The sequence below is a fragment of the Rhyacophila brunnea genome, unplaced genomic scaffold, assembly GCF_057557595.1.
Source record: "Rhyacophila brunnea isolate RB1 unplaced genomic scaffold, BYU_Rbru_1.0 scaffold_14, whole genome shotgun sequence".
NCBI classification, from domain to species: Eukaryota; Metazoa; Arthropoda; class Insecta; order Trichoptera; family Rhyacophilidae; genus Rhyacophila; species Rhyacophila brunnea.
Window position 1 is genome coordinate 21,765,934 of NW_028232796.1, and position 71,874 is coordinate 21,837,807.

Here is a 71,874-nt window from a genome sequence, read left to right on the forward strand (position 1 = left end):
TTGGTTTCAAAATTTATTTTATCCGTGGACTCCATGGAGTTTGCTGTGGCGCCCCAAAAGTTGTTTTATCGCCTATATGCCCCATGATTTTTCTGTGCCCCCGGTTGAGAAACGCTGCAGTAGATAACCATCCCTCAGGCTTGGGTGCAACGCCTTTCTATGTACACATATTAAAAATGTTTTTGCCATCGGTGTGTTTTATGTTTTGAGCACATCGGGCGTGTGCTAACAACCGGAACGGAGTACCAGCAGATCACCAGTGAACGCGGCGGGCACGTGACAGGAAGCACATCATTATAATCTGACTTCAAACTCATTTATTCAACCACCTTTAGATAATGTTACGATTCTTCAAGCATTCGTCAGTGGTGGATCAAGATTATTGACATTTCAAATATTAATTTTTCTTGTAGGTATGTAATGTAGCTTAGTTAAATTATTTCAATCCTGACGCTAAGCAGTAAGTATAATTAGTACTACATACTTATATGCAAAATTCCCGGAACGCTGATTAATTTTCAAGTTATTATGACGTGTTATAATAAGTAATTACCAAAAGTTTTCTGTTTTATCATTCCAAATTTGAGCACAAATACATGACCAGTCAAAAATGTTTACAGCCCATAGATACCAAACGTGGCGTGCGGTCTGTGTATAGTATTGCAATTGTTGCGAAATTGTATTCCTAAATAGAATTTCTTAGTTAACTGTAAGTACCTACCCTTCTAAATATATTATAGTAGGTATATTGCTCGAGGTGTAAGCGTAAGGTGTTCAACCAATGTGTGCTACCCGTGCTCACGTATGGCTGCGAGACGTGGAAACTCAACACGAGAGCTGTTCAAAAGCTAAGAGTCGTACAGCGAAAGGACAGTAAGATAAACGAATGGCTTAGGAAGCAGACAGGAGTACGCAATGTCATAGACATTGCCAAACAGCTGGAATGGAGATGGGTGGGGCACATTGCTCGCCGAAAGGATGGCCGCTGGACAAATGCCGTCATCCAGTGGTACCCAAGGGGCACGAAACGGCCACAGAGTCGCCCTAAAAGCCGCTGGATTGACGAACTGGTAAAGTTCGGCGGAAATACGTGGCAGCGAAAGACACAGGACCAAGAGAGTTGAAAGAAGCCTTCAGGGTTCTTGGGAGGCCTTCATCCAGCAGTGGATTGATCCCGGCTGATGATGATATTGCTTGAGACTTTCACATGTGGTTATTATTGTTCGTTGGTTGAACGTGTATTTAGTTGTATACATTGTTAATATCTAATAAAAGCACTTTTCGAAAAATCGAGGGTTACACCCTTTTTCCTAAACACAGCCGATATGATGTTGTGGGTCACATATAGGAAACCCACAACTTAAGTTTATAAATACCTATTTTTGTGTTTTACTGCTGAGTGGCCCATCACTGGAGGGTGGCCGACGATTGTATGTGTTACCCTATAGAATAATACAGAAGTTAGGTACCAGACTGCCACCGAAATCATATATTTTTTTATATAAACGTCGTATAAAATTAATCAAGGAAAATCATTATGCTATCGCCTTTAACTGAATACTGCTCTGTTAATCTTTACATTTATAATTTATAATAAACGTAATTAAAAATGGCATGCACTCTACTCATAGGTAGAAATGCTTCTAAGAACTCAAGAAGCATTAGCTTCAACGATGTTTTTACAACACATTTTAATTATGCAATACTAAATTAAATAGTATGAAAAGAAGTGCATTGAAAGTATAATAATAATATGTTAAACTCTCTATTTGCATAATAGTAGGTATCGTAGGCGAAGAACATTGAAATTTGAATAATAAACACATTATGTTATGATCATCGGAAATGATGTACTTTCCCCGAGGGAATGGGACAACTGGACGACAGGACGATTGGGCGCCGCACTGTCGAATGAAATAAATAGACGTCCGTTACGATTTTATACAGAAAGTAAACGAGGAATTTTAATCAGTTTCTATATACTACTTAGTAATTTTATTTCATTTTGTAACAACAATAAAAAAAACTCTATTCTTGTTGGAACTTAAACATATATGCACAATTAAATCATTATTTATGTGTGCATATTTAAATTCTCATCAAGTATTAAATAATATACTAGGTAATTTAAATACAAATAATAATATAAAATATATATTTTAAAATTACCTAACTATAATTCTTTGACCATGTCCGATCTAATAAGATCATATGGGCCTCCACAGAGTAGAGGTTTGTATGAACAGATATAGTTTTTACGAGAAGTGGATGTCACCCTATTAGGTCCATACTCTGACTCATACACAAATTGAAAAACAATATATGAACTTGCCAGATCCAGGATTCGGACCTAGGACCCACGACGCTATAGGCCGTCGCTTATACCGCGAGGCCATCGTGAGTTCACGAACGTCTATTTATTTTTTAATTTCATTTGATTGCGTGGCACCCAGTTGTCCCGGCGCCGAATCGTCCTAGACCCTTCCCCCAGGTCCCCTACATAGCCAATCCACGACACAAAACGAGAATTTCTGATCGTAGCGCCTACTAGATATCTCATAGACAATGGGCATTACTGAGAGCACACATTACCTCAAAACCTTCTCAAAATATAAAGCATATTAATAACATATAATTATTAATTTAAATCAAGTTAACATTAATACATCATACGGAATAAAATAAGCTAATTATGTGAAAGTAGATGCTTCAACTGTATGTACATGTATTTATGATAATGCAACGGCTTAATATCCCAAATATCTGGTTGATGTAGTTTTATAACAACGAGAAATAGTTTTAAAGGTAATTTAGGGTTTTGAAAGGTATTTATGAATTCACGATAAACACATAACGAGCGAAACGCCTTCGGAATTAGCAGTAAGAATCTCAAATGTAATGTTTTGAATATCAGTGTTAACAACAGCGTTGGGAAGTTTGTCAATACCCTAACCCAGGCGAGCACACAGATGAGTAGTTTAGGCGGTCCATTTTGAAAAAAATACCCTTAGATTTTTATTGATTTCTAAGGCGGCGGGAGGAGGTGTAGTTAAACATATCTAGCAGGTTCCACTGACTTTCACATTTACCCCGCTCACTACTTATAGCTTCAACCGCAGAATACTGCATTTTTCAGGTACATTCCCCATACTCAGACATTCCAGACTTTGATTTTATCGATACCTAAATACATAGCCTGTATGTTCACCAAAGGGTGTTTACTTGCGAGCTGTCGAATCGACAAGTGGTCTTAGAATACGTGTGGCTTAACGGTCATAATTATTATGATAGTTCGTATCCGTTCGTGTCATCCTCGCGGTCTTATATTTCAAGCATACCACATCAGAATATTAAAGCAAACTTTGGATGTCCCAAATCCCAAAAAGTTACACCAATTTATGAGTGCCATAGGTCTTCCGATGTCCACGGGCCTCGCTTGTTGTAGAATGTCGAATACCGTTGATATGGCTGTTCGACAGGCAAATCGTTTGGGTCGCGATCCTTAGCCATGAGATCCTGACAAAGAAGGACAATTAATATTCATTTACCTATATATTTAGGGGTGTCCGAACCCGCAACTGCCTGACTATATGAAGCTTTTTCATTTTCCCATATTAAGTCGCGACATTAAGAGCTTTTCACGCGGCAATGTTTGTGAGCAATCGCCAATGCATTCAGTATTTTATTGAAGCTACCAAATTTACGTGCTTCTGAAAAGACTTTCCCTCAAAGTAGCTTTCTTCCGCTAGTTAGAAAACAACTCTTCAGAATTATGCATGCATCATTATATTATTAACATTATATACGCTGCGCACCAAGCTATAATAGCATGGATAATCTTATAACTCTACACTATAATCGTATCTCTAGTAGATTATGTACTTGCTGCACAAAAAACTATATAGTTCTAATGTTTACGAATGAAAGCATTTTCCCATATTTCATATACATAATCAGAAAACTCAATATTGAAAGTTAATATGAGTGTCGGGCGGGCGCATCCATGTATGATATACAAGAGACCTATGGCACGGTTGTCACTAGTGGCACGCGAGATGATTTTGCATGGCACACGAATATTTTATTTTGAAGAGAAAAAATATAATATATAAAATAATAATAAACGACAGATCGCATTGTATAAAAAAGCAGGCAAATACTCTTCAAGAATAGGCATTACGTCTAATGTAAATATATAATTGGATAAGTCTGTTCTTAGACTTTATGCATCATATATCATATAATCGCACTAACCTCATAAGGCGGCGGGTAATTCCGCGCCGCGAACATCTAATTTTGATTGATTTACAATGCTTAGTACCACTGTAGCGAGAGAACGCCTCATCTGATCGGAGCAATTCTGGTATCAATTTGTGGGTAAAGAATCAAACTACCTAATTAATACATTAATAAAATCATTTTTTACTCACAAAAATGACTCACTAAATAAGAAACAAAAACATGGTAAACCTAGTAATAGTAATTATGGCAAGATAGTTTCAAAATTGGTGGACCGAAAAGTATGGCGTAATTAAATACAGTGATAAACCTATGTGTGTGCTATGTTCTGTGATTGGTATCTAGAATATCCTCATTTTTTTAATAGAATTTTTAAAAACTATTTTACCCCATAACTGCTCGGCACGTCAGACAGTGTTGAAAAATAATATTTGTGAAATTTTGGCACGCGTACGTAAAAAGGTTCGCCAACCCAGCTATATAATAATATTATGTTCAATTTATATGTTTTTCTAGTAATGTAATGTTAATTAAAGAATGTTATGATTTTAAATGTTGTGATTTTTGTATTGAATAAGTAAAAAAAATATAATTCCCACAGTTTACTGAAAACCTAAATGTTTTTGCATATTTCATCTAGGTAGTAGGTATGTGGGTCGTAAATACGCCCTGAATCCACTAGCCTACATTATCTAAATAAGACTTGAATGGAATTTTTCTTAAAATAATGTTAGTGACTTATCTATCTTGATATTAGTGATGGACCAATTAAATAAAGCGTACCAATGAACAAAATAAAAATGTCTGTCCATTGCTGTATTTAGTATTTCGAGATAAAATCATACCAGTTTCAACCAAAATAGTCGATCAAACCATATTAAGAATCTCTAATCGTCATTTTTTATATTATTACAGGAAACAGACGTTCGCGATTATGAAATAAATAAAATTTAATGGCATTTTTTGTGACTTCCTCATTACAAAGTAATAATAATAAATTCTGCTGTCGCATAATATATAGTATTTATAATATTATTATATGGTGACTATAAAGTGAATTTACACGTCATGTTGGGTTCACAATGTTTACATAATAAATAACAATGCATATTGTAGGTACCTACTATATTTTACCAAGTATATTATGTTTAATATTTTGGTTCACTCGTGGCAGAAAATTTGCTTGTTCAGAAATGTTTTATGCTGTACCTTTTTCCAAAATTTCTATCTATAGGTATTTTAATCAGTCAGTTTATAAAAATATACAATAATACAGGGTATTAAAATTAGTACTTTAGATTTTCAAAACGTCATAGCAGCAACTTTTTCTGGTTTCCACAAAAATTGACATTTGTGTTCAGTATTGTTTTGCAAATCATCATGGAAAAAAACGCAGTTGTACAGCGTATACAAATTGTGAAAATCGAAAATGTATTACAACAATAATGAATCTATTGGAGCTACGTTTCGGCCATTACGAGAAAATTATTGGCAAAATAATCGACCTACAGAGCTTTTTGGTACCCATCAACCCAACCCATCCATAATTTAATTGAAAAATTCGAGCTAAATTGTAATGTTTCTGATGTTAAGAATTTGCTAACGTACTTACCTACTGCTGAAAATATCGATGTTGCGAATGAAAGTGCGGATGAAAATCCAGAACAATCAATTATTACACGTTGTACTCAAGAACTTGGACTTTATGGCACTACATGGAATATTCTTCATCAAGACTATATTATTATAGTTATTAACACAATCGAAACATAACGCGAAAGGACAAAAAATACGATTGGAAGTACAAACAAGGGTAGGTACGTGATGTAGGTACCTCAAAACCTCAAATTTAATATAAATGGGCTGAACACATAGTTCAAAGACGGGGCTAATCTAGTCACACAGTAGTAAACAGGTAGACGTCTGAAAGGTAGACCTAGAGGTCATTGGATCGACGAGATAGTTAAGCTTTGTGGAATTATGTGTCAATGTACAGGACCGAAACAATTGGAATAAACTTGGAGAGGCTTTCATATAGAAGTGGATATATTCAGGCTGATTATAGTACGTATGTGTACATAAATATTATGTTATGATTATTATAATTTAGACTGTTTATCATGGTCATCACTCGCTAGTGTAAATAATTAGAATAGTCCACGAAACCATGCGTTTTCTTGGTGTATTTTGCCTTTTCAAAGTAGCTAGAAACACTGTGAAGATACACTAATTAACTTGTTTTCCATTCAATACTGAATACGATTAATTCAGAATGTAAAAATCTTTTTATCTTTCAAATCTCGTGGGGATTCAGTATTGAATAAAAAACAATTTAATTAATAATACAGTGCATTTATACCATGAATTGACAGATAACACCATAAAAGATAATAATTTTATAATTAAACAAGTACAAGGACGTAAATAATACAGTTTAAGGGGGGACATGCTCGTCGAAGGTCAAAATTGAGTTTTTATTGTATTTTCAAACCAGGATCCTGGACACTCCTTAAACGTTGTAGATAATCTATTTATATAATTTTGAAGCCTTATTATCCTTTATAGTTATTTTAAACATTTGATGACTGCATGAAGTATTTTTGTTACATAAAATAGTATTCTTTTAAACCTCTCGCTCTAATGTTTTAGAATATAGTCATATTTCGGTACATAACTGTGCAGTGGTGTTAAGATTTTTTACATTTATTAATTTTTAAACGCATTTATAAAACCATTAGCATAATTTATTACGAGATAATTTTTGTAAAATATTCACGATAAAAAATTATATTGATAATCTCTGTGATCCCAAATTTGACAAGAATTAGGCATTTTATTATTCAAAAAATCGGCAAGATTAACACATTTGAAGATGATTCTAAAGATATTTATTATAAGCTATGTCTTTGACCATTCAAGTGTGATAAACATCTTATGAATAATGATTGCTTTATAATAATTATTGACCTAAGAATAAGGTAGTGTTTTTTTGAAATACGCCATTTCTTTTGTCATTCCCCAGTGGTTAAACTACAACATACGGCCGTAGCCATAAATTGACAAACTATAATTGAAATAGGGAGTAAAATGATATTAACGCGCGTGTTTGAACATGTACCGTTTAAAAAAAAAAAATTTAAAAATTCAGTTAGGTAGGTTTCATACAATCATGTTGTTACTAAAGTGCCATTATCTCAGCTCGACATTATTGTGGACTGCCTACATTCTGCATAACTACGTTCAATTATAATTTTGGTCGCCACTCTTTGTCTTAGTTCGTAAACCTTATAATACTGAGTTATTTTTAATTATAAATAAACCCATGGCCCTCACACCCTGAAGCGGGCCCCCAGGCTAGGATGTTTGGCGGCCCCCCTACCTATCGCTAAGGGTAAAGGCAGTGTGAAGCGCTGCAGTAGCTTTTTCCAAATGGTGTACTAGGGTAAAATTAAGGTGTACTTTTAGCGATATTTTATATTTTTAATATGTAGGTACATCCATTTGAATATGTACCTATCTATATTTTGAATTATGGAGTTGTTAAGTAATTGTATTGTTAATATCATTGATTGACCATAGCGCCGCAGGCGACTTTTTTTACTGTTAGAGCAAATTTGTGATCTGTGTTTATCTCACTTATCTGGTCGACTGGTTAAGCCGGGTCCTTCCTGAGCCCAGGCCCCCAGGCTTGAGCCCTGTCAGATCCCCTCTTGTGGGGGCCATGAATGAACCAATAACTAACAGCTCTCCCAAATATTAAATGATGTGAGTTCGAATTCTGCTCGATTATTTTTTTTAATATATATATATATCTATAATATTATGTTTCAGGGGTTTTTTGGGTGTAACTGGGTTGTAACTGAGTGTAACTGTTAGGTACTTTGTTTGAAAAGTGTGAGTTTTATTCAAGTGATTAGGTAAATATTAATACAAAAGTTAATTATTTATTTCACGAAGAAACAAAATGTCGACCAAAATGATTTGTGCGGTTCCGGTGAAAACGGTAATAGCTAAATAACGTCATGGACATAGCTGATGACTAAATTGTCTAGTATGACCAAATATTAGATGAATATTCTGTTTATACCGAAAATGTGGTTTTCGTTCATAAAATCTAACGGTCCCTTTAGAAGTCATTTCCTGCTAACCACATCCGATCAACAAATCTGAATTGCAGATCTTTAAAAAACAGCTGCCATGGACAAATTTGATTACGCAATAAATACGTTCAATATCGTTTTACACGGTGCATTTTTATTAGGTGGTAAATACATAAATGACCCTGAATAATTAACAGGTATGAATTTTATTGAAAGATCTACCAATTTCAATTACGCTAAGATCATATATGGCAATAGCAAAACAAACAAAAAAATCGGTGTGTATACTTATATACGCGCGTTAGAAGTTATACTTCTTTGGCGTAACATAACAAAAACAAAAGTTGTGATAACCTAGATTCTTCAACTAGCTCTTAATTATCTTGTTAAATTACACACGTAAAAAAACGGGCCACTTATTGAAGCGCTGTTGGTTTATTTCTATACACTTTAACTTATATTACTAAATTATATAATGGTTTCTCGTTGTTTTTATTTTTAAAGTACCAACTGTCACTATGGCGTTTAATAATTTGTTTACGTAAGGAATTGTAAATGGCTGACAATAATAAATTCGCTCCCTAGGCAACGGAACAATTCTAAACTATAATATTATACTGTATAATCGTCACGATTGCAGTATCATACTGTGGCGTAAAGGTAGTGCGTTCGGCTGATAATCGAACAATCGGTGATTTGAATGCAATCGAGTGTGATTTTTTTCGTGTGAAAAAATAAATTATGTGTTACATGTCACACGCCAAAAATACATTCTGATCTGATTTCCCAAACGCGCCTAAAGAAGAATAACTTCAAAAAATCCAAAAAGGGAAAAGAAAAATCACATTAGAAAACAAAACCACAAAAATGAAATCGCATAACTAGTCATATAACAATTCACGCAACAGCCTCCAGCTTGGTGTATCGCTGAAACTTCCACGGGGAAGGCGTACATGTCGCATGACTGCACGATGTGCTCCTTAGTCTGAATCTTACCACACTCTCCACACCATAAGTAAGGACTCTTTCAAGCTCCATGTATGTATGTAGGTATTACATATTAATATAACACTATAAATTTTTATTCTTTTAGGCTATGCGACCCTTAAAAACTGCTCTTGGAGAAACGACAGTTGGGCAGGTTGTTAATTCGTTATCCAATGATGTTAGTCGTTTTGACAGTTGCATACTATTCACCTACCCAACATCTATGTGGGTCCATTCTTGGCAATGCTATTAACTATACTTCTTTGGCAAGAGACTACAATGCCCATACCAGATTCCATATAGACATAGTACTCTATATTTGCGTGGAAACCATTACGAATATGAAGGGTAAGTGGAAAGAAAGATCATTATTAAGGGCGGACGTGCTCAGCGTGGGTCAAAATGGAGCTTTTATTATATTTTCAAAACATGATCCTGGACATTCCTTAAACGTTGTAGATAATCTATTTATATAATTTTGAAGCCTTATTATCCTTTATATTTATTTTATACATTTGATGATTGCATAAAGTATTTTTATTACATAAAATAGTATTCTTTTAAACCTCTCGCTCTAATGTTTTAGATTATAGTCATATTTCAGTACATAAATGTGCAGTGGTGTTAAGATTTTTTACATTTATTAATTTTTAAACGCATTTATAAAACCATCAGTATAATTTATATCGACATTATTATAGTGTAATATTTACGATAAAAAATTATATTGATAATCTCTGTGATCCCAAATTTGACAAGAATTAGGCATTTTATTATTCAAAAAATAGACATGATTAACACATTTGAAGATAATTCTAAAGATACTAATTATAAGCTATGTCTTTGACCATTCAAGTGTGATAAACATCCTACGAATAATGATTGTTGTATAATAATTATTGACCTAAGAATAAGGTAGTGTTTTTTTTAAATACGCCATTTCTTTTGGCATTCCCCAGTGGTTAAGCTACAACATACGGCCGTAGCCATAAATTGACAAACTAAAACTGAAGTAGGGAGTAAGATCATGATAACTCGCGTGTTTGAACATGTACCGTTTAAAAAAAATCGAAAAAAATATATTCTAAAGCATTAGAGCGAGAGGTTTAAAAGAATACTATTTTATGTAATAAAAATACTTTATGCTGTTATCAAATGTTTAAGATAAATATAAAGGATAATAAGGCTTCAAAATTATATAAATAGATTATCTACAACGTTTAAGGAATGTCCAGGATCATGCTTTGAAAATAGAATAAAAGCTCCATTTTTACCTACGCTGAGCATGTCCCCCCTGCAGTTTTGAGATAAAGTGAAAAAATAAAAACTTATTAACTTCCACGTTATATTATTTATTAAATTTAAATGAAAAGGTTATATTACATGTCAATTACAATCACAATTCACTGTAGTTAAATATATTTTTTTCTATGATTTTTCTATTGAATATAAATGTTTTCTTTCCGAGGTCAGTGTTTTGTCAATGATTTTTATTCATTTTTTCGGAGTATGCCATCTAATTACATACCTACTCATTTTGCGATTTTTGTGGACAATGATCTTTCTTTCCACTTACCGTTCATATACCTATATACGAATAGAAGTGAATATAATATAATATATTAAATGAGTTAGGAGCAGGTTTCACATCACTAAGAACTAAGAACACCACATAAAATATATAAAATATTTAATATAATATATTTTATGCGTGAAACAGGGTTTCACGTAGCTGCCTTATAAATATTTTTTTCATTATATTGGATTTATATCAGTGGTAGCGAACCTATGGCACGCGGGCCACTAGTGGCACGCGAGATGATTTTACATGGCACGCAAATGATTTATGTTGAGAAAAATATATCTATTATAATTATATCTATCTAATATATAAAAATCAATATTTGTTTGTTTGTTTGTTTGTTCGTAGTTTATGCGCTGCCATACCGTTCATCCGATTGCGATAAAACTTTGTGAACTTATTGCTTGCACTTGCGCGAAGAGTATAGGCTATATCTTATATATAAAAATGAATGTCTGTCTGTCTGTCCCGTATGCGTTCCTATACCATTCATCCGTTTACGATGAAATGTTGGTAAGTGGTTGTTTGCGCACCCGCGAAGGTTTCTGAATTAGAAAAATCATCATCTTCTTCTTCTTCATTCTATTTTCTTTTATTCGTATGGTTCATATACCATTCATCCGATTTCGACGGAACTTTCGTCAGTTATTGTACGCATACCCGCAAATGTTTCTAAATTAGAAAAACGATATTCTTCTTCTTCGTTATATCTTCTTTTATTCGTATGGTTCCTATACCATTCATCCGATTGCGATGAAACTTTGGTGAGTTGTCGTGCGCACACCCACGAAGGTTTCTGAATTAGTACAACCATCTTCTTCTTCTTCTATTCGTATGCGTTCCTATACCATTCATCCGATTGCAATGAAACTTTTGTGAGATGTTGTGCGCATGCCCACGAAGATTTCTGAATTAGAAAATCATCTTCTTCTTCAATTCGTATGCGTTCCTATACCATTCATCCGATTGCAATGAAATTTTGATCAAGTGTTGTGCTCACACCCGCAAAGGTTTCTGAATTGATACAACCATTTTCTTCTTCTTTTTCTTCTATTCTATCTTCTTCTATTCGTATGCGTTCTTATACCATTCATCCGATTGCGATGAAATTTTGACCAGTTGATGTGTGCACGCCTGCGAAGGTTTCTGAATTGATACAACTATTTTCTTCTTCTTTTTCCTCTATTCTATCTTCTTCTATTCGTATGCGTTCTTATACCATTCATCCGATTGCGATGAAATTTTGACCAGTTGATGTGTGCACGCCTGCGAAGGTTTCTGAATTGATACAACTATTTTCTTCTTCTATTCGTATGCATTGCTATACCATTCATCCGATTGCAATGAAATTTTGATCAAGTGTTGTGCTCACACCCGCAAAAATTTCTGAATTGATACAACTATTTTCTTCTTCTTTTTCTTCTATTCTATCTTCTTCTATTCGTATGCGTTCTTATACCATTCATCCGATTGCGATGAAATTTTGACCAGTTGATGTGTGCACGCCTGCGAAGGTTTCTGAATTGATACAACTATTTTCTTCTTCTATTTGTATGCATTGCTATACCATTCATCAGATTGCGATGAAACTATCGTCAGTTGCTGAAGGTTTCTGAATTGATACAACTATTTTCTTCTTCTATTCGTATGCATTGCTATACCATTCATCAGATTGTGATGAAACTTTCGTCGGTTGCTGTGCTCACACTCGCGAAGGTTTATGAATTAGTACAACCATCTTCTTCTTCTTCTATTCGTATGCATTGCTATACCAATCATCCGATTGCGATGAAACTTTTGTCCGGTGCTGTGCGCACACATGTGAAGCTTTCTAAATTAGTATTATATAAAATAGAAAGTTTGTTGTTTGTTTGTTCCATCCAATTTTGATTTTTTTTTACTACATATTAATAACATTAATAACGTTTTCATATTTTGGATTCGATTTTAATTTAGTTTTTTTTGTTTGACCTTTACTCCTATTAGAATTATTTTCATATTGCCATATTGTATTACACAGATATTTTAATATTATAAAAATAATAACCTCTTATTATTTTTCAAATATATAAGATAAATATAACCACGAAGAGACCCTGTGCGAAGCCGGGTACTTCAGCTAGTACCTAATAATAAATGACAGATGGCATTGTATAAAAATAGCTGGCAAATTCTCTTCAAGAATAAGCATTACGTTTAATGTCCTTAGGTAAGTATATAAATGCATAGGTCGGTCCTTAGGCTTTATGCGTCACGTATAATATTATCGCATTAACCTCATCAGGCGGCGGGAGATTTTGATTGATTTACAATGCTTGAGACTACAGTGTAGGGAGAGAATGCCTCATCTAATCGAAACAATTGTGGTGTCAATTTGTGCGTAATAAAAACAAACTAAGTAATACAGTAATAAAACATTTCATTTCTACCTACAAAAGTGTCTGTACCAAATAACAAAAACTTGGAGGAGCTTGTAGTACTAATTCCGTGTGGTAATGGGTGATCTTGAAATGTGACCGCCAAAGGCTACATCGATGTAGACGCGATAATTGCCTCTGCTATGCTTTCTGATAACAGGGTTTGGTAAGACGTATACCGGTAAGTGTAGTAAAAATTCAAGCCAAAATCGAGAATAATTGATTGTATTTTTGGTCCTTTAAACTAGAAATACCAGTCGAATACCGAAGTCGAATACGGGCCCATTCGGGATTTATCGGAAAATCTTTCAACAGTTGACCCATAGGTGAACATTCTATGTTATACCCAGTGATGTCTCGTGGGGGTAGGCAGATTGAGCGTCGCTAGCTAAATTTAGTAATAACGAAAATATCTTTCCATTAAAAAAATCAGTTCACTGGTTTTGTCGGGTTCACGATATCTAGTTTACTTCCGTTGTCCTTCAACGTCCTTGGTGACCAGAAACGACACGTGAAGATTCGCGAATACTTATTCTGATATTTTGTTAGTTATTCTTAGATATTGGACTCATGAAAGGATGATATATAAAAAAAAATGAGGCGGCATTTTATTCAGGGATGTCACTGGTTATACCTACATGCCAAGTGTTTGCCAGGGCGGAGTGTCTGGGTATGAAGAATGTACTGGGAAAATTGCCGTATTCCGCGATTTAAGCGATGGGAGTCTATAAGTAGTACGCAGGGTAAATGTGGAAGTCATTGGCATCGGCTAGATTTTGTTAACTCCACCCCCACCAGTTACATTAAAATCAATAAAATACATATGGATATTTATTCAAAATAGACCCCTCCCCAAACTATTTTTCTGTATCCGCGGCTGATAAAATTAGTTTATTAAGGCGCATTCCTCACTCTGGGAAGCAGAATGGGCAGTAAAAAGATTCTAAGCTAATGAGGAATGAGGTCTAATTTATTACTCTGAGTAAAGGAATTATTATGTTCATCTTTGTAGCATCCAAGATCGATAAAATTCTCGAATTTCTGTAGGAGCAAGTTTCCTCACCTTAGATAATTATGTATGGAAATGAAATGGAAGATTGTCTTCATTTTCTGCTGTGCACTAAAGTCGAACAAATAATAACCCATCGCCACAAAGGGCTCCCCTCGTTACGCGGCTTGCGTGGACTCAAGGTGTGTCGTCCGGCCAGTTTCTTGTGGCGTATGGTCTGATGCGTGAGGATCAGGTCTGTCGTCGGAGGCAGCCGGCCGAGGCGGAGTCGCTTGGCTGGACAAGCGCAACGGACACGGCGCGTGCGCGGCGATCTCACTGGCTCGTGGCGGACTAGTACCTATGTGCTAGCTGCATTCATTTATGATGACTCTTCGGAGTAAAATGCTTTAACCTTTGCTTTGGATACCTTTGAGGAGTGGCTTGCCATTGTTTATGGAGCGATTGATGATTATATTGTTCACTGACGAGGGCATATTAATTATGTAAGGAGCATAGACTAATATACTTTTATGAGGCTGAAGGGATTGTACTAAGTGTCATTTTACGACATTCGTGAGCCCTAAGCACTTTTGCCTAAAAAAATACTTATGTTTACTAACCTTATAAGAGGCGTCTATTTCCAACTGCTGATAAAACCATTTGTATCATTTATTGTGGTATATGACGTTTTCGTGTTCGAAAGTAAATTTAGGTTAACTATAGGCAGTGACGTCCCGCGGGGGTAGGCAGGCCATGCGTTGCATAGGGGGACACATTATAAAAGGCGGCGAATAATGGAATGAATACAAAATATAGGTATTATAACTTTTGAGAGCAGCGTCGGTTTCTATAAAGCAGACGTTACGGTCGCTTCATTAAAAGCAGCGCTCAATATTTTACCGAAATATTAACATAGTTATCAATTTCATGTAGGTAGGTACCTACCTACATATATGTTATAGAAATAAGATTTTTTGGATATTTGGATTATCTAGCTTAGATGGTCAATTATTTTTTCCAGGAGACGGAGCGATAATTTTGGAGATTTCATGAACTGGAACAGCGCTCCGGTGCGTTCCGTTCCATTTCGAGCCCTGACTGTAAAAGGTATTAACATCTTAGTTATTAAATGTAATAATTGTGATTAGGTGCCGATCAACGTCTGAACTAGAAGTATTGATAAAATTACGAAATATTACCTACTATTTTGGATTAGGTCTATCTAGGTTAGGCTAGATTATGTTTGTTCTACACTTTTCCCTCCACCAATGCCATCCCGCGGGGGTAGGCAAGTCATGCGTTACATAAGGGCGGTACCAAGTGACGTTCCGTGAGGGTAGGCAGATTGAGCATCACTTGGGGGCGGCAGTTACCCAAAGGGCGGCAATTCGAGGAGAATCATTAGGTACATATATATAGAAATAGCTACCTAAACTTAGTAATAGCAGAAGTATCTTTCCATTAAAAAATTCAACTCACAGGTTGGAAACAAAATGTATTAATTGCTAATATAAAAGTTTTAACGGGATTTTTTGTCGGGCTCGCGATGTCTAGTTTACTTCCGTTATCCTTGGACGTCACGTTCTTGGTGAACAGCAATGACACTGGCATACACAATTTAAAATGTATCCAAATATGTTTGCCAGTCACTTGCGAGTTTTGGAAGTTGTCAAGTGTTTTTTTAAATGTACCTAGACTCGCAATATTGTACATTGAAGCAGAGATGGCATTTAAATCAGATTTAGTGGTATTTATATTGTTAGTAATGTATCCATACAACACATTTCTTTGATATTGGAATCATGGAAGGATGATATAAAGTATGTACTGTATAAAAAAAAACGTGGTGGTATTTTGGCACTGCCTAGGGGCGGCATTTTGTCTAGGGACGGCGGTACCTACATTATAAATGGCTGCGAATGGGGGAACGAACACGTTGATAGCAGTGGCGATTTTCCATGAAGGAAACGATGCCGTTACTAACTTCATTATGAAGTATCGACATATTTACAGAACAATCGAAGCATAAAAATCCTGACAACATAACTATTGTTGTACCTATTCAGTATTGTAATGGCGGTTTATCGCTGACAATTTTTTCACAGGGGTGCCTCCAAACCTGTGAACGCCACGGACCTCTTATCTATGACGGACCTATAACCACCACTGTTTAAAAGTAGGTATTGTAGAAAATATGCTCTAATTCTAATTAGATGGTGAGTACATAATGTCAATTTAAAGATTTTTGGTTTATTTGTGTAAGGAGGTACTTGTAGTAATTCTTCGGTAAGTAGGTACCTACCTGACAATTTTGCAGATGATTCAAACTAAAAATGAAAAGATGTCTGATTAAGGGTGGCACTTTGCCCAGGGACGTCACTGGCTATATTACTATGTAATGTTAAATTTAGTTTCTTTTGATCGAATTGAATTTTTAAATTAGGACAATGTTCAGATTAATTATTGTGTCGAGTGTTGACGGATCAACGCTTAATTGCAAATTATAACCTTTAGTATATTTATTTTAACTATAAACAAAAATTTGGACATATTATCTGTATCATACCTTTGTGGCGAATTATAGGAGTTATCATTAGGTACATTTTTATGATTATATAGGTACCATACAGGGCTTGAAATGGACGGAAGCAGACCGGAACGCAGCTCCGATTCGTGAAATTCTCGAGACAATCGCTGTCAAGTGAAAAAGAATTGCTTTCTGTTTCATAAATTAATAAAATAAAAATGTTCATCTTTCCACTATATTCAGGGTCTATGTGAGATCCCCGGGGTTCCAGCGGCTAGCTCAGGTGTCCATCGAACCCCGGATTCACAAAAAAAAAAGTACGATATATTTGAGGGTGGAATTAAATAAAACCACGTCTGTCTCGTGTAACTTGGTATTCCTTATATTTTACACTTTCTTTACATGTTTAGGTTTTTACAATTAGTTACGCAGGTCCGCATATGTCGGAAAGGGGACGCTTACTATTTTTTTTTTCTTTTTAAATTTCGCGTACCGACGCCGTCCAGCAAAAAGGACTCTCGTGATTGGCCAAATTTTATCGCGTGATCTTTGATTCGGCGAATCACGAGCCTGACCCTGGCGCCGGCGCGCGAGGATTTCACGCACAATGCGCGGCAAAATTTATTATATTTAAATACTTATATTTAGTCTTAAAATTATCGCTTTCATCCATCATCATTTATACTTTTTAAATTAAATTAAATTTATCTTAATTACACCTCCGCCCAATATGTGATTTTCACACACCGGACGAAGGCCCTTACTTATAAATAAAAAAATACTTACGTGGTTGAGCAAGGAATCAGATTAGATGTTTTATGAAGCCGTTTCTAGAGGTCAGGGTTACGTTTCGACTTATAGCTACTAAATGATTATTTTACACCGGGAGAAGCCCGACTGTAACAGGGGTGTATCATATGGATATATTTTACATTATTTATTACTAAATTAACTAATAAATTAATAATTGTGAAGAAAACATTATTTATAAATACAAAGAAGTGACGTTTCACAGGGTTACGCAAACCATGCACTGCTAATGGACAACAGACGATGAAAAAGATACCTAATATCATTTTTAGTCAATTTTGTAGAAATGAGTTTTCTTAGCTGCAGGGAAATTTTGTGAAAATTATCGTTACCAGTTCATAAAAAATTCCATTTCATGCGCTGGTACCATATGAAAATATTACAATTAAATATGCACATATTTCATATTAGATTTTTTGGCCTCATTATTTAGACTTATCTGGTTTGTACGCTTCATATTAATTTACTTCACTTAAGATTCTATAATGTGTAAATTATAACTAGTGTTAGCCCAAGATTTTATCTGGGTGAAATAAATAATAATATACAAAATAAAAAATTTAACAGACTGATACGCAACCCACACCTGGCCTTACCACTCCTGTTGTCTTAACACTTAACCTTCTCTTCATGAATTATTGCAATTGCGTTGCTTGCGAGTTGGACTGAGATTTAGGGTTGCTTGCCCGGTTGGGCCTCAATGCTTCTCATACTCTTGCTATGTGGAACGGACAAGCGGACAGTACAATTTTATTGTATACTTTTACAAGTATAGATATATAGGGGAGTTGACACGAAAGTTTTTACCTTCAATTTCAGCAGCACGAGACGTCAGGATGCATAAGGGGCTGTGTTTTGAGATGACTCAGATTCTTACAGGTCTCAGAGTCATGCGAGCATACCTGCACCGGTTTAAAATAACATCTGATGGAAAGTGTCCATACAACGACGAAAGCGACCAGGACATCCTAAATTTACTCCTAGATTGTCAAATCTTTGGCAAAGAGCAGCACAACCTGAACTTTTTATTGCAGATGGCAGATGCGGACATTCGAGACCTTCCGGGGACCATGGCAAACGAGACCGGAAGAGATGCACTTTTTAATTTCTGTATTGATGTAATAAAAAAAATAAAAATAATAAATGGTGACATGTAATGATGATTCATGCCTTTCAGATTCAGTGACTGCAGTCATATAAGATAGGATAAGTATATGCTCAGAATATCAGTCCTATGCGACATTTCTTTTACCACGGGAAAAACTCGGCTACAAATCGCATTCCTCAGTTCCCAATGAATACGGTCAAATATTCATCAGAATCACCACCGCCTTGCGCTACAAAGAATTTTCCAGGGTTTTTGCAAGGCGGTTTCATAGGCCCTGGCCGAATTCAAATTAGCAATACCCGATGCGAGTAGAAGAATAGTTTTCAATAAGGCATATTCTCTCAGCCGGCACAATTTTGATTTGACTAACATCGAGTAGAGTAGTTTGAGTGCCAAAGTCCTTAAAGAAACCTCGATGTAAATGCGAGGAATGCATAAAGGCATCTAGGAAAAAAAAAGTATAGATATATGGCGATCCTCTGCTCTAAAAATGCTGTCTATACAATATTCTTCCAAAAAAACTTTTTTTTTATCAATGCATTGCACTTTGCACATTTCGTGATTTTTAAAATTAGCCATAAATTCTGAATGAGACAAAAATGCCAAAACCTTATATTATTTATGTTAGGCCAACATGTCATGCAATACTGACAGAAAAGACCTCATCCATGACATGATGTTTGAATGGAATATTTATCTTAATCATTATGTATTCAATATATTATTATGTAATTATAATTTTCCACCTATTGATTTAATGAGCAATGACTACTCTTCTTTAACATCTTACGATTTTATGACATTTCACTCCCTTTATGCAGTATTTTTTATTGAATTTTTAAAAAAATCAATCTCAGCCACCAATAATTAGGCCATGTATCTTAAGCTCTTTTAAAGTCTTCAATATACTTGATTAAGGGTCTCCACGAAGTATCCTACAAACTTATTTCAAAGCACATCAAGGAGGAACTTTCCAAAGTACAAGTATTTTCCTTTCGTTAATTCTTGAAACGAGTACTTTCCGACTTATGTCTTCAAGAATGCACATTTGCAACTCTATTGTTAATCTGTAAGCAGTTTTTATGTTTAACACGGTTATGTATTCGCGTAAGACTTATATTTATTACAAGTAACGGTTAATCAGCTAATGAAAATGGGCATATTGTTAGAATTTGAAAACACCGATCTATCGATAAAAGAAACCTGAAAATATTGTTTACCATAAGTATTGAATGATAGACCCATCAGTATTTGGAAATAAATTTTTCTCAATTGAAGCATATAATAACAAAATGTAATATGAAAAATTCTGAAAATAAAAAGGTGCAGTTTTAAAAGCATTTTTTACAGACATTTTTGAAGACATCTTTTGGTTAATCTAATGACAGTTTTATTCTGAGTAGCTGAGTGATCCAAACTTAATTAATACTATTCGAATGAACGTAGGTAATAAATCAAATTAGAATTTAAACTCTTAACATGAGTTTGCCCTCGCATTCACACATCATATGCATACATCGTACCATGGCACCCAGGCTAGAATCTTTAGCGGGCCCCCCTACTTATCACTAAGGTTAAAGGCAATGTGAAACTATAAAAGCATTTTCCAAATGGTGTTAGAAGTAAAATTATTTAGCGATATTTGTATTTTTGAAAACATCTACTTGAATTATGGAGTTGTCGAGTATTGACACAATAATTAAAAATTGTGTCGCATAACCACATATTTTAAAATATTGGTAGGTATCTTTGAAGTAAAATAGCGCTGCAGGCGACTTTTTATGTGCGTTTATCTAACTCTCATCTGATCGACCCATCACACCTCCTAAGCCCGGGCCCCCAGGCCAGAGCCGTCAGTCCCCGCCCTTGTGGGGGCCATGCATCGTACATCACACAAATGTCTGAAAAAAAATGGTTTAATATCAGCAGCACTGCATACCTGTTTAGAGCAACAACAGCCGAGGAAAATATAGCCAAAATCATTGCCAATGTCAGGTAATAAAATATACGGCACAGATAAAAACAGAATGTACATGGTGCCGAAAGAAGAAACCCCAAATTGCTAAAAATGATTCAAATGGAATAATAAAAAGTTAATCAATTAGAATTTAAAAAAATATTATGGAGACACTATAGAAAATGTAAGCAGCGTCCCTTTACCTAATATCGTTTCTTCTTACCTGCCCGATCTATTTAACCTTATTTACAATAGGTATGCAACGTTTATAGCATCATATTAATTTTTCATACGTACCATTGTTTGTACCTAATATGAATATGCAAATAAAATAAAAGACAATTGATAAAAAGCATCACAAGCCAATTTATTTTATAAAAATAATACTATTTACACACGAGAGACAATCGTTCAGAAGCACTTTTTCGACACCATTTCTTCTCTGCATCCCTTTATTGATTTTGAGCTCTTTTAGAATGTCAATTTTGTTGGCTTTAATGACAATTCCTGTCGATACTATTTTTCTTGAAAAAAAATCAAAGCATGTCATTGCAATGAATACAATAGACAATTTTACTGCCATAGACTCTCAAATAATGTGATAGATTTAGTTAACATAATATTATTATTAACTAGGTAAATTAGGTAATTGCCTTTACAACCAGCATACATTTCAGGCAAAAATACCCACATATTCGTACCGGAGCACTTTTTCGTCACCATTTTCCATCTGCATTTGTTTATTAGGAATCGTTTTAATTGCTTTTAATAGTCTTTTCCCTAAAGTAAAATTGGTGTGAGCAATTGCATGCATGACATTTAATAGACAACTGACAAACAACATCGTAGATTTGTTATTTACTAAGTAAATGAGTGAAAACTCAATACAGTCAAGTTTTTTTTATGCACTTTTTGTAACTGAGGCGGTTCCCTGCAGCCTTATTGGATTATTATATTGTTACATAGCATGTTTCTTCTTTCTGAGTAGCAACACTATGAAGTCGATATTTTTATAATAATATTGATATCTTCCATCTGTGAAGAATGTATATTTGCACTAAACTGGACAAAATTGTATTTGGTATGTCTCTGACATAGGCCTTTCTATACACAGATAATCCAGCACCATGTAGACTTCCAAAGCATACTGAAACAATAAAAAAAATCATATAAATTAGCGATATCTAGGTTCGTAATCACAAGCATTCTTACAAATTTCCCCTCCCGCATACATATCAAATTTCAAATCAAATTTATTTATTTTACATATAATGAACATAACAAATTATAAATTCAAAGCGTTCACGACATGACATAAAATAAGTGTTAATAATTAAAAAAAAATAAAAATACAGAGAAAAAGTAATAAAATAAGAAAATAAATTAAATAAGTAACAAAATAAAAGTAGATGGAAGCACACAGAGTGAACTTTGATAAACCCTATCTTAAAAACTTATAAAACAACGTCCACCTAAATTCACCCTCACGTAAGTGGAATATATCAATATCCGAAGCGATTTCATTAAGCATGGTTACTGCCCTCCCAATTGGCATTACTAATGGCAGGTTAGTTCTGCACCGTGGGAGAACAAACAACGCATGCCCTCGATTCCTAAGGTAGTTATCAGAGACACACAAGCCAATACCACCAAGAATGGCAGAGTTCACATTTACGCCGCGTATAAGTCTGAAAAAATATGTAGCTAAATAAAGATCCCTTCTAAATTTTAAGCTACAGTATGTAAGCATCCCTAAGAGAAAATCAGTCGGATAGAGCCACGGATAATATCCATACAACCGAAAGTAAAGGAGTCGTAAAAATTTCTTTTGGACTCTCTCCACCATAAGGCCGTACTTCAACTGATGCGGGGCCCAAACGATAGACCCACTCTCAAGTCTGCTTCTAACTAAGGAGTTATAGAGAATTTTTAATACCGTAACATCCGAAAAGACCCGGGAAGTACGCAAGACAAAGCCCAACATCTTTAGCGCCTTTTTACAAATGGTATCTATATGACCACTAAACGTCAGTTTACCGTCAAATGTAATTCCAAGATCTCTTACAGATGCTATTCGCGAGAGAACTCTGCCATGCATCGAGTACTGGAAAAACAATACTCGTGAGGCTTTAGTAAACGATAAAACATTGCATTTATCAATATTGAAGTCCAGTTTGTTACGCCTGCCCCAATCTAATATATTATCTATATCAAGTTGAAGTTGACGACAATCGTCCAAGGTGACAACTTCCATGAAGAGTTTCAAGTCGTCAGCAAACAACAAAAACATAGCACTTTTAATTACCAATGCTATGTCATTTATAAAAATCGTGAACAGCAATGGCCCTAAGTTTGAGCCCTGGGGGACACCAGAAAATGTGTAAAAGGTCTGTGACTGATAAAGGCCGTACGAAACGTATTGTTGACGGTTCCTAAAATAACTCCCGAATAGCTTTAAAAATCGATCCGACAATCCAATAAGTTGGAGTTTTTCCATTAGAATATCGTGATCGACTCTGTCAAATGCCTTCGAGAAATCATTGTAAGAACAGTCAACCTGGCTGCCTCTATCTAGTACTGACGACACATAATCAGTGAATACCATCAGGTTGGTTTCCGTTGATCGGCCTGCTCTAAATCCATGCTGTTCATTCATTATAAATGACTCAATTTTTGGAGAAATCATGCTGTGCATGATCATCTCCAGAACTTTTGCTGGTGCAGAGAGAACAGCTACCGGCCTGTAGTTTTCTACTGACGACTCTGTACCACTCTTATGAATTGGAGTCACCTTCGACATCTTCCATAATTCCGGAAAGATACCTGTCTCCATTGTAAGATTATATATATATGCAAGTGGGCCTTTGACAAAATCAACACACCCTTTTAAAAAAAATGTAGGGACGTTATCCGGTCCCAAAGAGCGCGTACATATCTCTATAAAGCACTGCAGGTTTCCGTGGTTTCCGGGTAACACCATGTTGATTGGGGTGATCCAACTTGACTGTAAACACACAATGAAATCAATCACGCATTGAATTGATTGAATGAATGAAAAAAATGTGTACCAGACCATTCTTAACGTATTTGTTTATTAAAAATTACTTCGAGATTTACTCCAGAACTTTTGAATTCAAATTTATATAATATAGTGCAATATTTAAGTTACAGTAAACTCCCGATTATCCGGTTTGCGTATTATCTGTACATGATACGGTGTATACAACGATAAGATAGCTCTTCGAACTGATATAAGAAAATCAAAGACTCCAAGTAACCAAAATCACAGATTTTCTAAATAATGGGTATAAACATGTTAAAATAATTGTCTGCTTTAGAAATGTATAATAATGTAGTATTTTTAAAAGGAAAAACCATAGTTCGGATTAACTGTGTTTTTCGTTTATCTGTGCCGCCTCTCCCCACCATTAGCCCGGATAATCGGGAGTCTACTGTATGTTGTCTTCACTCCCCTATTATTTGATATAAATAAACACCCAAATAACATAATATTTCAGGATTACATTTAATTACAAATTATTGTAGATACATGACTATTTTATACATTCGTTCTTACAATTACCAACAATGCAATGTACCAAAATATATTGCCATCGAGAACACGACATAATAGCACCTGTACAGGTGCATGGATTTACTCGCACCAATAGTGTGTATTTAAAAATATCGCGATAATAACTGTTTACACGTAAAAGAGCTGACTGTCTCTCCAATCTCATTCTTCAAGCGTAAACGAGACGCGATGCTGTCATCGTATTGGTGCTATTTGACAAATTCAGACAGATTCGGACAAGTTCGTCGATAATCGGTAGATATTTAAAATATTCTGTGTGGAGTAGTTTGTATTTCTTCCGGCAGGTTCACCACTATCGTTCTACTTCGCATGCGCACCCACCACACACCATACAAGTACCAATTATTGCGTGAAAATTCACAAGCTTCCGAAGTTATTTTAACCCTTGCAACTTGCATGATAATACGTGTTTACACATGCATTTTCTTATTATGGCCGCGATAATACATAGTGTCAGCAGTAAATCCATGCACGTGTAAACGGGGTATTATACCTTGTAATTTGCAAGATTGCATAGATGGATCAAAAAAATTCAGCAGCTTCTGAATTTTCAGGTGACATTTGGAACTTCAGTGTGAGAAAAATAAGTGCTCGTGCGGAGTAGAATGATAGTGGCGAACCTGGCAGGAAAAAAATGAACTACACCGCGCAGAGCATTTTTGACATTTACCAAGTTTCACAACCAGTCAAATAGCACCATAAAATGACAACACGTTTCGCTTACGCTTGAAGAATGAGATTGGCTAGACAGTCAGCACATTTACATGTAAACAGTTATTATCGCAATAATTGAATTTAAACATTATTGCTGTCAGAAAATCCGTGCATGTGTACAGGCGCCATTACGTAAGCAAACTGTGTCATTACAACAGTACAGTATTGTTATTTATCAGTAAATCATCTACATTAATACCTTTTAAGTTGTACTGCCAGTGGTGGCTGTATCGGGTGGTGGGACAGATAATTTGAGATATCAAAACATAATATGTTTTTATTAATATTTTGATTATTATACCTAGATGCAGTCCATTTAAATGTTATAGGGGTTGTTGGTTAAGTATTTACATATAATTCAAAGAAAACATACATTTAACAGCTATTACTAATTCATACACCATACTGACGGACAGGATGCCGCCGGGTTCGGATTACATTTATGACACTTGTTAAGTGTCTAAGTACCTACCTAATTGGTGTTTTCGCCGACAAGATTGAAAAAGAATCCACGCATATGGTTGAAAAAAAAATCCAAGGTTTGTGAAGTAAGTAGGTACCTACCAGTATTCATTAGAATAAACAACTTCTTTTGTAGTTATGAATGCAATGCTAGTTTCAGGGAAAAATTCTAATTGTGTATTTTTGTTTGAATTGGGACTTTTTGTGTTATGTGACCGCTCATTTAAAAATACCTATTCTCTGATATAACGAGTAACGCTTAAAACGAGCAAATTCAGTCGGTCCCATCTTCCTCGTAATAACCAAGTTCGACTGATCGTTTTGTCTTAAAATTCATGTTGTTTATTGTCAACCGAAGGAGAAGTAAACAGAGATGATAAACCACCATACACACCACATCGCCCGCACACTTTCGGAGATGACATGTGGCACCCATCATTAAGGTAAGAGAAATCCAAAAAATATGAGTAGCACGTGGGAAGGAAGGATACATGCCGAGCATAACACAGAAACACCAAAAAAGAAACCAATGGACAAGGAGGCAGACAGTAGTATGCGATGTTATAGAGGTAGCCAAGCAGATGAAATAGCAATGAATTGCAACATTCCTCAACGAATGAACAGCCGCTGAACAAATGCTTTGATACAGTGATACCTAAGGGACATTAGATGACTACAGGGACACTGTAAAATCCGCTGGATAAATGAACTCATAAAATTCGTGGACGTACCTAATTTTTCGCCATACTTTCATAGCCGATTTTGGCAAAATTCATGAATTCAAGAATGATAACCAAACAAATAATCCAGTATATTGGCTATTTTCAAAATTTGTTTGCTGCTGGCTTCTACTAAGCAGACAAGAACCAAATAGGTATACTTAATTTATCTGGTATTAATATTACTCCATATCCTCTTTAGGTTAAAGCATTTTGAAGGTTTGGTTATTCGTCTCAAAGACCTCGATCACAAATATGGAGTACTATAAAATTACCATTTATCTTTTCTAATGGTGGTGACGTTCTGGTGAGAGTATCTATAGACCATGGTCCCCACATCCTGAACCGGGCCTTTGGCCTTTGGATCTTTGGACAAGGATCTTTGGCGGGGCCCCCTACCTATCTCTAAGGATAAAGGCAGTGTGATGCTCGACAGTAGCGTTTTTCAAATGGTCTACGCGGTAAAATTAATGTGTATATTTAGTGTTTTTTGTTGTATATTTTAATACATCCATTTGAATTAAGGAGTTGTGAAGTGTCGATACACAATTTAAAAAATTATCGTACAACCATATAATTTAAAGCAATAACATTATTGAAGGAAAATAGTGTCGCAGGCAAGGCCTGAACAAAAACGATGCATAAGTGCGAGTGAGAAAGTATTCGGTACCCTTATAATCTCTGCGACATGCGCTAGAGTAAGATAAAAGGTTTACAGATCTGGGAGATGTTTTGCTAAGGTGTAGCCGGCAAATCTTCGCTTATTGCATAACCAAGCGTCGATAACCGTGTTGCTAAAATTGCTATTTCTTGTGTTAACATAAGTCAATGGTAAATATTTTTAGTTAATTAAGTAGAAAAGATGGTTCTGTGTGTTGTATTAAAATATGGTAGCCGTACTGATAAGCAAGAAGATGGTATTACGTTTCATAGGTAAGTTGATACATGTTCGTGATAATTTATTTGTATATTATTATTATATATTTTAATATCAGTGACCTAGTGTTTCTTTAAAATAACTTAAATTATGGATATCTTTACGTAATGGTTGCATTTTGACCGCTTAAAAATACTATATAATGTAAAAAAATAGAAAATTATATTTAATTCTGAGCGTCTAGTGTGAACACTAGCGAAATGGTCTATGGTCTCGAACATTTGTAGATGAATGCGTTCGCTCGCCCACAAAAAATGCACGGCATGCGGCTTCATTTAGCAATGCAACGGGTGGCGTCTAGATGTATCTATAGTTTATGGTCGCAGGTGACTTTTTTTTACTATTAAAGCAAATTTGTGTTGTGTGTTTATCTCACTTAACTGGTCAACTGGGCTCGCCAGCCCCCTACTGAGCCCGGGCCCCCAGGCTAGAGCTCTGTAAGCCCCCCCCTTGTGGGGGCCATGCTATAGACTCTACTATAGAGTATGTATTGCAAGCATTTTGATTAGCCAAACCGCCTTATTACTTCTTAAACATGTCAGGCAAATGTCATTCAATTTTGCGAAATTTATATTTAGACTACGTACTTGTATACTATATTTTAAATTATGTATACCAGTGGTTGTGACTAGTAGTTCTCCGCCCTCGTAAGCTGTCAGACGCCATTTCTGAATTATATCCAGTGCTGCCATCTTTTCGAATTCAATTTATATTTTACGGAAATTACGAAATTTTAGTATTTTTGGCATATTCTTTAATAAAAATACAATTTTCCCGATATTCAAATTAATTATAGTATTTTGGGCGGACTATACCTTTTTTTATATCGTACATAGTACGCAGACCAAAATTATAGTACAAATACTATAATTATAGTACGGTTGGCAACACTGATCCAGTGTTGCCATCTTTTCAAGGTGGATAGTATATTCAGGCATCCAAAATTATAGTATTTGGGGAAAAAATATAGTACGCATTGTCATCTATTGAAAATGTATACTTAGGTTTTTGTTTCTCAGAAAAAAATAACGGAGAATTTAAGAAACTCAAAGACCCCTTTTTAGTCAGGTACCTACCTCTTCGGACCAAAAGTGCTTACGAAATAATTCAAGAAATTTCATTTTAGTCAAGGGATTTTTTTACGTTTTTCGAGCAATTTTTTCCAAGTTCTCCAAATCTTTTTATATTGCGAAATTATAATACTTTGCACCAATTTATCGAACGGAAATCTCGAAATTTTAGTACTTTTTACATATTTTTTCCGATATTCAAAATTATAGTATTTTGGGCGTACTATACATGTTTTATATCGTACATAGTACGCGGACCAAAATTATAGAACAGAACAGAACTAAAATTTCAATATTTTCATTCTATAAATTGGTGAAAAGTACTATAATTCTGCAATATAAGAAGATTTGGAGAACTTGGAACAATAATTGATCGAAAAACGTAAAAAAATCCCTTGACTTTGGTTTAAAATGATATTTCTTGAATTCTTCGGTAAGCATTTTGCGTCGGAAGAGGTAACTAAATAAAAAGGGGTCTCGGAATTTCTCGATTTCTCCGTAATTTTTTCCATTGAAACAAAAAACCTATACATTTTCAACAGATGACAACTTGTACTATATTTTTCCCCAAATACTATAATTTTGGAGGCTCTGTACTATAATTCCACTTTCAAAATATGGCAACACTGGAGCCAAGCACTCTTGTTTTTACTTGTTTTGTCGACGTTATAATTATGTGCATAGATATTTATGTGTCTCAATAGCTACGTCCCCATTTAGTCACTTCAACGCCGACTTCCTCTTCAACTTTTAAATTCTGGTTTTACACCGAGAAGTTTTGTGCATGCGCAGAGGAGATGAATCCGTTTTACTGTCTACATTCGTTCATCACAGCTTACACTTCGTTGAGTCATAGATTATACATTGAAATAGATTCGCAGGTGATGAATAAAATTATTCACGGTAATACAGCGCCACCACGGAGCGTACGGGAAACGAGTGTAAAATGTTAAAAGAAAACAGTAAAATTTAGAATAACAAATACTTAATTATATTAATTATTTTTTTAAACTTATTATCACAATCATATTTGTAATAAATGAGCATACTTGAGTGTGTCCTAACGACAAACCAGTCATGGAACTAGTTTAGTGCCATCTATCGGTGCACTTTGTATTAAATTAATGATATTTATTCTTGTATGGATATTCACCCTCGAAATTAAAATATTCTATGCCAAAACGTCATGCGAATAATTCTGATTGTCAAAATAAATATTACAATTATACTAGGTATATTGTAATTACATCAATTTAAGTTGAAGAGATTTAAATTTAATGATATAATATATTTTCTGACTACTGTTCGGAATAATGAGGGCAACAGAATCGAATGAAAACGTCCTTTTTCAGAACTTGACACGGATGTCAAAGGCAAAATGGATGTCAGCCACTTGCTCAAACTATTAGGTCTTACCCTGACTCACACACAAATTGAAAAACAATATGTGTACTTGCCAGACCCAGGATTTGAACCTGGGACCCACGGCATAATAGTCTAACGCTTAAGCCGTGCGGCCACCGTGGGCGTTATACATAATACGACACATCAACACTACAATATGTCATTGAATAGGTACCTACAATAACTAGATAATAATATTATATTCGATACAACACAACAGTGACTCGTATGAGAACCACGAGGATTCATTTTTGCTGTAGCCCCAGCTCAACTCATTGTTGTTTCCTTAGTCTTGTGGAGCTCTTTTGAAAAATACGAACTCAAGCTCTCAATTTTATTTTTAACCCCTATTATCGACATGCCATTTGACTCATGTCTCATATGCAAACCACGAGGGTTCATGCTTGTTGTCAGCCACAGCGCCACTCTTTGTTTCCTTTGTTTTATGGTACTCCTTGGAAAAGTAGAACCGTAAACATTTTATTTTTACCCCTAAAACTGACATTCCAAATTTTCCTGCCAATAACATGTAGGCATCATTGCGCTTCAGTTTGTTCGTATAGTCTTTATGGTTATATGCCATAATGCGCAATGTGCCCCTACTCTCAATAAAATCTATTGTAATCATTTCAGTCGACATTTTGCAAAAAATCGTAATATTCCAATACTAAAATGCATCCAATATGATCAAATAGACTCAAATAAATACATTTATTGACAACGCAACTGACAGCCAAATGCACGAACGACCCGAATCTTACCGAAAAAATACGAAGCTGCTGGGGTGTTGAATAGAAATCCAAGCCGGTCGGATCGCAGTGCGTTAGTACTTTCATCACAAAATGGCGGCCATTTTCGAACCGATTTCAAGGTCGACGACGCATGCCCTGAGTTCAATTCGTGAGACGTATGGAAAAGTCCCGAGTGTAGACCCGGCTAAAGCCTCCCCCAAACCAAAGCGAATATTCGCGGCGAATATTCGCAGCGAATTATTCGCCAATCAAGCTCGTATTGGCTTACGGGACAGAGCACGCTTGCGCGACCGCCTTGCGTCTTGAGTGCGAATTTGCAGCGAATATTCGCTGCGATTTTCGGGAACTCTGTCGACAGCGAATTTATTCGCGGCGGACAATTTCGCCAAGGGAATTAGTAAAATCAAAATGGCGAAGACATTGAGCAGCTGATCGAGTTGGTCCGGAAATATCCAATCCTTTATAATTTCTCTGACAGTGACTACAAAACATGAGAAAGAAAGATAAGATATGGGATGAAATTGGCAGGGAAATTGTTGAAAATGGTATGAAGGTCGTCATAATAATATCTTTTATCTTTGTCTAACCAAAGTATGTAAAGTTTTTTGACAGGATGAATACGCTATTATAAATAAATAACTTTAATCTAAGGTCCCGATATTTAAAAAATACATATTATTAATTTGCGTCATGCACAGCCTTTAATAACAGAAACTTTATAACTTTGATTGTTAGGGCACTGACAGTTCTAACTTATTGCGATCGTTTGACGTTTTGGTTTCGACTTTCGAGCAGTCATATCAATAATGTTATAATTAGGTATCATTTACAATACCTACTTCAATCATATTCGGTATCGGTCACGTAAATACCCATTTTATATTCGTTGATAATATTTTTTTAGGTTAGATAGGTAGTCTTTAAGATTATTTTTTTGCATCTAACATTATGCAGCATAGCATTTCTATTGTAGCTAAAGATATAATATACATATAGGTAGATAAGTAGGTACTCCATGTCGTCATTGTGGTATTTTGTAAGGTTTTAGACCAAAAACCTTACATACTACTTACTATCGGGTTATTTACAGTAGGACATAGGTACCTAGGTTGTTTGTTTTTTGATCTCAAGAGACCTCAATCACAAAAACGATATTATGTACCTATATACCTACTAGGTATATATTTCCTTCATTATGTATAGGTATATTGAGCTAATAAACTGGTTTTGCCCAGTGCCGACCGCGAACCAAGATAATATCTACATGTTCCATGTACCTACCTAACATAACCAATGTTTTCTGTTTCACATTAATTTGTATACCTACCTACAAACATTTTAAACTTAATTGAGATGTTCTTAAACTTCTGTTCATGTAATATTATGTAGGTAGGTATATCTTGGTCTGCATTAGGCAATAAGATTAATAATTTTATGTGCATGTAAATATAAAGGTCAGGTACCTCCTCTAAGTACATAATATTATATTATCATCATGGATACCTACCTGAATGATGTTGGAGATATACTAATGCTTTGTGATGAATTTAATTTTAGCAAAGATCTTCAACCTTTCAACGTAGGTACAAAGCACCAGAAGAAATTAAAAATGAAATCCCCGGCATTAACAGGAATAAAATAATATTTCATCATCAACATCAGTCGGGGTCATTCCACTGCTAGATGAAAGCCTCTTCTAGCTCCTTCTACTATTTTCGGTCTCTAGTTCTTCGCTGCTACATACTTTTATTGTACTTCACGTGAACAAAGAGATCAACTAAGTGAAGTGTCAATCAACAAAAGTGGCATTTGTGCACAATGTTAATGAATTTTCCAAAACATTAAGTGTGATAATATAATATACAAGGATGAATAAGGCGTGGGCGAGGGCCAAGGTCCATTTTATGATTCCTCTATTGATGTACCTATTTTTATTAAGAAAAATGTTTGCCGTAGAATGGGGTGAATACTGAATAGACCCTTTTTAAAATTTCTATTTTTCTGCTACACATTATTCGGACAAATATGAATGACTTAAAACCTGTTTCTATGGACATAATCACTCTAAAATATTTTTCAACTACCATTTATTATCAAACAGCCAATTTTGTGTGATGTCTCTTTCTATCCAGCGTTGGGGTGATTATAGACATGGCGGGTGGATAGAATCGAATAATGGTAATTTCCTAATGTAAAAAATGTAATTAAGTACCTACTGTACATTACAAATTTATGTAGGTACATTTAAGTATGTAAATCAAAATCAAAAATATAAATTTAAATGTTATACAACACAGTATTATGTAAGTATTTAAAAAAACATATACTTACATAAACATCTATTTATCCAAGAATTATTTGATACTTGAATCTGTATTTTATATACCATATTCGATGGATGTATGTGGTGTATTTTGTAAAATATTTGGTATGTATTTATTATTTAACTAAGCGTATTTAATTTGCTACGTGACCTGTAGCTCTTTTATAATCACAAATTATTGTTGAATGTTCCGAAAATGAGTTTATGTGCCGAAACAGCTGTCAAGGTAAATGACTCATTAACAAAAATAACTATATTTCAAAACCATTATAATCCATCTACCATATAAACACCATTTCAAGTAATAAAGAAATAAAAAGTCACCTAATTAAATAATATTATACTAGAAAAAATATACTATCTATATACCCACTTAATTTTCATTTAAAGTTGTAAAACGCCCGGTTACTAAATAGAGGAAGGACAGAGTCTTCTGGCACGACCGAATCACATTGGAACGGTGTTATTGTCATTTGAAAGTAACAATACTGACACCTAAATGAGTCGCCTGCACTGCCAGAATCATCTGAACCCTGTCACCTATCTATATACAATTTATTGTTATTTTTTTTCATATTTGTCCATTTTATTACAATATCGTGTTACTTTTAAAGCTCATTGTAATTCTAATAATTATATAAATATTTTTCTTGTATTCTGTGCAAAAATGATTATTAAAACTTTCTTAACCTAAACCAAGTATTTTTTATTGAATGATCCTGCAAAAAATTCAAGTACAGTTAAGTGACATATTTTGTTTCAGTGTATAAGCCATAAATAAATATACATAAATTATATTTAATATATACATGTATACTGTATGTATAGCCACGGTTGGTCTTGCACTTGTTGCTGTAGCTATGCGATCTGGTGTGGTCCATTATCCAAAAACACTCAATCACATCCCTGGTCAAACAGCGGGCAGCCGTGTAGTGAGTCTGGCTGGCCTATGGTGGCACTAGAATGATTTCAATATACACAGTCTGTTAATTTGAATATGTTTTCGACTGAAAGTTGTAAAAATATTAGAAATCAGGATTTAAATAATTAAAAAACTGTTTCATTAAATATCATATTCATACCTATGCAAAATTTTGATTCCTTTGAAGTACCTGTACAAAATACGGATGAATATAAACCAAACAAAAATATTTGTTACTGGTACTGCCATAGTAAAGTAAAGTTTAACATACTTCCCTAATAAAACAAAATTCCCAATTCTTGTCGTTCTGTAGATGTTTCATTTCAGTTTTTACCAACGATCCACTAAATATGAATTGGTCATAAACACTCAAAGGAAATCTGGCACTCACTGCCAGAATGTCCATGTCAGACATGTCAGATACCTGCATAAAAATAAATGTCATGTTATGATATTTATTACGAATTTCACATTTACAGAAAATTTTCTGCGCTCATTTTTGAAAGTCTCCAAGTATGACGGGTATATTCGCACATGGGTGCAGTTAATGCACCCAATGATTTTCGGGAAACCTGCCCTTTCTTGAAGTCTGAAATTAAAAAATATTTTTACCGACACAAAATAATATTCCCGTTAAATTCTTATTGAGTAGGTAATTTACTTGTTGTGTCTATGCGCAGTTACTCTAGTTACATGACATGTACATTGTAATATTGTATAAATTGATCAGAGGGTATCAACACAACACTAAAGACTGTCAGCGCTGTATGGCGACTGTATGTAAGTATTACTAAGCACTGCTATTATAGCATCGGACACGTTTCCTATGCATCTGCTTACTGATGTCTGGCTCATTGCGCAGAAGACTTGGCCTACCCGTTTTTGGTACGCTCCCTCTGCGTAGAAACGCAAAATAGTCAAAACCTACAATTCAAATAACGGAGACATGTTATTTCAATAGCATATTACCTTCAAATCCTGTTAACCCTTCATGGTAAATGCTTATTTATAATATGTGCAGTTATGAAACTGAGTAAATCTATCTTACCTATGAGCCATGGCAATCTTGCCCTGTCATAAAGTAAGGTTATATTAAATGTCGATGTAATTTGTCGCACGCCATCTCATTATATCTTCAGCGTGTAATAAGCATTCAGAAGACGTGTACATTTTGTCAACACACAACTGTCACTTTGACATTCGTATATGTATTTAGTCTATGGCTGCATCCAATGCTGCCACCTTGTTTCAGATAATTAAAATACACTTTACGCAAAGTGGGTAAAAGTTGTAGCAATTCTGAAAGCGCTATAGTGTACGTGTATTTTTTATATTCAATTCATAAAAATTATAGAATAATTGGCGTAAAATATTAATAATATTTACAATTTTAAATCTGGCGCGTAAATAAAATTATTTAGTCTATGGCTGCGTCGCTGACGCTTTGGTGTGGGGCCAAACGCGAAATTCGCATCAAATCCAAGCGGTAGCGACAGCGATAGCGAGGGCGTTGCGAATTCGCTGCGAATATTCGCTTTGGTTTGGGGGAGGCTTAATGCGTCGACACCATGTGTGCATGTTACATGAATTCTTTTTATTATATTGTTTTTGACTATCGAGAGCATTACCTAACCAGAGGAAAGTGTGCATGAAATAACGGTTATCTGGAAATTTAATAATAAAGGAACCTAATATTATGTACATATTACGGCAAGATCAAATATTTCAATACGACCTGCGACAATAACTTGCCAAAGTTCGAAAAACAAGGATTTAATGTAAGTCTGTCTCTATTTTTAACAATGGTTTTCGTTATTATAGTACATAATGCAAATGGAAACGCAATTTAAAGTGGTCATTTCATAGAACATGAATTAATGATCACGTGGAAACATTGGGGTTAAATTAAACAATGTTTATGTTTTTTTTTTTGTTACTTTCCACCATTGTTTGTATTCTACTTGTATGATGTTATTATTTAAGCTATGTTGGTCAATAATGTCACTAATGGCTTCTATTGTACATCTTTCTGACTTTTAAACATGTATTATTGTGTATGCTACCATCGAACTTGCTTTATTTGTCGCATTTTCTTGGTGTCTGCCTAAAGACCTCGTGGTTAGTAATGGCGTCGTTATCCAGCTAATCGAAGGAAATGGGATTAGCATATTATTATGTATTTAGGTAATTTCATAGTACTCCATATCGTTTTTGTGATAGTGGTCTTTAGAGACCAAAAACCAAACCAAAATTTAAACACGACCTATTGTAACTCAAACATGAGTACCTACCTAGATTGTATTGTGTTTTGGGGAGTTTTTCAGTGGGTTGTGTTAGGTTTTGGTTTGGTTTTTGGTATCAAAATGCCTTAACCACAATGACGGTATACCCGCATTTTCACCTGTTGGGGGCTGACAAGGCCCTCCTTGGGGTCCAGTGTAGCGTATTGACCAGCAGTCATATAGGTATACACATCACAAATTTGCTCTAATAGTAAAAACAGTAGTTAAAACAGTGGTTTCCAAACTTTATGTTACTACGCCTCCCTTTTCAAAAAATCTAATCTTGGCGCCTCCCCCCCTTATTTCATTAAATAATACAGACACCTTTTTAAATAGTCAACAATGTACCTACTAATACAAAAATGAAAAAAATAAACAAGGTTTTACTACTTATATTATATTAATTTTTAAATTAATTTGTTTTTCATGCGTCGAATGTGCTTGTTTTATTAGCACAATCAATTTCAATATTAGTCAATTCAACTTCATCATCGTTTATTGACAAATGGATTCTATCGTGGGCCCTACATCCTGAAGCGGCCCCCCAGGCCAAGATCTTTCAACCACATCTATAAAATAGTTAATAGGTCCGAAAGAAAGCAGCTTTTTTTTACTATTAATAAAATAATGTGAAAGGTGCATTAGCAAATTAACCAAGAACTCAGTAAATAGATTTTTGTTTGCTTCAATATATCTGGCGTAGAAATCATTTAAAAGTTTAACAACAAAATTATCGTTCCTATACAAATTTGCCTCAAATTTCAACATTATAATTAGTTTGACCCTTTCATTTCATTTTTTCACGAGATAGCCAGCGCGCTTCACAATAGTATAGAAGTGAGGTATTATAAAATTAGTCTCCGTATTTGCAGACAGGTTTGCAAACAACCTTTTATAAGACTGTTTTTTGTATAGTTTATAACTAGCGGCCGTTTTATAAACTATGCATTTGCCAACTGCAAACCTGTGGCTACATTAATTGTGTTAAACTTTTCGCGCCTCCCTTTGCAACACTCGGCGCCTCCCAGTTTGGAAATCGCTGAGTTAAAGAATATATGCAATGCAATTTGATTTGATATGATGAGTGTTATACCTAAAGCCGCGTTGACACGGTCCAAGTACGATCCAAGTACACTTGGACCGAGTGCCATCCAAGTAGACATAATCATACTAATTATTCCTATCCAAGCTACTTGGACCGCGTCCTACTCATCCAAGTTAACTTGGATAGGAATAAATAGTATGAAGCTGTCACTTGGATGGCAGTCGATTCAAGTGTACTTGGACCGTGTCAACGCGGCTTAACTACCTTAATGATAATTTATTCACATGTAGAATTTGGTTTTATACCTAATTATTTTTAGTGTGCTCCCTGAGTAATAAAAATGGCCATTTATCCAATATGACAAGAGATTCCATATTACTTGGCCACCACAAAAGCAGGTCGCGATCCATCCTTTATAAGATGCCGTGCCGATAATTCAACAATTCAAGTAGATTTATTGAATAATACAAAAAATCACTAGAATATACAGAATACCCTTGATTTCATCCCGCGGAAACCATGAGCTCCGCAGAATACCATTTGGCAAACACTGCTGTAGATCATCGAACTGCCCTTAACCTTAATGATAGGTAGGGGGGCATGCGATTCGGCAATGGCGTCTAGCAGATATTGTTCTTTAGAAAATACTTGTAACACATCTCAAAATCATTCGCTTTTATGACTGTGCCAGACTCCTGTATTAACACACGAATAATAATTTCCATCTCGAAATGGAAAAAAAAACATGCACATTAAATTATTGAACCAAAAGATTTTAAATGTTATGGTCAGTACACACCTGAGCATTAGGCACGCTGAACTTCAGCAACTGTGTACTTTCCATTTTGTTTACGTCAGTACAGCTTGTAAAGCATGGTCCAGACCAACATAGGTACATTAGCTTGTATAAAAAAAATAAACTGTTTTTGACCTTGTGTTTTGTACTTCAGCACTGATGGAAATATTATAATGAATTGACAAACAAGTGTGGCTATATAAATTTTCACTGTTTCATCGGATCTAGCAAGGTCTTCTGGTATTTTGATTGAAACATATAAATTTATTCAATGAGGCCTATCCAAACTGCATTTAATTTTACAGCAATGTTCGATGTACTGTCCATTTTCACATTACCTGGCGTTGGTCTCTGATTACAATTATTCCAATTACATTATATATTTTGACATGAAAAAGAGGATCCAAGCCAACCCATCTCAAGAGTAGGATAAACTTTCATATTCGTACTCGCACATTGGTGTTATCAAAGTTAGATGCAATACTAAAACCATTCATAACGTATAACCGTGGGCATAATATTATGTATAAATTCTATATTTGTCTCAGATCATTAAGTTAGCACGAAGTTACACCAGTTTCCTCGGTCTGGAACTTCACGTCAAGTCAACTATGCATTTGTAGTTCGATTTTGTATCGTTGGATAGCACAACAATGGATCCGTCTGACTTGAAAACTACAGATTGATCTGGTTTACTCAGTTGCAGACCCACACAGTTTGATTTGATTACCACCTTCAACTGTCGAAGGTTCTTTGACATGACTTATAACATATAGCATTGGGCTTAACTATAAATTTATTATTTCCAGTGGGTCTCCCTAGCAGCAACATTACCTCATAATTACAACCAACGAGCAGAGAATATGTGTCTCAAACCTCCGTCTGCATATCTGAAAACAATTTTGGTGTGACTGACGATGGTCAGATGTCAACTGTCATGAAGCTGCTGTAAGTTTTCTCTGGCTTTATTATGCTAGCTTTGCCCAGACAGTTTCATTGACGGCCGCTTTTTCACTAATGGCTTATTGCAATAGCAATGTGAGTTGACCAACCAATCAATGGTCACGATTACCTTATGTGAAACATTAAATTCATTTTGTAATATAAAGAAAAGAAAACGGGAACGCATTAAACCTATGCGAATTTAGCTCAAAGGATATCCTATAATATACAAATTACAGTCAAACTCAGTTATTACGATCACGGAAATAGCGAGATATCGGATGTAATGAGGAAACATTAGTTGACATTTTAGATTATGATTTTCTCCATACATTTATTCACTTTTATAACGAGCTACTTATCGGGTATACCAAGCAAAAAAATCGTAAAACATTTACTTAAAACTGTTAATGTGTCGATCGTTAAAAAATATTTTCGACCCTAAGCAATAAAATCCGACCGGGCAGGATGCTGCCTGCATCGGATTACGTTTATGACACTAGTTAAGTGTTTAAGTACCTAATTGGTGGTTTCGCCAACAACATTGAAAAAGTATCCACGCACATGGTTGAAATTGCATGTAAAAAATCCATGCTTTGTGAAGTCAGTAGGTACCTACCAGCGCCGGCGGCTCATACAATAAACAACTTCTTTTGTAGTTTATGAATGCCATGCTTGTTTCGGGGATTTTTATGATGGTTTTCAGAATTTTTATGTTTCATGCTTAAATAGAATGTGGCGCGAAAAATGTTATAACGATATAACGAGTAATGCTTCTAACGAGCAAATTCAGTCGGTCCCATCATCCTCATAATAACCAAGTACGACTATATATCGCAAATTGATGCATCATAGGAATAAAATATATTATTATTTTATACGAATTACAGGAAACGGCAGAACTAAAGGGGGAGCAGGATGGTGATGGGTTGAAGTCATCTTTCTCTTGCTTGTCAATAAATGATGGAAATCCTGATCCGTGTAAGTCTGATATAATAATTTTTATCCATACGTATTCCTTTTTAATTTTATAATTATTATTGCGCTGTGGCCGAGCATCCTTAAATGCCAAGTTGTGCAGTCCAGTCATCTCGGATTCAGCCTTGCATAATACGCAGTATATAAAAAATATCACAAAATTTACTTCATCATGGTATGTCTTCAATAGCTATAGGATGTTGCTCCAGAAGTTAGCAAAGGCGTGTTTAGTACATTTTATATGGGTGCACACAATTTTCTGTTTTATTAACCCATTGAGACAGGGTGAATTTTTAAGACGATACATCAGTGAAACGGCAAACAATTTTCAACCATATGCGCTATATCGCTCATACGACGGATTGCAATATCCGATTTTATTTTGGCAAGGAGAAGATAGATGTCATTTCAAGGAAACGAATAAGAAAGTCAGTGTCATGAATTATTATTCATATCGATTGATGACTCGTGAAAACACTGAAAATCATATCTTGAAATGTCGACAATTGTTTCATCAATACATTGTCGGTATTGTTCCACACTGTTAGCACCATGTACTTATGTTATTTTAAACAATTTGTTCTAAAAAGAAACACAGCACTGGGGAGCAATATATGGTGAGTGTGAATTCGAAATTTCATTAAAAAAATAACAGATAGTTTGGAAGATATAGCGATTTTTGTAAAATTCGATTTTATTTCAATTTCCGCTGGTTTTCGCCCGCTGCGTGTACCTGTGCCTTTGTACTGAAGCCCGTGCAAAATTTGTTAATACACTGAATACTGAATATTTTTCAAAAAAAGCCTTGTCTATATCAGTTTGTCCAGTGTTTCAGTGAGTGCCATTTACTAAATTGATATCAGGTTTTTATATTCAGCTTAGAAATATAGTGAAATTATGATGTAATCAAAGTATTTATAATTTATTTTTAATAATCAAATGTCACATGATTTCTTTGAAAATTTCAATCGAAAATATTGTTTGGTTTAGAAGTTGTGTCATTTTTAAGAAAGCAATATATTTTTGCGCTGTCTATTGTTCCAGGCGCCCGATTAAAAAGTGTTAAAATAATGAGGATGTTCTAGATACCACTCACAGAACATAGCACACATATAGGTTCATCACTTTTTTCAATTACGCCATACATTTTGGTCCACCAATTTTAAAACTGTCTGCCAGAATTACTACTACTAGCTTTACGAAGTTTTTGTTCCTTACTTGGTGCGGTCATTAATTTTTGTGTGTAGAAATGAAATTGTTTATTAATGTATTACTTAGTTTGGTAATAATTATGTATCTGAAAATATTAAAAAGATTATTTTTATTTCAAGTCAAAGATAAACCTAAATTTAAGAAAATGTGAATTTGGTGCAGGGTCCCATGTTATTATTACATATATTTTATGATCATGTTTATTATTAAAATTTAGTTTATTAAGTTTTCTATTTTTTGACGTGTAGATTTTTGACTAATTCATTGTTTTAATATTTTTTATATTTATTTTAAAAAAACATCGATTTTTATAAAAATATAAATGTGTATTACTTGAAATTCTTTTTTTTTCCTAAGGGTTTTTTCTTAACTCGCCAAAGCATGTATGTCGCGTCAAGCCACGGACAAATAAATTTGCGGGTTCTTGTAAACGTCATAACTTCTGAGTAAACATTCTGTGTATATTTTCCAAAGAATATCTATCATTTTAGTGTGAAAATATTCACGATAAACTTGATAAACATGTTGTGTTGCTAAGTTTTCACAAATATTTATCATTCTGTTCCTATTTCATATTTTTTAAACGATTTATTTTATTCCGAAAATAGCTGGCCTACAAGTGTCCACTTAGTAAAAATTGGCTGGCAGTGATATGGTTAAAGAAGGATGTGTTTTTGGCAGGTAAATTCATGCTTTGTGTTTTGTTTACAGAATGCCGTCGAGTGGATGTTCATGTATTATCAGTGCGATGCCGGATGTTTACAGAGTACCACATTATCCTGTTTGTCCAAGCAAGAAAAGAAGAAGACGACTGATGTATTGACAAGTTTGTAATATTAGCATTGATAATGTGGAAGGTTGTGTGCATTGTGAAGTAAAAAATCTCAATATCATGACATGTATACGTTAATTCTACACTATCCTCAATACTTTTTCATCAAATTGGTTGCAGCGTTAACGAAATCAAACAATCATAATTTTGGCCTTAACTTGAGTGATGTGTATCAACCAAACAGTCTTATGTTTTTCTTCACTGTGAACGCATACCTAACTATGTCTCATTTATTTACTTATTAATGTAAAATGTTCTATGTTATTTTCTGTGAATGACATGTGATGTGTAGATGTCCTACAAACATGTAAAAGGAATGTGTCGCATTGCCGAATTTTCTGTGGCAATCTGAAAAACTGTGCAGTATAAAGGACCTCGTTATCCCATACCGTATCCAGATGAATTGATTTAGAAGTGACAGGAAAATCTTGGGAACGATGGTCATTTATGTAAAATCATTTTACGTTGTCCCAACACAAAATAAGATGGGTAAATAGTTTCTTTCTTACCGGTTATTTGACATTGCTCTGCGATAGCGGTCTACGCCTTTTCGATGACCTCCCTTTTGGAGTGGTCTCTCCTAGTATAATCGTATACTCACGGATATTTTTCAAACTCTTGGACGAATGTTGGTGCGTTCATCTGCCGTTCGAATGCGAATAAGTAGGAGATAAGGCGACCGGCGGACTTGACGTTTGAATAGAAATGGCCGACTTGAAGTGTGTGTGCATGCATAACTGCAACATGGACGGATTAGCGACATTCTGATAACATGTGTTTTGTGTCATATTTTGCATGTTACATGGTACGCAACCCAGGATGTTTATTTCATCCCACGTAGGATTGTATGTGAATGTAATAAAAAAATCTGGGCGGCCATATGCGTTGAACACAATATGTCATTGCATCTTATGCGTATTCATGCATGTGCCGTGGACTACCTGTAAATGTGGCCGGTAGTATGACCATTTTACCCAATTCATTGGGATTTACATTGGCATCATTAACAACTGCAGCACGTAAATGAATGTAGTCTTCGGAACGCAACTTAGTTTGATTTAATCGGATGTATAGGAGTCGTTCGGTTTCGATTTTTGCATAAATATCGACAATGTATTGATGAAACAATGGCACTGACTTTCTTATCCGTTTCCTCATCTGTTTGTGGATTTCTCGATTTGATGTTGAAACGACATCTATCTTCTCCTTGCCAAAATAAAAACGGATAATGCAATCCGTCGTATGAGCGATGAGTTTCTGAGACTCACTGAACATCACCATTTCTGCGATGAAGAATTATATCACGCGAGTTAAATTCTTCGCCAACTATAATGATCGCCACTTCATCAATTGAAGAGTGACATTCCAAACCGGCCTAAGTCTAAAAATCTGATTTTGAGATGATCATATTTTTGTGATTTGCAATTTACCTCTTAATTTTTCGGTACTATAATGTTTGGCAATTTCATAGAAAATTCAAAGACTCGAAAACATAATATTTAACCTTTTCCACTCGAAATTTTTTTTATAGGTACATACCACCCACTCGAGACTTTTTTCCGTAAAAAGCATAATTTCAATATAAAACATTTAATAGGTGAAAAAAATGTAAAAAAAAAAATTTTTTTTTATTTCTATAAAATAGATTTATAATGAATATACTGTACTTATTTTTAGTTTATTTATAATTCTTCATTGTGTGGTATTTCACAAAGCAATCTCCAATATGTAATCCTGGCTTATCACAGAATCGTAATGAAATAGCGGTATGTAGAGAGAAGTGGCTATAAAGTGTAAATCGTCCATACATATAGTTATGACTGTAAATATGATCCAAATGATTTGCCTTCAAATACACTTGTAATATAAGCAGCCGTCTCGTAAATTTTCTAAATTAGTTTCGGGCTTATAACAACTCATTCCCAGTGCGGTACACATTATCAAAAGATTTCTCAAAAAATAATAAATCGATACGTAATAATTTTCATTTGACTCATTAGAGTATTTCACATTATATTTGTAAGGTTCTGAATCGGCATAATATAATAGTAAGTATTGTCATCAAAAACAGTCTATTCAAATATAAAACTGTAAACTATACGAGACGCCCCTGCGCAAGCGAGAACCAATAAAAATAAATAAACACACTTCAAAATCATGCGTGACAAACAACTTCAGTTCACTCTAGTCTGGGAACGTTCAATAAATAAAATTTATGTGACAAAAAAACATTGCTTGCAAGCAAGCGACCTACGAATAAAAGAAGAGAAGATTCAGATAAAAATACTATGTAGAAATTACGCACGCAGTATTCTTTTGCCGACTTCTTTCTCAGATAAATGTAATAACCTATTATTATTCATTCTAACTTGATTGAAATCGCATTATAAAAATTGCTGAAAATATTACAAAAAATTATTTTATTGGCGTGCCGCCACTACGGCGGCACTCGAGTAATACGGGAAACTTCGCACTCGAGTGTTAAGGGTTAAATAACATTAAAAAGTATAGTAAAACTTCAAAAATATTAATTCAAAAATTGACTTTTTTTTCAAAATGGCCCTAAGTCTGTACTAATTACAATTTGGGACACAATAAAGTAAAGTTGAGTGTCTTTTGTGTATACAATTATGATTGTGTAATAGAATGTGGTCATGGACACAGGTCTGTTGGGATGATTAATGAATAAAAAGAATATAAAATTTCTTTCACTTTATTGCATTTTTTGATAAAAAGGTAAACATTGTAACTTTTACACCATAATAATATATTATATAATAATACTACAATGTAGGATCATTTTCAATAAGAAGAATAGTTTACTGATGTGCACATGAACTTATAAAACACAAATTCTCTAATATTTCTAATCTGACGTGTTACAATATTATATTATGGCCGCTTGGAGCGTAAATGTAGCAAAAAGAGTTCAACTGTGCATGCGCATATATCCTTAGGCCAGTTTGGAAAGAATCAACCGTTACCTTAGTGCTGTTTTGAGAAAAAAAGGCACATTTCGACATCAAACTTAAGAGACTTAGGATTTTTTGTAAAATATAAGTTTTAGTGAGGATTTAGTTTGATTAGTTAGAGGATTTTAGTTGATAAATCACCACACTTCTGGTCTAGCTCAGTTTCAGTTTTTTTTTAAGGTGGGTATCATAATTGTTCTTTCTGTAACTAGCAAACTGTCACTTTGTGTTTTTGTAAGCAAGACTTATTTTTATTATTATAATTTTTAAAACACTCCCGTTGCCACGATGATCTCGTAGTAGAGAAATGACTTTTTGAAGCAATCGATTAGCCTTTAAAATGTCTTTCAATTGCAAATTTCTATCGGTCCACTGAGTCGACAGCATCGGAACGCGCGTAATTTTTTTTATCACGGTAAGGGAAAGGTTAAAGAAAATATATTTATTATTCTTTAGTAACTGATTGTTGTTTATTCAGAACACAATTAACTCCTACGTATAATATTGTAATTCGGACGGGAGGCGACACACAGCTAACGACACTAAAAAATTATCTCGCGGCACGTGGGCAAGATGGCGACGTTCCATTATTCTACCCGGAGACAACATACGGTACGCGGTGTCCCTTCGAATCAGCAATTTACAACTAATTGTTACAACCCGGGACCTGGTGGCTAGCTCGGGATGTTGGTGGGACTCGGGATTCACAAAAATTAATAACTAAATTGGTATTTTTCTCGAATTTTACGCATCTCCGAGTTGTGAAGGCCGGATTCGGATTCCATCAAAACATGAAAATTTGTAATTTTGGACTAAGGCCGGTTTGGAATGTCACTCTTCAATTGTTGGTGGATTGTAGTCTTTCGTGTTGACCGACAGGTGTTTTGTCTGCTCTAACTACAACTTTGTAGTCATCAATCACCTGGGATTTGTTCAAGGGCAGTTCTGAACAATCGAATTGATTCGTTATGGTGATCTAATAAAGTTTGTAATGCAGCGACAATTTCTCGTTTGGAGCCCGTATTGAATTGACAACGTTGATAAATTTGTTCAGGATCCTTTTCCGTGCCAGCAAACTGTTCTCCTTCATTTGTTGGTGAGGCAGAAGCAACAATCTAAACAGTTGGAGGTACAACTGCAGTTGGAACCAAAGCAGCACCTGCTACAGTAAATACAACGCCAGCTACTGCATTGGGAGATGTCACAGCAACTGCATCTCCCATTGATACTGTAATGACAATTCCTGTACCTTCAGTACACATAGGTATCGTACTGCGCCCTGCAGCTGCAGGAACTGAATTATTATTGTGATTGTGCTCTGCCCTGCTTGTAGATGGTCGGCCGTCATCATGGTTCATATTTAACTGAACCCTCGATGCTGTGATAAAAAATATTTTTACAGTGGGTAATGAGAGCAAAATATGTAATACGCCCCTGGCGATTATTTTTCCGCGGGGGAGCTTTGTTTTAGTTGTTTTCCCAACTCTGAGGATATTTCTTTTTGTTTTCTTTAGCAAAATTGTATGCTATTCCATCACACTTTCTAATGTGAGACCATACTGCAAAGATGTAGCCTCTGTAATGTATTGCAGCAACATATGTTATTCTTCCTCGCTGAAAACTTTCTTTGAAACAAGATTTTCATGAAGGGTGCAGGCTTCCTTACCAGTATTTTCAAGAATATACCTCCTTATTGTGCTTCTGGGTAACCCGGTTCGTTTTGCAGCTCTGTATAGAGTATATTTTTGTTCTTTTATTAAACGGATCGCACTTTTGTATTTTTTCACCATCCGGGCGAACCCTCATGACTCATGTCTTGCTACGAGGCATATTAAATAAACACCTGGAACAAGTTAAAACAATACGTTGGAATTAAATTGAATGAACAATACTAATCATAGTTATACACAATATGCGTGGTAAACGCGTTGTACCTTGGACAGTGGCGACCGGTGAGTTATTTTACTGGGAGTTCACTTTTTTTTTAAAGTATGTTCATTTGTATGAGAAATCCATTCTTCTGTTTTTCATCGACATAAATTTTTCAATCACGTTTCTTGAACTCAAATCTCTTGTATCATTCTTTTTTCGATACTGAGCATACATAATGCGTTCAATCTTGGTTGCGTGATGGTGTTTCTGCTAAAACACTTGATCCGTTTGAGTGTGGAAAAATATCTTTCACTTTTCACTGATGTCATCAGAATAGTGCAAATTAAGTTTAATTGTAGAACCGTTTCCGTAAATCTGTCAATAAGATTTTTTTCTATTAAAACATTTAATAATGCTGAGGCACCATCAGCATTATAAAAAATATCCAAGCTGTAAACAACAGACAATTCATTTTTGAGTTTATTTTTATCTAAAAAGTCATACGATTTGGTCACCAAATTAAAATCATTTGTAGGAAAAGATTTGTGATAATTAATAAATTGTTCAGAATAAGATAATTCGAGTTTCTTCAAGATTTATCATCTTCTTCGATGGCTAAAGTCGAGCCCTGGCCTCCTCCACCGCCGTCCTTCAGCTGGAACGGTCCTCCGCACGTCTTTTCCAATTCCTGATTTTTAGCAGCTGGTTGGCATCTTTTGTAATGTTATCACTTCTAAGGCTTTGGTTGGGGATTCGTAACAGTTGGATTTTTGTAAGGTGGGGTTGTTAACGCTCAACCCCCTTTTCGGAGGGCCATTTCTTCCTTCTCCATTAGTCCTGACCACACCTTCCACCAGGGTTGACTACCTTATATTAGTTGTAGTTGCTCAGGCTTCCAGGGTTCACCATGTGGAGGTGGAGGTAGGAATCGAGTAGGAGAGACTATGCGACACTATCAGGATACAGTGCCGTGCGGTACGCATGCACTACCCCGTTAGATACCTTAATATTTACTTTACCCTAATACCCAATTATTAAATCACACACTTCTTTGGATTCCACTAAACAGGGTAAATCATTCACTCGCTGACGTTTTGTCACTAAAGGTTCAGTTGAGGTATCAGATGAATTTGTGAAGCAGCATGTCTTTTAAATTCCATTGTCAAGTGCGCCAAATCCACCACCCCTTAATAAATAGTCCACTCGTCACTGCAACTAAAAACGAGACATGGGAAACAGAATTGTGCATTTTGTCACATCCACATAGCCATGAATTTTGTTCATATTGTTTTATATTGAATGTTCTTTCGTACTTTTTAGTTTTTGAAACACATTGTTTTAATTTTAGGTCAGGTAGGTACAGGTCTACCGGTATTTTTAATATGAAGACGTTCTTCAAAAGTATTATGTTTTTTTATGTATTGTTTATTTTTATGACATCAAACGGTGCCATTTAAAAAAAAAACTAATGTGCACAATTATGTAACACAATAACTAAAAATATGACGCACGCACACATTTGACGTTACACTAGACCAGGGTCGGCGAACCTTTATGTTTTAGCTTCTGGTAGCTGATGAGTGTGGTATTGTGTGTTCCGTTTCTGCAGGAGGTCCTGGGCTGTTCTGTAGTCGCTGATAGGTGGGAATGAGATTTTTATTCCATCTTGTTGATTGGTCGAGACTGGGTCAGTGACTCCGGCAAGTTTCTGATATTCAATAGCCTACGGTAGTCCATCTTATCGTGTATGATGATTGGGGGTATTTTGGGCATCCTTGTATATGTGGATGTTGTTGGTGGGATGTGTGCGGGAGGTGGGTTGGTGTTGAGGGTGGAAGCGTTTGTTCTCTGTGGGGTGCTCGACAGTGACGGTGGTTGTGCGTTTTCCTTTTGGGGGGTAAGGGCAGGTTTTGAGGGGTGGCGGGTTCCTTTAAGGGCGGGGATGACGATGGGGGTGAGCTTAACGAGTTTGATTTGTTTTGATTTCTGTTCATGCTATGCGCTCTCTTCCTTTGCTTTTTGTTCAGGACGGTAGTTAACTGTTCTGACTTAGGCGATGAATGATTTGAGGGGGTGGGCGTTTGTGTGATGTTTTGGGGGGTTACATCATTTTCTTTTCAAAAATTGTCTAATTGATTGTCTGTCAGATTCTCATAAGCGGGGTCCTTTTGGCTTATTCCCTCTAAGATTGTTGTGGAGTTGCTTGAGGTTGATGAGAAGATGGTGCTGCCGTCTTCCGATTCTGATTCTGGGGCGATGGTGCGTTATGACACTGGTATCTGGGCTGTTCTTGAAGAGCTTCGAGTTTGTATTCTGGGCTGATCTGCTGGTTGGTTGGGTTTGGTTGTGTACCTGTTAATGTCATTTTGAAATGTGTTAATGGCATGCCTAATTTCAACGTCTACGTTTGGCCCAGCGAGTTGGGAGCTAGTCGGAAAGAATTGAATCTTTTTCATTGCCGTCTCATTTGCTTTTGAGTTCGTGGATGCCATTATAGTCATTATTAGCAAGTTCGGCGATCTTATCTCGACCAAGTAAGCTGAAAAGGAATGTGGTTAGTATATTGATATTTGGATGAATTATATAGCAATGAATGGTTGAGAAAAGAATTTGACAGGTAAGCGCAAGTATGGTGTTGTTTGTAAGCTGGTAAAAAGAGTCAGTGGTATATCAATATTACTTGACGAGTTTTATAGACTAGCTATGAGAGCGGTTGTGCAGGCGAGATTGAATACTAAGTACTTATGGAGAGACGGGAGTAAAGTAGTAGAGTTGAAGAAAAGCAAAAATACAAAAGTAAAATTCAAAAAAAGAATTTGACTCATTGGCAATATTGTTTTTAAGTTTAATTAAGCCCTTTCAATACCGGCAAAAAAAATATAAAACACCCTCGCACCGGCATGATTTCAGAAAAATCGATGTAGGTGTGTTAAGAATAGTAAAAAGAATTTCGCTCGCCTTAACCCTGCGAGTATGTAATAGAGAAGAAATACAGCACCATAATCATCAACTAACGACTGCTCAGTCATTGGTAAAATAGAGCAAATGAGACAAATAAAAAAAATAGTAACTGATTAGGTTGTGGGAACGGTTGTCGACGCGGTAAATCCTGGAACAATTCGTTTGCAACTCGAGATCCCATTATTGATAATTTAAGGGCGCCATCCAAATCTATCCATTGGTCAAAACAAAACAGGGGATAAATCAGGAAATAGTATTAAATAAAAGATTGTTTAAGTAGGAGCAATTCCATGATCACAGCTATGTATTATAACAAGTAAGTGAAAACCATGGTCGGTAACTACAAACAGCAGTTTGCGATACGAACAAATATTTAGAACCTAGGCCAAAAGTGGAGTTACAAGTTGCGGGCATTTATGTGACAATATGTATTTTTTAAATAGTATGCGAGGAGTTGGATCCACAGAGTCTACTGGGTCGGCCGAATAGAATAACATGACCCTGCACATTTTAAAAATATTATTTATGTCATGTCAATCAAAATGATAACATCCTACTTACTTGATTTATTGTTGCCAAATAACATCTGCTATCCCTTCGAATATTCTGTCTTTACGATGATTTTTTTGAATATAACGGGTTTCTTACGTTCCACACTATATCTTTCGCGTGTATGAATTCAACGAGGATTGTGTCCTCAGCGCTAGTCCATACAGTTTGTTGAGATTTCTCCATCCTGTAGTTGAGGATCGAGTAGAAAGCAGAATGATCGACCATTTGCATGGCTCGCAAGCAGCCGCGTGTTCGGATATTTTCATATGCTCTTAGTAATCTTCGCTTGCTAATGAATGGGTCGCGCGACGGAAAAAAAGAATTTGTTCCATTGTCCCGATCGCTCACAATTGCTCCCGATCCTGGAAAACCATAGAGAATAGATTTTTATAGCCGTGGCAGACGATCGGGCCAGACGGAATCTGCCAATGTAATTTGAGCTTAAGATGGTGGACCAAATTATAAGTTGAATAATAAAAAAGAAACGATACAGAAGGCCCCTAAGCATATTATGGCATCCGCCGGTCAGGAACTCCAGTTAAGTCACGTCATCTTTTGTTGTGGGAGACTTCTCCTGGAGTAAGTCTGTATCAGACGGCTGTCGTTTACCAAAAGAACGAATTCTTCCACAACCCACGAGTATGCCGTTTTGGCGCTGGAAATCGACCAACGGCCCGGCCCCTACGTTTTAGGCCGAACACTTGTCAAAATCAACCAACGACAAGAATCAGTGTCTCGGTGATTCGGTTTAAACATAATAAAGTGATAATCTTCTTCAATGGTAGCTTTGAGTTGTTGCAAATGTTGGTATTTGGTATTTTTTATTTTCAATCTATCAAGATGGAAGCTGTGGCAAATCAGAAAAGTTAACACACTCAAAATGGGCGTCTTTACGAAAAGGAATTGGATCCTTTTTTACTTGTGTGTGACCATCGTTCGTATAAAATGCTATTATTGGTGTATTTTAGAGCTTTTATATCAGTGACAATTGGATCCCAATTTTTTTCCCCCGGCCTTATCGACTTGTAGGCTTTCAAGTTACTAAATAAAATATAAAATAGTTAAACACACAGCATTACAATATGTATATATAATGAGATAGGGAAAAACAAGACATTTAAAAAAAACATGAAATAGTTTAAAGTTGCTAAAATAAATAAAAAATAGTACCTACTTAAAAAAAATATAATTATACACTGTAGTCTATTTTGATGTGAAACACTCTGAAACATTCTGGCAAATGGAGAGCGATTTTGCACTTCTTACACTCCCATCGAGACTCCTTTCTCCTCTTTTTTTGTTCCTTGCACACTTTGCACTGCTGAGTCTTGTATTTCTTCCCTCCTACGGTGCTGGCGATGAGAATCGGAAAATGACTGTAGTTTTTCGCCTGGAGTCTCATCGGAGTGACCCCTGAACTGCGACGACCTGTGGCGTGTGTTGGTAGAGTCGCCCTTTCTAGAATTTGTTCGGCCACGTTTACCCTAAATTCATTGTAGTGCAGATTGACTTGAATTTTTTTTGTATATATCTGATAGGCATTGAACATTGCCATATCAGCTATATAATAGGAAATTTTTTTATAGCCTTTAACATACCTGCTGTAATATGTGGTAAAATGGATTATTAATATGTGAATAAAAAAGAGAGATTGGATTGTATTTGGATTGGATTTGGATTGGATTGATCTAGTATTGCTCAAGCAACAACATAATAATAATGGCTTATACAACATAAAAGTTTAAAGATGTAAAGTATCAAGTTACAATTCTTTGAAAATATAAGTAATATTTTACAAGGAGAAATGCATAGATAAGTTTAGATAAAGATAAGATAACTCTTGGGAAGTTGATTTAGTAAGATTTAGTGCAAAAAATTGTGTTGGTATAAAAGAAAACAGAAAGCGACCAAGTCAATTATTGCGTTAAAGATTAGTTATTAATAACCAGTAGATCCTGCGATTAGCACATAAGGAATAACAGGTGGAAAAAATAATAACCTAAAAGATTGAAGCAGTACAATGAAATGCATAAAAAGAATACAAGCCACTGCCACAAATAAAATTTCTACTTCCCATGAATTTCTTAGTTGCTGGCATGGTGTTCACTTCAAGGTTTTCACTCAACGGTTAAAATACTATCTCACTGATTGCAAGCAGTCCGTACATTTATAATTAAAACTAAACAAAATTGAAATTTCAGATCAGTATGCAGACTTTTCTGTTTATCCCACGAGGATACTAATCCAGCGTGATGATGCGTGGAAATCTTCTACGAAACGTTATTTAGAAAAATGATGCACTAAGACATACCTAGTCACAAATCTGTCAACCACAATCTCTCTACATGAATCTACTAACAAATAATATTAGCAATTTGGGCACTTCGCTGTGATTGTCTTGCTCTTACGACAACGAAAGCATAAAAGATGAGTAATAGTCCTGCAACTAGAATAGTGGTGTCCTGTCTTTTGGCACTTCAAACACATAATGTTCGCTGCTTGAGTGACGATCGGTTTGCTGGTATACCTATTGGAATAATTTTTATTTGCTGTAGATGAGGGAATGCAGCTCTGTTGAACGGCCGCCACATTGCCTCTATGAGGTTTGGTTCTCGTATCCGACTGCGCTGTAGTAGTTCCGGTGATACGATCTACGTTCTTACAACAAGCGGATAGTTCTGCAAATGACTTCACTTCCCGAGCTATCACTACCGCCTGGTATTTAGGCAGTAGGCCTTTCTGGATAAAAATTAACACCTCCTCGTCTGTGTACCTGGTTCCTAAGCGATTGGCAATTTCCTGCATGCTTATAATGAAACTCGTAACTTTTTCATCGTTACGCTGCTTGCGAGTTTGAATTTTGTTCGCCAAGTCAGTGAGGATTGCCACATCCTCAAACTGTAGTATAAAGCCGTGCGCAACAGCTGCCAGTTTTTGAATTGACCTTTGGTCATGCGAAACCACGTCAAAGCCTCTCCCTTCAACAAGTCAGGAAAGTACGCTAACAACATGCTGTTAGGAGTATTGCGACTCTCTAACAGCTCATCTATCCGCAGCACAAATTTGTGTACGGAAGATTCCCCATCGAACGAAACGTTATACGATTTGAGATAAGATTGATAGATATGGTGTGAACACGCTTTTTGTTGAAATGCAGGATTGTCCTCCTCTTATGAGATATCAGAAACAATCTCCGTGCTCTTCTGTAGCTCCTCTCTAGCTGCAATAGAATCATTCCACGTTTGCGCCTGATCTTGCATCAGCGACAGTTTATCCGCTGGTTCTAGACCTCTCGCAATCAGAGCTGGCCTGAGAGTGTGAGACTTCCATGACTCCGCCATGCTGATTGGAAGCTGTGCCACAGTACCCTCCATTGTTAAAGAATAAAATATACTTAAGTATGTAAAAACAATAAAACTGCTAGACAGGGAATTTACACACAAATGTGAGAACACGGACGAAGACCACAACGAAAGTAATTGAAAACAACGAAAAATAACTCACAACAACGAAAATGATTCACAACAATGAAAATAATTCACACCAACGAAGATAATTGACAACAAAAATAAATGACAACCCCTGTAAGATGGGAATAAAATCGACAAAACTAAACCTAATAGTTCAATAAGTAAATCTAAATAAAAGCAAATGTAGCTTCAAATGCTTTTGATGGCGAAAAAAAAAATAGCTGTAAACAAAATAAAAAACTAAGTTTCCAAAAAACTATAAATCTGTAAAGCAATTGATGAACCTGCGACGCGTTTCTTGAAGATTGACACACTAAAAGTTAATTACTGCTGACCTAGCAATAACAATAACATATAAACAATTTAATTTAAAACTGACACTTACCTTTTGCAAAAATCCTCTGCGATGTATTGAAGAAAGGTGGGCGAATGTATTGGTATTCGTCCTTTCTAAGTCAAGAAGAATGATGGAAATGATGTAACTTTATTTCTGTAGCCCTCTTCGAGGTTTAATTTATCAGAAATCAAACCACTTGTAGACACTAAGTGCAATGGAAGCTAGTATAGACAATATATTATACAGTAGGTATACATAGTATAACACAATTAAATTCTGAGATGTTGACACTTCGAAAGGTGAGACTGAAATGAAAGATGCGAACTGACCAGTACCTAATATAATACTACAGTAAAAATATGCAGTGCCATGTGGAGAAACTAAAAATCTGCTTTCGACGCGTCTGCGGCCTCAACATACAAAACTATAATATTAATTTCACTAAACTATTGATATCATCTATCAATATTTAATTGGATGTTAGAAAATAATTAATATAAATAATCAAGCGAAGATAATACAATGCACTAACTTTAACATAACATGAATTAAGTATTTTTGGCTAAGAAAAAATATGTAAACCTAGCATTATTTGTAGAATTCAAACTAATGCATTAATAAAACAGTTTCTAACCAAAAATTGAAAAAAACACCACCAACAACTATGTTTAGATTGGATTTGCGGTCAAGCATTCCATTTTTCAACGGACATTCATAATTCAAACAATTCACTATGAAAAAATACTATAACAGATTTAATAACTAGAGACAAATGCCGTCGGACATGAAAATTTTCTGACTAACAAACCTAACAATATAGATTATAAGTCTCCTTCTTAACTACAATATTCCCCATAAAATTATATATACACTGATGTAAAAACGAGTATGATGATAAAATGTAATAATGCATTAATAAAAAAATACAACATAGAAAATATCTAAGCGAAAAAATTAGCACTGCTGAAATAAATACACAAAAATATAGATTACAAAATAACCTAACATGATAATTAAAATATCTATCTCCGCAAGCAAAAGATCACGTGTCATCCGTTTTATAAGAATAAAAGAAATAATTTAAGAGAATAAAACAATTGACTATGTCTCAAATTAAATTAAATAAAAGTTCCACTGAAAAATCACACACAATTGACAATCGATGTTAAAATAGTTCAACAATCGGTCCTAAGTTGTAGCGCCAATTGTAATATGTGGTAAAATGGATTATTAATATGTGAATAAAAAAGAGAGATTGGATTAATTGTGAGTTAAGAATAGAGCATGATTAAGATGTAAGCGTAAAGAGTAAAATATGATAATTAAATTACTCAGGGCATGAGATCGCGCTGACAAATGTATGTGACTATCAGTGAACTAGTATCTATAGAAAATAATGAAAAAAGGAATTTAAATAGACTAAGAAAACTATGTATAAACAAGACTTGTAAGTGTATGATAAAATTGATAGATAATAAGAGCGCCAAGTGCTTTCTACTTGTGTGTACATAACGAAATACCATATAAATAAAGAAAACACTAGATTTAGAGTTAACAATAATTGTTTATTATGGGCCAAAAACATTGAATTTATTTTAACAAGTATAATAATTACAGAGACATGAAATTACGGAGACTTGTGACCGTTTTTATGCGAAAACATACTATTTTACAAAAACATTATAATAAAAAAACAATAGGGTACTCATCTGCTGGACGCTCGTTCATTTGAAGTTGACACTGAATTTACAATGTTAAAGAATCCTACTTTTTCATGTCCATACCGGCCATGAAAAAGTAGGTTAAGTTGAAAGAACCATCCAGTTAAGACGTCAGGGTAAAAAAAAGTGATCGAAATCGATAAAGGTGCAACCCTCCTGCCCGCCAAAGTACAAGTAGGATCTCGTCCTGCCGCAGGGTGGGGGTTTGTGTGGAAGACAAACAATCTTGCAACCTCTTCTATCGGTCAGAATTTACCTACTTTGAATATGGGTATAGGTACGTATCCAAAACGTGACACTGCGCATGATTGGAAAAGAAAAAAAGCTTGATCTTGCCGATCGACACCACCCATGCATTTATTATAGTCAAAATAGCCTGGGGTTTGACGATTGGCAGACGAATTTTTCGGTCTGTCTTGCCTGTCGCAGTCATGGACAAATCTTTATGGTGATTGGACAGCACGGTGACCAGTTTACGGTCCATCCACTGTATTGCCATAACCCCATGACTGTACAAACAAGATGCAGAGCCTCTTTTACCTTCTTTGTGCCTTTCATTTGAACAGGCATGTTTTTTCGGTTCGGTCTCACTGTACCTATGCAGTTTGTCTTTCCATTCTTTAGTCTGAAATAAAGGTCAGGAGATGAATACCAATTATCCAGATAAAGGATATGTCCGTCAGACTCATACCCGGCCAATAGGTGATGGACAATCGCTTCACTGGACAGGAGGGCCTGATCTCCGACCTTTCCTCCAGTATAAATACTGAAATCAAACACGTACCCCGAGGAAGACTCGCAAAGTTTATAAAATTTTATGCCGAACCGGGCGCGCTTATTGCGGTTAAATTGAACATATGAAAGATGCCCCCGGAACTTCATTAAACTTTCATCCAGTGAAATCTTCACCTCTGGTTTATAGACTTCTCGAAATCTATGCCTCAAATGATCAATAACAGGACGAATCTTTTTAGATCGATCTCCCGGTGCTGCTATTGCATCATCAGCAAAATGCAGATACCGAGAAAGCAATGTAAATCGATTCCGTGGCATTGCAGTTCCAAAAAGGGGTGACTCTGTTGACTTCCAAGTGGACCAATAGGAGTACACAGTCGGCTTCAGTTGGGTTCCCATCAGAATGCTGAAAGCAAAATGGGCTTCTAGCTCATCAGCTGTTGTGTCCTTCCAGGTAGGTTCCGCTTTCTGCAAAATTCTTGCCTGGGCATATCTGAAACAAAAACAACAGAAATAGAGTAAAATACGATCTTATCTATTTCATAGCCTAAAATTAGATCTTATAATATCCTAGTAAGAATCCAGTAAGACACTGGAATTCGATTTATATTGATAAAAATACGAACTGGGGGAACGAAATCACATTCCTAGTATGATGACATAATAATTGCAAAATATGTTATTATCGTAACCTGTTAGTTTCTTTTGCGATCATAGGCCAAAATGCAGCTGTGATGAATATCCTATAGGCCGTGTATTAAATTTTCTCAGCCTCCAGTGCTATATCTGCAGTCCTGCTAATTCCTGGAACTCCAGTAAATGGAATTAGTTCCGTTTCCGGAGTTGCATTCCACTGTTTTGCACTGTCGCACTTCGATTGATAGTTGCGCCGTCAGAATTTTCATAGTCGGACGAAGAATCCGTGGAATCATCGGAGATATGTGGATTTGGAAGAAAGCCGATATCCTCCGAATCACTATTGTCCGAATCATCCATAAATTTTTCAATTTCCGTGTCTTCCAAACGTGCGATTTCATCAAATGTATACGAGCGCGAAGTTCCTGCCATCTTTCTCAAACTATGATTTGTGTATGGATTTTTTGTTCTCAAATGCATCAATATTACAAATCGATAATTTTAAAAACGTTCCCTGTTTTACCCTGCATCTAAAAATATTTCGAAGCATTTGTAAATAACACATCAAGTGGCCGTTTCGACAGATGTTTTACACTTGACGGGCGAAACTGATTAAAAAAAATGGTCTTCGGAATCCCGCGATGTTTTCAAGTATTTTTTAAATTTATTATTTGGTTGAAAACTTCACTATTCATTGATGTGTAGAGTATAGGAAGCTGTTTTAAAACATATTAGATCAACAATTTAAACAATAGATGTCACATAATCACAAAAAAATATATTTAAAAAGGTACTCAATTCAATACGATATTCGCAGCGACACTTTCTCATGGTGATACATTTAAAAATACAATAATACATTTATTTGTCGGCTATGGGTTAATGCAAATGGTCGTCCCAGTTTAGTCACAGATTTGTTTTCCCTGTTCATGTAGTCTTTTAGTGTACTCCATGATACACCTGATGATTTTGAAGCTGCATAAATTGTCATTCCACGTTCTTGCACTAATCGTAAAGCACGATCTATATCTGAAGATGCGTATTGTCTCCTTTTTTGGATTCCTTCGCTGTAGCAGCCATGTCTGAATCAAAGAAATTATACTAATATAGGCAATATCGTGATAAAAAAAAAACAACGAAAACCGGATAAATAACTATCAAGTGATACTACCGACCGTATAAGCTGTACGTACATAATATATTAATATAGCAGTAAAAATGTGGTAAATATTAAAACAGTTAATTCAAAAACAGCTCGTCAAAATAACATGTGATTTTTTGAAAATAACCTAACAAATTCATCGACTAACTTGGGGAATTTTGTTCAATATGTTATTAAATTTTGAACAAATACCATCAAACATAGTAAGGTTGATCTATTAACAGTCAATGTTGTACAGAAAAACAATAACTTGGTTTCCAGTTGGATAATTTTACGAGAAACACGTAACAGGTTTGCAAATTAAAAGTTTTTGCACTCGCTTGACAGCGTCTTAGCGATCAATGTGAAAATAACATTGTCCTTTTCACTCCTTTGACTCATCATATGTGTTGTTTCACATTCGTCACCAGGCTAGGTAATATCGTAAAATTGAGTTGAAAATGTATCACGATCACGGTAATACATCCCCTTACCCTACATTGGGGAATTGTGCGCCAGGATCACCAGTGACCTCTCAATGCCCTTTAAAAATAATATCAGCATATTATTGCAAAAAATTAAAAAAGTTTTCTTTGGACCTAAAATTGAGTGAGCGACACTTCTATAAATAATCCAAAATCACAGTCTGTATAACAATCAGTCAAGTTCTTTTGTTTTCTTCTAAATATTTTCTTCAACATCCTTGGTTGGGATATGTTTGGTGAAGTTTGAAAACGGGATAATAGAATTTAAGTAGGATATTGATATACGTACCATTAAATGACGACATATTCGCTCCACCCCTTCATTCCAATTGTTTAAGTACATATCGATATGCATACCGTCAAAGTCATCAATACCATCAATGCCGCCGTCATAGTTGCCGCGGCAGTTGACAGTGACTATAAAAACAATTATAAAACATATTATATAGGTCCATGATCATACTATTATATCATCATCAGATGCCCAGCTGTTCCTTTAGGAGTTTGTAGAACAGCCTGCAAGTCAAAGTTAAATGCCAAAATGTTGGGAGTCATTTTTGGCAGCTTCTTTGTCCCCATCCCTATGCAGGTTCGCATCATCTCTTCATTTAACAGAGCTCCTTAAAGCGTTAATGTCCATGGATATGATAAAACAGAATGAGTGAGTAATGGAAGGGCAGAAGAGTTCCTTCAGAGGACACCATTTTTAATGCACCCCTAACCATTCCCTCTGTCATATAAGTGTTTCGAGGAAAAGCATTCTGCACACTCCAACTGTCTCATTATCGTTAATTGTAAATGAATATTTGTTTGTGTAAGACTTTCTTGATGGGCCAGGTGTTGTTTGCCTACTCTTTTGAGACCTTGTTACATGTCGTCCCCTAATTAACTCAAAAACGTTTCAACAAAAAGTCGATTTTTCAGGAGAGGCAAAACAAACTTTTTTTTTTGTTGAAACAAGGTTTTTAGCAAAACTAAGTATCGTAGAAAGGTGAAAATTTTGTTGTCTTAACATTATATACATATTTACAATATAACGCATTACTGTGGGAATCTGTTACTTATTGACTTACATTGAATAATTATATTGGTTCACAACTTATCCTAATAATATTTCATAACCCCATCATAAGTGTAAAGTTAATGTATACAATATACGTTGAATTTACTGATCATCAAAGATCACAACATCATATTTATTTCTTTGTGAACGCCTCGGGGTTGTCGCACCAGTTCTTCATTTTCCTTTTCATTTTCATTTCATTGTGATTCATCTGCTTCTTTCTTCATATCTGTCATCCTAATGGAATCAGTAGGTTGCGCATTTCGTTCTCGAGAATCACGCCGATTATTTGTTTGTGAATTGCAGAGTCTTCTTAACATATTTATAATTCCAATGTACTTGAATTATCTTGTAGAGTAGGGTAATTGCTATGCTACTTCCCATTATTGAAAATCCTGTGTAAAACCAATTCGCATGATTAATTATGTGCGGTTGGTTCATCTGATTATTTATCTCCGAGTTAAGGTTGTCACCGGCCTTTCGTTGGTGAGACGAATTTGGCGGGCCGTGACACTGGGCTTAGGCCAAGAGTGAGGGGCAGGAGACTGAAACACGGATTGTAAGGTCGGCGTTTATTAGTAGTAATACATGCTGATATATATGAGATTAAGAGGTCTAGCACGAGGCGTAGACTCCGGGGCACGAGGCGGCAGCATGGGACGCCGGCTGTATCGCAGACTCCGGGGGCACGAGGCGACAAGCACGTGGTGCCGGCTGGGGCGCAGGCTCGGTGACCCAGCGGCAAGCACGGGGCGCAGACCCTGTGGTCAGCGAGGGGCGCAGACTCCCGAGGGCACGAGGCAGCAGCACGGGGGGCGGCAGACTCGGTGGTCACGAGGGGACAGGTTGGAATAGGACGGCGGCAATACCATGGCCACTGGCGTCAGTTTGTATACAGAAGGGGCGCTCGAAGTCTGGTCGTGAAAGGCTATTGGCTAGTATGGCAGTAGGCTCATTGAGATGGTCAGGGTTCACATTGGAAGAATGTTCATTAAAATTTTCACACATGGCATTTGAAGAATGTTCATTAAAAGTTTCACATATGGCATTTGAAGAATGTTCATTAAAAATTTCACACATGGCATTTGAAGAATGTTTATTAAAATTTCCACACATGGCATTTGAAGAATGTTCATAAAGATAAATGGTATCGGGCACTTTGTCTCGTGAGGGGACTTTTGCCATGACCAGGCCTTGCGATCGCACTGCCATGCGAGGCTAGGTCACTGGCACTGCATGTTCCTCGAGTGCCCGCATCGCGGCTACCCCGGTCGTTTCCGTGAGCCTTGCGGAAAATGCGGGGGCCGCGAGGGCTCTTCATTCCGGCTCGCGGGGATTCCTCGGCCTGTATTCGCAGTCCCGGTTCTCGTGAAAGCTGGGACAATGCCAACATTGGCGTTGGCCGCTGGCGTCTCTGATTACTCTCCTTCGCTCCCCCGATGAGTTGTGGCCGCCACGCCCACGGGGATTTAACCCGCGTGTGCTGGGGCCACTGTCGTCGCGGGCTCGGTCGGGGTGACCGCGGCCCGTCTCTGCTTCCCCCGTCGGAGTGTTGGTTGAGGCTCCCGTGAAGGCTTGAGGGTTTGGTTGGGAGGTGGCGGAGTCATCGTTAAGGTTGGGGAGACTTGGATTAAATTTCGGCGAACGATGGCTGTCGTCACGGGGTCGTTGGCTTCCTCGGCCGTTGCCCTGCTGGCAGGGGCAGTTCCTGCCTTTGCAACAACCGGTTGCTTTTGCGGGAGCCGGCTTTCGGTTGACCGGCGCTAGGTCAAGTGCCGGCATTGCTTGCGGCAGGAGTTGCGCGGCGATGGCCAGGAGTTCTTCCAAGGTGGTCCACGGGCGGCGGTCCACTCGGGCCTGGTCACGACCCGTCATCAGGGTATAAAACCCTTCGGCCAAGTCTTCCGATCTTGCTCCCGGTCGCAAGATAGCAGCCAGCTGTCGCTTCTGCATGAGGAACCTAAACACTTTCTCCCGTGGGCCCTGACGCTGCTGGCGGAGATCGGCCTCTTGCTCCTCTCGTCTCGTGCGGGAGTTAAAAAAACGCTTTATCTCCCACACATAGAGTTCCCATTCACATGCGTGCGGAAGTGTTGTTGCCCAACGAGCCGCCTCCCCACGCAGCTGGCGGTTTGCAACGGTGCTCCAGTTTGCCGCCGGGGTGAGGGCTTTTTCAAAGTATTTCTCACACTCCCGCAGGAACTCACTAACGTCCTGATGGGGGGCGCCGCTGTATTCTACCTCCAGTTCTGGTTTGTGTACCCAGGGCTTGAAGGGCTTCGCCGTCGTGGTAGCGTGGGCGTTTGGTGCGGGACTAACGGTCCGAGTTCCTGCCGACGGAAGACTTGGAGTGACGGATTCTCCAGCCGGCGAATCTTGGAACCGGGCTTCCAGGGGCGTGTTGGTCTGTTCGTCTTCCATGCTTGGTTTGTCTGGCTGGTCGATTAGTTGGTTAGTCGGGCGCCACTAGGCGTGCAGTTTCCCAGATTTCGACCTGGTTATCATGAACCAGGCCCGCACGGTACGTTTGTCTCTTGAGAGTGAGTCCTTAGCACTGTGTCACTTAATAGTTGTACTAATAATTATAATAACTAACTCACGTCTCTCTGCTGCTGATCTCAGGGTCGCTGTGGATTCGGCGGTCACAGTTCTGCCCGCAAGCCTCACGTTGCACTGGCGCCACTATGTCACCGGCCTTTCGTTGGTGAGACGAATTCGGCGGGCCGTGACACTGGGCTTAGGCCAAGAGTGAGGGGCAGGAGACTGAAACACGGATTGTAAGGTTGGCGTTTATTAGTAGTAATACATGCTGATATATATGAGATTAAGACGGCTAGCACGAGGCGTAGACTCCGGGGCACGAGGCGGCAGCACGGGACGCCGGCTGTGTCGCAGACTCCGGGGGCACGAGGCGACAAGCACGTGGTGCCGGCTGGGGCGCAGGCTCGGTGACCCAGCGGCAAGCACGGGGCGCCGACCCTGTGGTCAGCGAGGGGCGCAGACTCCCGAGGGCACGAGGCAGCAGCACGGGAGGCAGACTCGGTAGTCACGAGGGGACAGGCCGGCGGGGGCACAGGCTCGGTGACCAAGCGGCAAACACTGGGCGCAGACCCGGTGGACAGCGAGGGGCGCAGACTCCCGAGGGCACGAGGCAGCAGCACGGGGCGCAGACTCGGGGGCCACGAGGTGACAGGCACGTGGTGCCGGCGGGGCGCAGGCTCAAGGTAACTCGGCGGAGAACTGCACGATATCAATACCACAAGATGGCGGATACGGCGGTATGGCCAACTCGCGGCGTACCGTTATAGATAGCTAACTAGACAAGATGGCGGACACGGCGATATCCACAACTCGCGGCGTACTGCGATAATATCTACTCGACAAGATGGCGGTATCGGCAACTCGCGGCGTACTAATAGATAACACAAGATGGCGGGACACGGCGAGGTTCGGCAAGGACCTTTCGGGGCGACGGACTAGCGGAAAAGAGGCCGGGCCGGCCGGTTTTATTGTCTACCCACGCGTCAGTGGACGTCTCTCTCCTTCTGCGGAACTCTCTCTCTGATGGCGGCGGTCTCGGCCATCCGGTTTCTGTATTGCCATAGTCCAGAGCCAGAGAGAACTTATGGAAAAAAAAATGTTGCCATCGAAATGGTATTTGAAATTGCTATTTAACTGAAATGAATTGAATAAAAACAAGTTTAGGGCGGAGGTAGGCTGAGGTGCCCTTTTGGGAAAACCGATGCTTCGGTCAGCTGCGGTAGTATCCCGGGGGATACCTTTATCTGGTATCAAGGTCATCTAATTTGTGTGAAGTGACCTTTAAATCCTCCAAACGAATGTTTGTGAAGTGAACGGGATGGAGGGAAAAATCCTTTATTGTTTTGTCGATTTTATTTGAATTACAGCAGTCATCTTCAATTATCGATGCTTCCGGTATTATATGTCTTCAATTGTACATAATCTGCTTTAATCTCAGTTATGGCAATGAATGGTAGGGAAGGTTCAATGTAAGCGTATGTATTTGGAATGATATATGAAACAGGAATGGGAACAATGTTATAAAGATTAAACGTAGAGCTCGAAGTAAGAGGTATTTTTATAACAAATATTATTTTTTATAGTTACTATAATATACAGCTAAGGTACTTATTTCTATTAATTTACTAGCATTTTCGTCATTTAATGCAAAATGAAAACTTTCACCATTACTTTGTAACCTTAAATTATTTTTTAGATTACTAATTAGCTCAATTGGAGATATAACCGAAGGGTGAATAATATTTTGTTTGGCAAACAATACAGCATTTATTAAAACATCATATTTTTCGCTAATATCAGATGTGAGGTAAGTCAATAATGCGATATGATTAGTTACTATTTGCAATTTTTGCAATGCAACCGATTGGTTTATAATTGTACCAGAGAAATGATTATAATTTTCTATATTATTATTAATAACTTTTTCATTTAATTTTAATACCGCAATAGATTCATTAAAATTTGAAATGGTCGATTTGATGACCTGTATTTGGTCTTTCATTAGCATATGCATTTGTTTATCATTCTTATCAGTCTGCTCTAATATGTCATCATAGTATTCTGCATCGTCTGCATCTAGGATCCAGTTAACCATTTCCAAGCTGAACGGAGTCCATTGAAAATTCCACGTTTTACTCTTGGTGGGCGACTAAGTAAATGTTTCAAAGATTCATCCTTAGCTTGAAGAATTTTCATTTGATTAGCAACGAATTTTAAAGATTGATGACATGGTATTAACTCCATGACTAACTGATCTATCTTACAAAAGTTTTTTGATAATGCATAAGTTTTTTCGAGAAAAATAAATTCATTTTCATAAATGGATACATTGATATTGGTTAGGATTTGCCATGTACTTGTTTAAAATTTGGCTCGTCCTATATTCTCGTAGAAAATTCCACTTGATTTCTCCATGTACGTTATCTTGTAACTCAGTGGTTCCCAAAGTTGACTGGGCTCCGACCCATCTAACAAAAATTTCCAATCTTGGGACCCACCTCTTAGCTGTCTAAGAGAAAAGAGGGCATACATATTGGTAATGCTCAGATTCCCTAGTGGCGAGTCTAATGCCTAACAATAAAGTCTAACTACTTAATGCTGTCTTATTTCGAGGGCTTAGTGTCAAACAACACTATCTACAAAAGTGCAACTTTACAGGAGAGCCAAAAAACGTTGTTTTAGATTCTTGTAACTTAACAAGGGAAATGTTTATTTAAAACCTAATGTTAATATTTTATAATTTATTGTTTATTGTACATTTATCTTGCTTATGATGATGTTAAAATTTATAGGGATAGTTTTTAAAAAATATGAAAACAAGGGTAACTTATGTAGTTAGCGTTAAACTTTACTGACGATTTAATAAGAAATTAGAAAAGATTGACATAACGTTGTTTGACTATCATGTAGCCGTAAATGTAAAATAACGTTATCTCAAAAAAAAAAAAAAAACACTTTTTTGTAGATAACGTTGTTTGACTTTAAGCACTCGATTTGTTCTAATTGAAATAAAAAATATATTTTTTATAAGTGTTACCAATATGAATGAAAGACTGTTGAAATAAGAAACACAACTTAAATAAAAAAAAATATTACTTAAATACCTACACCTGTGGGTCTATTCTATGCTTATCGACCGCTAAAGTGATAAAGTGAAAAATATTATCAAACTTAGGGTAGGTTTGTATCAAAATATTAGCACTTATTGTAACAATTACACGAAGCCGGTTTTTATTGTTGCAATAAGTGCTATATTTTAACAGCACCTATCTTGCTGCTGTTAAAATATCGCACTTATTGCAACAATAAAAACCGGCTTCGTGTAATTGTTACAATAAGTGCTAATATTTTGATACAAACCTACCCTAAGTTTGATACTATTTATCAATTTAGTGTTCGATAAGTATAGAATAGACCCACTGAAAGGTTTTTTTACAAAGTTATTTCAATGGGAAGGATGTATTTGTTTCTTATTTTTCTTCATTACAGTTTTAGCATCAACTTCAACTTTAGTTACTTTTAATCGCAGTGAGTTTGATATATCCAATTTATTTCGGTATTTAGTTTTAATGTTAACCATAGCCGAAAATCCGACCTCACATAGATATGAGGTAGTAAAGAGGAGGAGGACTTTCATAGCTTCATCGAACAGGCAAGGATAATTATCAGCAACTGAGAGCCAGAATTTTGTTAACTGTTTACGATTGAAACTATTTTTCAGTGACGTATCTTCTGATAAAACAATGAGTTCTTCTCTTCCTTTTGTTGACATACTAGTTGGTAAGTCGTCTTGAAATGGGTTACAAATCCAACGCAACGAATCAAACTTTTTCATCTCTTCCCCAAAATAGTCGTCAAAGTTATTTATTAACAGTGATAAATGACTGGAAATTTCAGACAGTACATTCATCTTAGGCTGCACATGGTTTTCAATAATAAAAGTATTATTTTATTATTATTATTTTTTATAATTCATGTATACAGTGGCGAGGGCCCATTCAATATTCGCTCGCGACCCATAGTTTGGGAAACCATGTTGTAACTTGATACGACGTTGATTAGCCAGCATCTGAAACATCAACAATTGCATGTTTCATTCTATTGAAGTGAATTTTAATATCACGATTACCTATCTTAATTAAACACGTTACCGGACCTAATATTTTTAAAATCCTATATGGTCCTTTCCAATCAGAAGAGAGTTTTTTCGACAACCCTTTTCTTTTATCTTCATTTTTTACGAAAACTAAGTCACCTTTACTAAAACTACGTGTCTTTACATGCTTATCATATTGTATTTTAGATTTCTCTTTAGAATTTTGGAGATTTGATGGGAAATATTTAATTTATATTTCAGTTGATCGTAAAAACTATCGTACGAATACTTAAACTCTGGATTTTCCTTAAGACTACTAGGAACATTGGTTTTATTGCCGAATAATAGTTCAAATGGTGTGAACTTTGTTGATGCGTGTATACATGTATTATATGTAAATATAGCGAATTTTAATAATTCGTCCCAATTATTTTGTCTATTGTTAATATAATGCTTAAGATAATCTTTTAATGTAGAGTTATTTCTCTCAATCATACCATTAGAGGCTGGATTGTACACTGAAGTCAATAAATGTTTAATTTGAAATAACTTAGTAAGCTCTTTCATAAGATTTGAATTGAATTCTGAACCTTGGTCAGTTAATATACTTTTTGGAATACCAAAAGTTGTAATGACATCAGTAAGTCGTAAGCGACTGTAATTGCTTCATGGTTCTTGATCGGTATAGCTAAAAAAAACTTTGATAGTTCATCTTGCATGGTTAATATGAATCTATTACCATGTTCTGTTATAGGTAGTGCTACTTCGTACATTTCACCACATTTTTAACACTTCTCTTCCGTTATTTCTTAACTCGCCGGGAGTAGGGAAAGGTTACAATAAATAACTCAACGTAAGTTAACTGTTTTATTTTCACTAAGTCTCTTAAATAACTTCTCAGAATAACTTAAATTAAATATACTAGCTTAATCTTATATATTTATCTTTAATCGCAACTTAACTCAGTCTCTTGCATCCGCCGTCGCACAGGAGACTCAAAATATTGCCGCATTCTGTGTCGAAAGGCGCGCCAGCTATCGGGGGTGGGAACTGACTTGCCCCAATCTTTGGCCTCCCCACGTAGCTGGCGGAGTGCTATCCCAGTCCAGTTGCCAGCTGGACTCCTGGCGGCCTTGAAGTATTCTTCACAACTCGTGAGGAACTCGACCACCAGCTGTTTCGCACTACCGTCATACGTAGCTTCCAATTCTGGCTTATGAGGCCATTTGCGGAATGGAGGTAGTTCGAGGTCCATTATCTCTTGTGCTGCTTCTGCGGCGCTGACATCCGTCCTCGGGCTATCTGACGCAAACGTTTGTCCGTGTTGGAATTCGGGCTCAGACAGGTCGCTTGGTCCGGCTGTCTTGTCAATTTCCGGCATCTTAACAGTTCGTTCTATTGGGCACCACTGAGACTGTCCTCGGTTCTCAGATTTGGACCGGGTATTCGGCATGTGCCTGGTCCGGACAATTCTGTTTTCTTATTTAATTCTCGAAATTCGAAAATTCGGGATTCGATTTTCTCGAATTTACGAATTCGGATTGGCGGAGTTCTACTGTAGTTTTTTTTTGTATAATATAACATGTCATTGTATATATTTTTATTTTTCGTAATTATATTTAATTGTTTATTATTCTTCGGATTTAGGATTTTAAGTTTAAAATCTTCGCAATTAAGATTTAAAATCTTCTTTATATTTAAAATTTAAATTGACACATATTATCTTCTTTTTCTTCAATCTTAAAAATTGTATTCATTTTCGCCCATCTCCTAACTCCGCGTCTGGCGAGTTTTCAGGAATAAATGTTGATGTACTCACGTTTATTTTCTTCTATCTCAGGGTTGGGTTATCGGCAAGCGAATTCAGCTTTGCAAGCCCACACGTTGTTAGAGCTTCTTGCTACTTCGTACATTTCACCACATTTTTTAATACTTCTCTTCCGTTATTTCTTAACTCGCCGGGAGTAGGGAAAGGTTCACAATAAATAACTCAACGTAAGTTAACTGTTTTATTTTCACTAAGTCTCTTAAATAACTTCTCAGAATAACTTAAATTAAATATACTAGCTTAATCTTATAACATTTATCTTTAATCCCAACTTAACATTTCGTTCTTAACATAACGTCATCTCACTCCAAAAGAATTTCTCCTACTGCTTTTTTTTTTTGATTTTATTTCTTGTCCTTGGAGAGTCGACAGACTACCTGACACATCGTACGAGGTCTCAACCAATACGGATCGACCTGTATACATCACGCCATGTCTCTAACCCTTTAAGGTTGACTGACTCTAATATTAATATAATTAATACTACTTATTTAATATTATTATGATTACTTAGTAAATATTTTTATTATATTTGAATGGTAGCTAAGAGGAGGATTACTTACTTATTCAAGACCAGCTGACTAATAGACTGGAGGGCGATGATCCGGTCTTTTCGTACCCTAGAGGGGCCGTTTGCTGAAGGCAGACAGTTCTGTCGGTATTTGTAGGTAATGGTCCTACAATGTCTAAACATAATTTTTCAAATGGTTTGATGGCAGTCGATGTAATTTCCATCGGCTGTCTACGAATTTTCCGCAAAGTTTTATGTTGTTGACACTTAATACAATTTTTAATATAATTTCTAATGGAAAGAGATATACCTTTCCAACAATGTTTACTACGTACATGTCCATACATTCTATGAAATCGGCAATGACCCGCAAGAATTGAGTCATGATTTTCTTGTAAAATCTTAGGTATTAAACTTACTTCAGGAAAAAGTATTTCAGTATGGCATAAATATATTTTAATATCAGATTCTCTGAAAATATACAAAATGATTTCCTTAATCGCTTGGATAGGGCAAATGAATAACCTTTTCATTATTATTCTCAAGTTTGAATTTTAGGTTTTGAATTGAATAGAAAATGTCTCTATAATTACATACATCATAATGTTTAATTTTAATAACATAAGTTACTTACTTTTACTTTTACTTTTGATATTTCCACGGTTTCGGGGCACCCGAGAACTCCCACATCCCCTGCATCATGTAATAAATATCTGTATTACTGGAATTGTATGCTTCTACGTGGTGATGATAGTTTTTCCGGGCTCTTGAGGAGGTCCCGGAGAGGTTGTCTTCCTCCAAGGTCAAGTGTTGTAGATTCTGGCTGCTTCTACGTGGTGATGCTATGTGGTCCTTCTTGAAGAGGAGGGCCCGAGGCTGCTTGCCTCCAAGGCGGTGTTGTTGATTCAATTTGAAGTTAATTTTAAGTCTGGGCACTCGCGATCTCGACAATCCATTCGGACCTCGATCTCGACAATCCATTCGGCCACCGCGTTCGCTTCTTTCTTCTTGCTTCGCGGCCTCTTCTTCTACTTTTCTTTCTTCTTGGATCCATTATTGTATCGTGTGGATCCGGATCAGCGTCTGTTTCTGGGTCCGGATTGGTAGGTATATCGTTTGATTGCTGGTCAGTTGTGGTGAGGGCGGAGATCATGAGCTTCGTTGTTGAGGCTGGTTAGCGTCGGTTGGTCCTGGTACTTCTTCTAGGTTTCCTTTTTCTTATCGGTGTGCTCGGTTCGGTGTTGGTCGTGATGTCAAGCTGATTTGCTATGCTTGCACATTGTTGTTGGTATTGTTCTTGTAGGTTGTGGTCGGATATGAATTTCTGCGTGAAGTCGTATGCGTCCTGCATATATTGATTCGTGAGGGCTTCTGCTTGTGATGGGTCGTGTTGAATTGCGAGATTGTGTTTTTTCGATAGTTCTAGTATAGCGCCGAGGCATTCTTTCGAGTCCTCTTCTGTCTCTTCGTCATCTGGACTTTTCCTGTCTGCTAGGGTGCTGTCGTCTGGTTCCGGGGATGTTATAGGGTTTCCGGTAGGTGATTTGTATGGAGAGCCCGTTGGAGTGAATAGGCTCTCCTCGCCTTCGCTGCTCAAGTCAGCCTCCGGGGTGTCTGTGTCTGGTTCCGGTGCTTCCGGTGTCTTGTCGGCGTCTCGGCGTCGGATGGGCGTGGGTGGCGTGTTCGGTGGATCGTCTATGTTGTGCTTGTTAGTGTCTTCGGTGGATGAGATTTGTAGTGATGTGGTCTTGGGGCTGTCAGGCGGAAGGGCGTCCGTCTGTGTTTCGTTGTTGTTGGTCTGTGGTGATGCTGGTGGCGCCGGGGTGTCGGCGTACCGTGGTTCCTTGTGCTCACTGGCTGTGAGTGGTCTGGTTGGAGGGTGCGTGTCAGGGAAGGCTGGGCTGTTCCGTGTGTGGTCCAGTCTGTGATGTCGCGTAGGGAGCTCGGTCTGCGGGAGGCTGATCCTTCTCGGCATTTCGACCTTGATCCTGCGGTTGAGTGCGAATTGTAAGTTGTATATCCGGCTCCCTCTGTCGTTGTCGAGGAGGCTGACTAGGACAAGAGGCATCGGATGCTGGCTCCTGCCCCGAGTCATCCTCCTGACGTTGATGATTGGGAAGCCTTGGCGGAGGAGGTCGTTAGTGATATCCTCCGTGTGTATGCCGATCGAGAGGCCCCTGATGACGACCGACATCCGGTCGCTTGCGTGTCCTGTGTGTTTGGCGGGGTCTGCCTCTTTGATCGGCGGGTGTGCTGGAAGTCTGTGGTTGCGAGATGGTGGTCTGTAGTGGAGGTGCGTCCTGCTCTTGCTGGTCCATGTGTGCGATGAGATTGTGTTGGTGTTATTAGTCCTCCAGGTGGGTAGGGGGGGCGATGCGGCGTGGATGTTTGACGCGGCCTCGTCTTGATAGGCCGTCAAGAGCAGGAAATGTAGTGTTAAGTAGTCTCGTAGTCTGGTGGGCTTATAGGTAGCGAGTTTATCGATCTCGCTAGCGATTTTTTCCATGGTGAAATCGGCGGATGGTCGTCTACTGTACATTTTTGCGCTGTGGTGGCAAGTAGGTGTGATGAGCGGCAGGCGAGTAGGTAGCTCGCTATTGATGGCGGGTAGGTATATGGCTGGTCACTTGCGGCGGTGAAAGTAGGTAAGATTTTCTTGTCGGCTGCTTTCTATGCGGTGTCTTGATTTATATGAAGGTCTCAGCTGTAGGCAGGTATCGGTTGTAGGCAGGTATCGGAGCGCGGGAAGAGACGTCCGCTCGCGACGGGTGCTAGACCGCAAGTGAATAACATAAGTGTAAATTTATTTTTCGCTTTTTATTTGAAGATTCGAGGCATGAGTGAATTTCATGTGTCGTACTTCGTAATGCATTTATATTTGAGAGATCGAATTTTAATTCTGATTCGTTCCAACTCTGTTGATGAAAATTGAACTATACTAGACTTAATGTCTACAATTGCTCGAGGCATTTCAATTAATTTATTATACTTTGGTTTACTTCCTAAACAATGGAATTTGTAAAAATCATCGAATGAATCTTTCTGCGCTAAGTAAACTTTATTGGATATTGAACTTGACACTTCAGGATCCGATACAATCCTAGAAAGACAATCTGCGTTAGAATTCATTTTACCAGGTTTATAATGTATTTCATAATCATATTCCTCCAGTTTTAAACGCCAACGAACTAATTTAGAACCAGAGTCTTTTACTGAAAACAACCATGTTAGCGGTTTATGATCCGTTATT

General features: G+C 36.6%; 3 long non-coding RNA genes across 11 annotated transcripts; 1 reads left to right on the top strand and 2 right to left on the bottom strand.

Annotated features, from left to right (window-relative positions):
• Positions 1 to 21,060: 21,060 nt before the first annotated feature.
• LOC147075708 (uncharacterized) lies at positions 21,061 to 27,829 on the bottom strand. Its single transcript, XR_015069956.1, has 2 exons — positions 27,762 to 27,829; positions 21,061 to 21,865 (listed from the first exon to the last, which is right to left on the bottom strand). It is a non-coding gene; the product is annotated as an uncharacterized LOC147075708 (long non-coding RNA).
• Positions 27,830 to 28,853: 1,024 nt separating this feature from the next.
• On the top strand, positions 28,854 to 43,303 carry LOC147075709 (uncharacterized). Its single transcript, XR_015069959.1, has 5 exons — positions 28,854 to 28,909; positions 35,167 to 35,394; positions 38,549 to 38,687; positions 39,572 to 39,662; positions 41,583 to 43,303. It is a non-coding gene; the product is annotated as an uncharacterized LOC147075709 (long non-coding RNA).
• LOC147075710 (uncharacterized) lies at positions 32,630 to 34,826 on the bottom strand. Of its 9 annotated transcripts, none has more exons than XR_015069923.1 (3): positions 34,665 to 34,808; positions 34,094 to 34,205; positions 32,634 to 33,652 (listed from the first exon to the last, which is right to left on the bottom strand). It is a non-coding gene; the product is annotated as an uncharacterized LOC147075710 (long non-coding RNA). The 9 variants fall into 9 exon arrangements; XR_015069930.1 differs by lacking the exon at positions 34,094 to 34,205 and adding an exon at positions 33,888 to 34,040 and having other exon boundaries at positions 32,637 to 33,652; positions 34,586 to 34,826; XR_015069929.1 differs by lacking the exon at positions 34,094 to 34,205 and adding an exon at positions 33,888 to 34,040 and having other exon boundaries at positions 32,641 to 33,652.
• Positions 43,304 to 71,874: the final 28,571 nt, after the last annotated feature.